Source organism: Gobius niger (genome assembly GCF_951799975.1).
Source record: "Gobius niger genome assembly, chromosome: 3".
NCBI lineage: Eukaryota > Metazoa > Chordata > Actinopteri > Gobiiformes > Gobiidae > Gobius > Gobius niger.
Window position 1 is genome coordinate 4,148,217 of NC_136854.1, and position 60,948 is coordinate 4,209,164.

General features: G+C 43.4%; 2 protein-coding genes and 1 long non-coding RNA gene across 3 annotated transcripts; all 3 read left to right on the plus strand.

The window, feature by feature from the left end:
* Positions 1–18,204: 18,204 nt before the first annotated feature.
* LOC306960582 (uncharacterized protein) lies at positions 18,205–60,691 on the plus strand (the record flags this gene model as incomplete). The annotated part of the gene is made up of 10 exons (XM_079553013.1): positions 18,205–20,363; positions 21,902–22,000; positions 24,873–24,936; positions 52,168–52,354; positions 52,422–54,213; positions 54,278–54,445; positions 55,695–55,862; positions 55,933–56,106; positions 58,811–58,854; positions 60,162–60,691. 10 exons carry the CDS (start codon positions 18,205–18,207, stop codon positions 60,689–60,691), a joined length of 5,385 nt encoding a protein of 1,794 aa, XP_079409139.1.
* LOC306960441 (protein NLRC3-like) lies at positions 25,283–35,388 on the plus strand (the record flags this gene model as incomplete). Its single annotated transcript, XM_079552872.1, has 8 exons — positions 25,283–27,078; positions 27,143–27,310; positions 27,381–27,554; positions 27,650–27,693; positions 29,721–29,899; positions 33,010–33,076; positions 35,142–35,193; positions 35,247–35,388. Coding segments are annotated over 8 exons (2,622 nt in total), but the record flags the coding sequence as incomplete, so codon positions are not given.
* Positions 42,706–44,377, plus strand: LOC306961411. Its single transcript, XR_013792765.1, has 4 exons — positions 42,706–42,828; positions 43,244–43,357; positions 43,878–44,085; positions 44,368–44,377. It is a non-coding gene; the product is annotated as an uncharacterized lncRNA (long non-coding RNA).
* Positions 60,692–60,948: the final 257 nt, after the last annotated feature.

Genomic DNA, 60,948 nt, shown 5'->3' on the forward strand with positions numbered 1-60,948 from the left:
TTTGTGCATGAGCAGAATAAATGACCAGTGACCGTGATGAGAGATTCACAGACCCGGCAGCTCCACGTAAACACAGCTCTGTGAGAGAAACAGCGGGAAATACAGCGGAAAACTGAGAAACGGGAAATCGGCAGAATGGAGCGAGAAATCGGTCACGGTGATAAAGGTGCGTACACACCAAACGTGCGCCCACGCCCCATCTGCCTCTCGTTGGACGCCAAACAAACGCCTGTTTGCTGGCGCGTGAAGTTTTGCAAGCGTCATACATAGGAGGCATGTCTGGCCACCGGTTGTTGACTCAGGGCGCACTCACACTTGACATCCGAACCTGCCACTCTCTAGCTCGTTTGAGGAAAGGCCTGGATGCCCCGAACGGCCCGCGCTCACACTTACACAAACGAACCGAGCCTGGCCGACCACGAGGAGTTGTTTACAAGTGCACGTGAGCAGCAGCAGCGCAACATAATGCGGAAGAAAAAAAAAACCTAAACAGCTGCGTGAAATAATATCTACTACCCTGTCAAATCTCTTCACTCCACTTTTCTTTGCATTTCACTACAGTTTAACAAAAAGGGCTATGGTGAATATGATAGTCCATTTTAATAAAGCAGAGAAATAGAGAAGTGCGCGTCCCTCTGTCCCGCTCAGCTCAGCACTTACGAACGTGCACCAAAATCACAAGTGATCTAAATGCACCTGCAGGTTTTATCGGTCCGACTAAAGCCTGCGGCCAAACCAGGAACAGTAGCAGAGAGGGCGGGAGAAGCACAGCCACTCCCCGTAAAGTCAGCCCGAGACGTGCGTGAAGCGGCCAGGGCGTCGGGAGTGAGCAGTCGGGGAGACGAGCGGTTTGTGGCCGGGGGTCCGGGGAGCCGCCCGGGAGTGAAGCGGTCGGGGGCCGGGGAGACGAGAGCGAGGCAGCCGCTGCTCTGTTTGATAAATACAGCCTTTTCTCACTGTTTTACGTGACAAATGCACCCGCCCACACAACCGCCGCTTGTATCCGTGCATGTGCGCTAACACGAGCAACCGAGCCGCGCTCTGGCCCCCCTCCTCCAAGCGGCCAAAGTCCGGAACCGAGTCCGACTCGGGCATGGTTTGATTGTACTCACACTACACAAACGAACCGCGCAGAAGGGGCTTCCAGCGCTTGGGCGCGGCTCGGATGGACAAGTGTGAGTGCGCCCTTAAAGTCCCGGGCCCTGTTCGATGACCTGCTGTCACGCATTGGGACACAGGCGCTCCTGGCTCATGTTGGCCCCTTCTTGAAAGAAGGAGCAGTGTCCCTCAAACTCTTCCACTTATTTTTGCACACCTCCGCTGAAAAAAATCTATATATTTTTTACAATGTGTTCACTAATATTACAGTTACTGTATGTTTCCAACATGCAATGCAAATGAAGTGGTATTTGATGGTTACACATGGTTACACAGGGCAGGTTCATTAAAATTGACACACAAAAGTAGTAGTACAAGATATTACCTCACTCCAAGTTTCTGTCTATTCCTTTACCGCGACGATCAACTTGTCCTCCATGTTGCAGTAACAGGTGACGCCTGAGCCCAGTCAGTATCCCTGATTGGTTAACAAGGCATAAATGAACGCACGTGGGGCTTGGATTACTTGAGTGCATGAAGCAGTGGGCGTGGCCTCCCTGTTCGCTCACCGCGCTGTTCTCCCAGGCTTTCACGCGCGTCTTTCCTCACCCGCTCGCGTTTGCTACGCTTAATACGCGCGGACAGCTTTGCTTGCATTTCGGAGCGCGTTGAAGCGCCTCTACATAGGGTTAACATGGAAGTTGGAGGCGTGGACGCTTTTGGTCTGTACGCACCTTAAAGAGGAGAGAGGGAGCAGAGAGAGAGAGATCACTGTGACAAAAGGAAAAACAACAAAACCTCACGTTCATGAATGGCCACAGCTTTCCTACAAACTGAAACAAACTCACTTTACTTTGTTCTAGTTTAGAGAAATGAAAGGAGGAGCAGATCAAATATAAAGTACATGTACAGTGTCTTTTCTATGGTCTGTATTTCCTTAATGTTGTTCCTTCTGATTATCTTATCGATCTGTATTATATTGATCTACTTTATTATAATTGCAAAACTTAAAGTATTTTTTTCCATTTACATTTACTACATAACTTAAGTGATTTTAAAGTAACGCTGCTCTTGGTTTGGCTGCAGCTCAGGCTGACGTCAGCAGAAGCGAGTCTCGACATGTGACTGAGCCACTTCCTTATCAGAAAGTACTTTGCCCGGGTCCTGATCAGAGGTACGTACTTTATCTCCTACAATTACCAACATTAAGTTTACAAAGACTCATGAACAAAAAAACAAACACCAGTGACTGTATCAGACTCATGTGTAATAACCTGTTCAGCTGTTTTGCACGATTGCATTGAAGAAAATTCCTACTTTAAGAATCTGTTCACTGACAATGGCAATAAAAACATGCTGATTCTAAAGATACGGCGAGGGTTCAGTGAAGCAGAAACAAATATGTCAGTTATAGACGGGGCGTGAGGGACTTTGGAGAAGACCGGCCAACGTTCACATGGAATTATAGCTCAGTTGTTGTGTGCAAATCAGGATTGTTAGTGGCATGTGTGGTAATGTTCAGGTCAAAGTTCACAACTACCCACAGTGTCAACAAAGCCCGTTAAAACCAGACTATCACAGTAGAACCACCGGCTTTAGTGACTATTACGTCGCTTAAAGTGGTTTTACGGCGATATGCAGGTTCCATTGCAGAGACTGTCCACGTGGGCGTTATCAGTCAGTTAAAGGTTTTATCATATTCACCAGTGCAATAAAGGAACCTCATTGTTGTATATGGATCCTCCATACGAGCTCATCAAAAACGCCAAACAGGAAGTCGGGTCTACTGAGGAAAGAAGATCCGGTGTATTTCAAAGTAAAATCTGTCTGCTCACGACTTATCTGGTCTCGTTTACCACCTGCACACGCGTGTAACATCGTAAATGTAATTACCAGTGACACGGGGACACGAGTGTGTTAAAACCTCCACTCCACTGGGGGGAGTCGTTGTTCTGGCAAATACGGCTTTTGTTCACAAAAACTACCTATACACCAGGGGTCACCAACGTGGTGCCCGCGGGCACCCAGGGGCCCTTTGGGGCGTGTCCAGTAGCCCTTGGGACTTTTTCTAAAGTGTAAAAACACTTCATTTTCTTGAATCTAATTCTTAAAATTACAGTTATTTCGGTTCTTGTGACTCAGTATGAGTTTAAAATAAAGCTATTTTAATATAATATGGGGTCAATATCCTATAAGTGAACAGTGCACGTTTAAGTCTTTAGGATTTGTTTTTAACTGGTAGCCCTCGAACAACTTAATGCTCTTATAGTAGCCCTCAGCTGAAATAAGGTTGGTGACCCCTGCTATACACTGTGTTCCAAATTATTATGCAAATTTTCTAAGATTTTCTAAATTGTCAACTCAAGTGAGAGTCAGGATCATTTCTTCATCAAGTCTTTCACTGGTAGAGGATCATTTAAATGTAGTTGAAAAAAATTCCTAGTGATAACAATATTTTTTTCAAAAATAAATATAGTAAAAACCTCAAAATCTACTGTTCCACATTATTATGCAACTCATCGTTTCAATACATTTTAAAGATTGTAATTAACTGAAAATGGTCATTTGTTGAATTTGTGGCATTAGGAGGTTATACTTACTGAAATCAAAAGCTATTTCAATCAAAAACATCTGAACAGGTCAAGTTATATTTGAACATAGGACCTTTTGAGCAGCTTCAAAATTCTTAAATCCATTAAACTTGTGAGTTTTTGGACAATTTCTGCTTGGATTTCTTTGCAGGATGTTAGAATAGCCTCCCAGAGCTGCTGTTTGGATGAAAACTGCCTCCCACCCTCATAGAAGTTTTTTTTTGTTGAGGCTCCAAAGATTTTCTATAGGGTTGAAGTCAGGGGAGGAGGGGGTCCACGTCATGAGTTTCTTTCCTTTTATGCCCATAGCAGCCAGTGATGCAGAGGGATTCTTTGCAGCAGGACATGGTGCGTTGTCATGATGAAGAGGATTTTGTTCGAGAAAGCACGGCATAGAAGACAGTGGTCAGTCAGAATGAGGTCATTTTCACACCTTAAGGGATCCTAAAGGGGTCGACCAGCTCTCTCCTCATGATTCTGGCCCAAAACATGACTCCGCCCCCTCCTTACTGATGTCACAGCCTTGTTGGGACATTGTGGCCATTCACCAACCATCCACTACTCCATTGAGTTAACCATCCAGGGTCACACGGCCTCATCAGTGAACAAGACTGTTTGAAAATGAGTCCTCATGTATTTCTGAGCCACTGCAGCCGTTCCTGTTCATCAGCTTCAATGAACAGTTTAGGGGAGGCCGGATAGAAGGTTTTTGCACAACTACAGCCTCTGGAGGGGCCGACACCTTGATGTTCGGGAAACTCCAGAGGCACCAGCAGCTTCAAATACCTGTCTCCTGCTTTGTAGCATCTGTTCTCTTAATCTGATGTGTTTGTCTGGCTGAAACCGTCCTCACTGTGCCTTTATCTGCACAAACCCGTGTGTGGCTGAATCATCCACAAATCTCTTATCAGTACGATGATTACGCTTCATCTTTCATGAAATATCAAAGATTTTCATACCTAGACCAAGACATTCAACTATTTCACGCTTTTCATCAGCAGAGAGATCGTTTTTCTTTCCCATATTGCTTGAAAATGATGATCTGCATAATAAACTGAAAACTAATCATCTCAGGTCTCTGAGATTAATGTCAGTGATTCATAGAGCCCCGAGACACGATACCATCCATGAGTTTCAGTATTATTATATTTTTTTACCTTTTTGACACAAAAATACAATGAACACACCAAGAGGGTCTCCCTTTTACCTGCCTTTTCCCCTTTACTCGCTCGGACTCTTGTCTCCGCTGGATTGGGCTGCACCAACTTGAACTAACTCAGAGGGGTGTTCTGATTAAAAACCCTTAAACCCCTCTCAGTTAGTTCAACGTCACATAGTTTCTTCCTGCCACTAGGATGGAAATTACACTTGTGTTGCTTCTTTTATATCTGGAACAGCCCGGGCTCCTGCTGCAGTTAAAGCCTTTAGGAACAGCACAAGTGTGAGTCTGTTATTCATTCATTATTTTTTTGTGATGGCCCGGCCCAAAGCACCACAACCGAGCGGCCCACCGGGAAACGTCCCGACTCTCCCGATGACCCAGTGCACCACTGGCCTGAGATCATCATGAGAAGTAGATCTGTGAAACACACAGCTGAAAAACTTGTATTTAGTCGTGAAGATGTTGACATAACAGCAAGAATATTATTATTTATTGAATGAACTTTGAAATAGCCTCCTCCTGGATTAGATCAAGGAATGAAGCTCCTGTTCCTGAAACACTGTAGAACCTCCTAAAGTCTGTGTGAACTGAGTTTGCTACAGCCCAGAAACAGGAAGAGAAGGAGATTTGTCATTTTCTTCTCTGAACGTGCGTTTAGAGGCTAAACAAACATGCACCTTATTTCCCCAGATCCGTTTGGGCTGAAGCAGCGTCTCAGAGCTGGACACATGATGGAGGACACGGAGCCCAAAGCTGAGAGGTGAGGTCCTCCACTGTTCTCCAGAGTCAGGATTAAAGTCTCTGCTGCCTCAGTGTCCACAGACCTGCTCCTGATGTCAGTGAAGAGTCACAGCTCCAATAATAATCACAATGTTTTACACTTAGAATGTGCTTTACAAGCCTGTGACCGAGTCTCTCACAGTGCTGCTGTACACATGATTCATCCACTCCAGACTCAGTGGTGGTAAGCCACTATTGTAGCCACAGCCGCCTCTGGGGTTAGACTGACTGAAGAGAGGCTGCTGATCTACGCCACTACCACCACTCACACACTTATTCATTAGGGCCTTTAGTACATCATTATAGTAGAGATAGATGGATCTGATTCTTTTCAGGACTGATTAGTGAAAAAAAAAGATTTCTCATGTCTTTACTCTTTTAATGGGTCTCATTGTACTTTTCAATCGGATATCTCATCAAATGATTAGCCTATTGAAAACTGCAGTAGCATAGAGGGATTTACTGTCAATTTGAGATTTACTGTTCGTTAATCTGTGAAAGAGCGATCTATAACCTGGCTAACGCCAGACTGCTGTGTGCGCTCGAATAATTTTGAACTGCACTTGTGATTTTAGTCTGGCGTTAGCCAGGCTAAGCTATCTATACAACGAGCTGGGTGCCCAATTCAATGTGTTTTACAGTATTATTATCCTGCTGGTTTAGCGAGGTGTCAAGTAACTTACCTTATCATGACAATGAGAATATCCTTTCTTTTTGGTTGCCAGATGAACTCGATACCCATCCTGACTCAAAATATCTGTATGCAGAAAGGCTTTTATGCTTTTAATGATTTTCCTGTGTATGAAGACGGAAAGTCTATCAAGAAACTATGTACTATGTAAATATCGCCAAACTCGAGTGAAGGTATGTTGACCGAGAACTTCACGTCAGTAAATAACTGGGCCGGAAGCGTGTCTGGGTCTGTAATATCCAACAATGACAGTTTGTTTGCAAATCGAAGTGCCGCATTTCCTTGTAAGTGAGTCGTAACAGATGTAGGTGAAAAAACGCTGCATAATCGTGTGGAATAGCGATTGTTTTCTGTTGCATTCGCCATTTTTGTTTCCCTTCAAAATGTCGCGCGTCTTGCATTTCTAGTCACATGACTGGGAGACGCCTATACTCCGGAGCAACTAATAGATGGATTTTTTTTTGTTAATCAATTACTTAATTTTGCCACTAGGGGGCACTGCAGGCTAATCGAGCAGCAGAAAGAAAGTTAGGCTGAGCGAGAAGCGGAGGTTACTCTTAGAAGAAAACAAAACAAAGCTGATCACGGGCTAAAAACTCGAGCCACATTTAGAGGAACGACTTTGCAAATGAGAGCTTGAAAAACATGCTGGTGGGAGAGGTTTGTCACCGGTGCAGAGGTCTGTTCCTTATGCTTTAGTATCTGAACTGTTTATGTGACTTTAACATAACGAGAAGAAGAAGGGCTAAGGCCCGAAACGTCACAAAACTTGGTGAGCATTAAATAAGGTTGGGAGCGACTAATTTGTGCGGATCTTTTATTGTTTTTGTGACATTTTTCATTTCTCGATCCTGCACACTTGTTTAGAACTGCGGATGTGCGTGCCTTTACCCACAACCACGTTAACATAAGAGACACCTATTTAGTTTGTTGTGTTATGTGTCACGTTAGCAAGGGTGCGTACCGATGTTCCCCCGTCAATACAAGTGGTGGAACATCGGACCCGGGGAACATAGGGACTTCAACCATGAGACAAGTCCCGCTGTTCCCCGCATGCGCCCTTTGATGTTCGCATTTTTTCCTCCACCTAAGATGGCATATGATCCGCGCCAACTTCTGTGATTATTGAGGAAATATCAGCAAGTGTCTATGTGGGCTAACTTTGGGCATGTTATCCAGCTCTCCCCCCGCTCTCTCCCGGGCATCTGCCATTTGACAACTTTGACTGAATAAAAATTTGAAGATGATTGAAACTATAGCTGCATTTGTTAGCCTTTAGTTTTTTCCAAACACGCGGTTTCGCTGAGGGCACTGCACTTTTACGCATAATGGACACGCATGACGCGCCCCACGGACAGACCGTGTAGCCTTCGATCAGTGGTTATTCCGTCTCAAAATACATTTGGAAAAACACAATTTATTGTTTAATTGTGTTTCTCGTACAAATATTGGAATTCCATAGAAAATATTGAAGCGTTTATTGGCTGTTAAATTGGTGGGAAAAATACTGCTAAAACAACGCCCATTATACCGTGGTGAAGTTGGTTGGATATTGGATATTCGGCAGATATTCAGAGCGGGGAGCGATGGGGCCGTAAGCCGGCCTGAGAGCAGTGCGGAGCAGACATGCGCTACTACATGTTGGTTATTTCTCCGCCCATATTTTTCGTTATTATGAAAGTGATTATAAAAAACAACTTAATGGCCAAATAATACAATAAATTAATAAATACGTCAAAAACATGAAAATGGAAAATTATGACCATGGGCCAAAGCCATTTAAATTTCAGTGTAATTGTTTTAAATATTTTTTATCATTATTTTTACAGTACAGTAAGTGTTTTTGCTCAGTAGCTTTTGAGGAATTTGACCCAGTCACCCCAAACCACTTTACAAAAGTAGTACTACCTCTAGGCTATGGGGCTCAGGCCATGACATTTAGAATAAAAGTTTGTACTGTTTTTTCAGGGATTTTTGATGGAAAAGTATGGGTTTTATTGAGGACAATAGCTTTTAAGACATTTGACCCAGTCACCCCAAACTACTATAAAATATTTGTACTAGCTCTGGGCCATGGGGCTCAGGCCATGAAATTCAGAATAAACACTTCTACTGTATTTTACAAGTGTTTTACTTAGAAAATGTGTGTTTTTCCTCAATAGCTTTTAGGGCATTTGACCCAGTCAAGCTCTGGGCTATGGGTCTTAGGCACTAAATTCCACTTGGAAACTATTACTATTATTTTTCCAGAGAAATGTGCCTATGGGTTTGTTCTCTATAGTTTTTAGACCATGCATTTGACACACTGAAGAGTGCACTCTGTGTCTAAGATTGGCATAATACTGTTATATTTCATCAATAAAAATGTAGTGCTGGTCCGTAAAGACAGCATTGTGTCTGAAGGGCATGTGACCCGAGCTTTAGACCTAAACCCAGTTGGTCAGACTCATGTCCAGAGATGAAAGCACAAACTTGGTACAGCAGGATCATTCTTGCTTTCCGTTTCAAAGGCTTCAGAGAGCGACAATGCTATGAGGACAACGATGGTTTGTAAAAGTACACAGTTCCTTTTGCATCAAATGTTGTGATTCGTTGCTCATGCTCATTTCAGTCTACTTCATTCCTGAAGAAAATAATGTTTTAATACACTTTTTAAAACGTGACCTCTTCAAACTGGTTTCCTCGACTTTTTAAAGATTCGCACTAGTCTTTCCAATGCAAAGAATGCTCTTCCTGGGGTCCATTCTCATGATAAAAGCATCACCCTACAAAGTTAAAGCGTAACTTACAATTAACACAGACATCCACATCCAATTCTATAGGCCTAGCATAAGAAAACGACAAGTCGGGTGCATTACAAATAGCAGAGCAACAATGTTCCCTCTAATTTTTCATGTGTCTGGTCTGAGCAAACACACAATCTCCCTGAGCAGTGCCTTGGACCACTTGCGCACTGTAGCTACACCAATAAGGCCCCTGGTGTCACACTTCCTGTACATCAATGACCGAGCAGGAATTTAATGTGGCCAAAACCAAAGACTGGTTCTGCTGCCTCTGCAAATGAAGACATGGACAGATAATTGTACTATATTTAAGGCTGGAAAATGTTTTGCTGTGATTGTTTCATTTGTTTGACAGTAAACAACTGTTGTTCTTTGGGTTAATGTTTGTAGTAATGGAACTCATACCTGAAAATATGATTAGAAAAAAGTAAACTTTCACTGTAAAATCATAAAAAGAAATACCCATTTTTTAAATTAATCTTCTATAAGTGCATGCGCCCTGCGTTTCTTTGGTGTTACTAATATTTTAAAGTAGTTTGGAGTAACTGGTTCAAATGCCCCAAATGCTAACGAGGAGAAAAAAAAAACATTTTTGAGGAAAACCTTTTAAAATACAGTTGACGCTTCTAAGCAGCTCCTCCTGGAACTGCCACCTTAATGTGGTGGAGGGTTTGAGTTCCCAAATGATCCTGGGATCTCTGTCGCGTGCTTTGTGCCCTTGGATGGCTCTCCCATGGCAAACAGGTCCAAGGTGACGGGTCAAACAAAGAGCGGTTCAGAAGCTCCTTATGAGAGACCAACAGGCCCAGCTAGAATCGTGAGGCTGTCCTTCTATGGACCCACCACCTGGAGGAGGTTGGGTGTCTCCAACAACTACCCCCCACGACCCGGCAACGGAGAAGTGGAACACAATGAATGGATGGATGGCTTCTACACAGAATTTCATGGCCTGAGCTCCTTAGCCATCCATCCATCCATCCATCCTTTTTCTTTCGCTTTATCCGGGGCCGGGTCGCGGGGGCAGCAGTCTCAGCAGAGATGCCCAGACTTTCCGATCCACGCACACCTCCTCCAGCTGTTCTGACCCCGAGGCGACACCAGGCCACCTCAGCTGGCTCCTTTCGACGTGAAGGAGCAGCGACTCTACTCCGAGCTCCTCCCGGGTAACTGAGCTCCTCACCCCCAGCCACCCTGCGAAGGAAACTCATTTCGGCCGCTTGTATTCGCGATCTTGTCCTTTCGGTCATTACCCAAATCTCATGACCATAGGTGAGGGCGGGAACGTAAATTGATCGGTAAATCGAGAGCTTTGCCCCGACTCAGCTCCCTCTTCACCACGACAGACCGATACAGCGACCGCATCACTGCTGACGCCGCACCGATCCGTCTGTCGATCTCACGCTCCATCCGTCCCTCACTGAGAACAAGACCCCGAGATACTTGAACTCCTCCACTTGAGGTAAGGACTCCCCACCGACCTGAAGAGGGGAAGCCACCTTTTTCTGGTGGAGAACCATGGCCTCGGATTTGGAGGTGCTGATCGTCATTCCGGCCGCTACACACTCGGCTGCAAACCGCCCCAGAGCAGCTGAAGGTCCTGGTTTGTTGAAGCCATCAGAACAACATCATCCGCAAACAGCAGAGATGAGACTCTGAGGCTCCCAAACCGGACACCCTCCGGCCCCTGGCTGTGCCTACTCCCGGAGCACCCCCCACAGGGCACCACGAGGGACACGGTCGAACGCTTTCTCCAGATCCACAAAACACATTTGGCCTGGTTGGGCGAACTCCCACGAACCCTCAAGCACCCGATGAAGGGTACAGAGCTGGTCCAGTGTGCCACGACCAGGACGAAAACCGCATTGTTCCTCCTGGATCCAAGGTTCGACTATCGGCCGGATCCTCCTCTCCAGCACCCTGGAGTAGACCTTACCGGGGAGGCTGAGGAGGGTGATCCCTCTGTAATTGGAACACACCCTCCGATCCCCCTTCTTAAAGAGTCCCCGACCGCCACGTGATGTTGCAGAGACGTGTCAGCCAAGACAGTCCTACAACATCCAGAGACTTAAGGTACTCAGGGCGAATCTCATCCACCCCCGGAGCCTTGCCACCAAGGAGCTTTCTCACCACCTCGGTGACTTCAGCCCGGGTGATGGGCGAGCCCACCTCCGAGTCCCCAGCCTCTGCTTCCGCTTTGGGAGACGTGACGACGGGATTGAGGAGGTCCTCGAAGTACTCCTTCCACCGTCCGACGACATCCCCAGTCGAGGTCAGCAGCCCCCCACCCGCACTGTAAACAGTGTTGGTGAAGCACTGCTTCCCCCTCCTGAGGTGCCGGATGGTTTGCCAGAATCTCCTCGAGGCCGACCGATAGTCTTCCTCCATGGCTTCTCCGAACTCCTCCCGGACCCGAGTTTTTGCCTCTGTGACCGCACGGGCTGCAGCACGCCTGCCGGTACCTCTCAGCTGCCTCAGGAGTCCCACAAGCCAACAAGGCCAGGTAGGACTCCTTCTTCAGCTTGACGGCATCCCTTACTTCCGGGCGCCACCACCGGGTTCGGGGATTGCCACCGCGACAGGCACCAGAGACCTTACGGCCACAACTACGAGCAGCCGCATCGACAATGGAGGAGGAATCTGGGTGAAGCTCTTCCGGAGGTGGGAGTTGAAGAACCCACCGACAGAGGGATCCACCAGACGTTCCCAACAGACCCTCACAACACGCTTGAGCCTGCCAGGTCTGACCGGCTTCCTCCCCTGCCAGCGGATCCAGCTCACCACCAGGTGGTGATCAGTTGACAGCTCAGCCCCTCTCTTCACCCGAGTGTCCGAGACACGCGGCTGGAGATCAGACGACACAACTACAAAGTCGATCATCGACCTCCTGCCTAGGGTGTCCTGGTGCCACGTGCACTTATGGACACCCTTGTGCTCGAACATGGTGTTCGTTATGGACAAACCGTGACTAGCACAGAAGTCCAATAACAGAACACCACTCGGGTTCAGATCGGGGAGGCCGTTCCTCCCAATCACTCCCACCCAGGTCTCACTGTTGTTACCCACGTGGGCGTTGAAGTCCTCCAGTAGAACAATGGAGTCCCCAGTCGGAGCACCATAAAGTACCCCTCCCCTCCTTAGCCCAGAGCTAGTATATAGCTAGCATATTTTATAGGGGTTTTGGGTGACTGGGTCAAATGCCCTAAAAGCTATTGAGGAAAAACTCATATTTTTGGTCAAAAAACAATTGTAATAGCTTTTAAACTGAATATTAAGGCCTGAGCCCCATAGCCTAGAGCTTGAACTAATATTTTATCGAGGTTTGGGATGGCTAGGTCAAATGCCCTAAAAGCTATTGAGGAAAACCCCATATTTTCTGAGTAAAATAGTTGTAAAAAAAAAAAAGTAGAAGCGTCTAAGCAAAATTTCATGGCCTGAGTCCCATAGCCTAGAGGTAGAACTACTTTTGTAAAGTAGTTTGGGGCCACTGGGTCAAATGCCCTAAAAGCTATTGAGGAAAAACCCATAATTTTCCATCAAAAATCCCTGAAAAAAACAGTACAAAGTTTTATTCTGAATGTCATGGCCTGAGCCCCATAGCCTAGAGCTAGTACAAATTCAAATTCAAATTCCTCAAAGCTATTGAGCAAAAACACATGTTACTGTAAAAATAATGATAAAACTTATTTAAAACAATTACACTGAAATTTAAATGGCTTTGGCCCATGGTCATAATCTTCCATTTTCATGTTTTTGACGTATTTATTAATTTATTGTAGTATTTGGCCATTAAGTTGTTTTTTATAATCACTTTCATAATAACGAAAAGTATGGGCGGAGAAATAACCAACACTCGTAGTAGCGCATGTCCGCTCCGCACTCCTCTCAGGCCGGCTTACGGCCCCATCGCTCCCCGCTCTGAATATCTGCCGAATATCCAATATCCAACCAACTTCACCACGGCGCCCATTATTGTGTTTACTGCTTTGTTCTGATGCTACCGGTTAACGCGGCCGCAGTGTTCGGTGTTCACATACGTTCTGCGTCTCGCAGTTTATTATTATTATGTTTATTTATAATCCATATTGCGTCCTCACTCCTCTCTCAATGCCACTGCCTATGCTCATTAGGCACTGTGCGTCTGCCTTCAAATGTCCCCACACTGAGGCGACTGTGAAGAGCTTTTTTAAACAATTAAACAGTGTTTGTGCTAATGTTTTATTATTGCAGTTATAACGCTGAGGAAGACGAGTAGACTAAAAGAAACCTGTGCCAACGCTGCATGCAATCAGGGTAGACTTACGCACAGGCATAATGCAGCGCTCTTCATTCATCAGGCAAAACGTAAAACAATCATCAGCAAATATAAGTAGGCTACTCATGCCCCAACACTACGTTAGCCTGTCACGGCGGAGGCAAGAAGGGTCGAGTCGAGGCACAAGGAACAGTTACAGTTTTCCGAACAGAGCGCACAATGCAACATCTGCACAGAGACAGCCAGATGTGCTGCAGACCAAGGTGCAGACCGCGCAGATGTCTCTGTCCTGGAGAGGCAGTGAACACTGAATGATCAGGGCCGTCGGGTGGGCTTGGACAAAATTGGGTGTTCACAGGTACACCTGCGGAGCCGCGTAATTGTGCCATGAACCCCGATCACTTTTCCTTTGCTGCGCTTCCTCAGCGTTCTCATTTAATATAGGCTATGGATCGTTTTTATGTCAAAAAACAGCGGTGCAAATACAGTTCAGCGTCATTCAGTCTCAGTGGCCTCAGTGGTGCCTCTCAGAGCGTCTGATGGCCAAAGCACTGTGCGTAATGCGTGTATGACAGGCAGCGGCACAGGGAGAGGAGGGAGGACGCAATGCATGTCGCCCCATTCATAAAAAGACCCCTAATTTAATGTGTATAAGGCTGCAGTGCAGCCATCAGAAATAACCTGCTGAGAGTTAGGAGCGGGAATGGAACTTTAATTGTAAGGCGCATGAAGACGCACAGTTGGGGAACACTGGGCCCTCCGGCGTTTGGAGGGTCCATATGTACGGGAGAACATCGGACCCGGGGAACATTGGGCTGACCCCCGTTGGCAAACCGTACGCCTATTCAGCCTGTTGTTTTTTTCTCATTAGGCATTGTTAAAAGTCCGTGCCCTGACATAGACTACATTACCCATAATGCATGTGTTCTTGTAGTTTCACTCACTCGTGGTTGCGTTTGTTGCTTAGAGTCAATCCTGCTCTAATCTCGTGTGTATGAGTGTCGTGTGCGTCCTTAAGATGTAAGTATAGTTTTTTGCATGACTGGTGTGTTTATTTCAGCGTTATAAGCCCAGTTGTGGCGAGGTTGTTATGCTCGTGTTATTGTCTACTGCTATTCTGCCGCAGCCCGCTTCAGCGCTCCACATGCGCTTCTAAATTAGCCATCCGCTGTTTTTATAAAGCCATTCACTTGTAAATATCTGTAAATATTACATTTAATGTATATTTCGCCTGTTTTGGCACTTTCCACTATTTAGCAATCATTTATGCATGTTCATTTATAGCAGGGGTCACCAACCTTATTTCAGCTGAGGGCTACTTTAAGAGCATTAAGTTGTTCGAGGGCTACCAGTTAAAAACAAATCCTAAAGACCTAAACGTGCACTGTTCACTTATAGGATATTGATCCCATATTACGTTAAAATAGCTTTATTTTAAACTCATACTGAGTCACAAGAACTGAAATAACTGTAATTTTAAGAATTAGATTCAAGAAAATGAAGTGTTTTACACTTTAGAAAAAGTCCAAAGGGCTACTGGACACGCCCCAAAGGGCCCCTGGGTGCCCGCGGGCACCACGTTGGTGACCCCTGATTTATAGTGTTAGCGCTCCCCCTAGTGGATTTTCAGTGGTACTGCAGGTCATATTTTTATACAACTGCTGTTATTAATATACATTTTATTGTTTTTCTGTTTCAGATAACCACACACACACACATCCACGCACAGACATACACATCTGTGTCACCCATCATCAGCTCATGTACCTGACCCCTCCTCAATAAATTCCCCAAACTGCACCATTGAAGTTGCATATTCCTTCTGACCGAGGAAGACTCAGTTGACGAACAACCACAACCAGCAATAGACGCACATGGTCTCTTACAAGTGGTCCCTCGAGCCGGATGTTTATTGGCTGAGTCAAGATGGCAACTCCACAAGATAATGTTCCTCAGGATAAAAGTCCAACGCATAGTCTCCGTCCAAGCGAAAGCAGGAAGCTTCCAGGACATCTGGCGGATTATGAGCATGACCTACCTGATCCAGAGGAGACAGAGTCTTCAACCAATAGCAGTTCAGAGGAATCTGATAAGGAGGAGAAGGAGGAGAAGAAAAGATGGAAGAGAATGGAGGCAGTGTACTGAAAACAATGAATGAGATACAAATCACTATGAAGGAGACCAGTGGTGCCTTAACCAAGCGTGTGGAACAACTGGAACGAGCATGCAAGTCCTGCAGCCCTCTCCCTCCTCAGAGTGATGCTCCAGAGTACTTCAAGCACCACCGCCTAGCACTGTGGGCATGCGCAGCATCCATACTACAGATCAGCTACACGTCCTGGCACCAGCAGCGAGGCAGGAAACGCCTGTAAACCTGTTAAGGCCGGTAGAACCTGCTGCATCTGCACCACTGCAAAATGTAAGCCCCATTCTCCATTCAGCACCAAGGCCAGCTCCAATACCTTTAAGCCCCATTATTCAGCCTGCACCTCAATCAGGAGTAACACCTGTTATTCAGCCTGCTCCAAATATTCAGCCAGTGCCGCTGTCACTGAACCCTATAGCTCAACCTGCACAGCAGCCAGGCGCAGTGCCAGTACCTCAGCCTGTGCTTCAGCCACCGCCAGTGACAATGCCTGTATTGCAGCCCAGGGTTAATACTGCATTTCAGCCCGCAGGTCTGTCTGCATCACGGCCCGCACCACAGCCTGCTCCCCAGCTGAGAATCCCTGTAGTCCATCCAGGTATCCAGCCGGCACCGCTACCTGCTCCGCCCGCTAGAATGAGTCATGTGATTCAACCTGCTCTACAACCTGTCAATCAAGATGCCCAACCAGTGCAGTTTGGGAGGCTTGAACCACGTCAGGCCGACCCCCTATACCGTCAGTACCAACACCTGCAGCCTCCAAGCAGCTCCACTCAGGTACTTTCTGCACAATCCCATGACTTCTCTGCAGCTTCAGCGGCATCACTGCATCAGCCACCACCGGGGATATCAGCGCCGCAGACCTATAGTAAGTTTTATGCAGCTCCACCGCCTGATTCTGCCAGCTACTACTCTGCTGCCTATCCATCAGCCTCTGCCTACCCCCCACTGCCTGCTGCATTTACTGCACAAGCCGCCGTACCTCCTGCAGCAGAAGTTACCCAGCCAAACCTGATGGAGATGATCGTAGCATCTTCATATGACATCCCGAAGCCTTGACTGGTGACATTCAAATCAGGCAGAGAGAGTGACTTTGCATTACTGAAGAAAGGACTGGACAGCCTACTTGGGCCACATGCTCATCTCACAGAGGAGTATAAATATCACATTCTGCTAGACCATTTAGAGCATCCATGTGCGTTACAAGTGGCCAGGCGCTATATTCATGTCCGCACTCCCTACACTAGTGCAATGAGAGCTTTGGAGTAGAGATGTGGGCAGCCAAGGCAGTTAGTGCAGAGTGAACTGAGTGCTATACTTAACTGCTCTCCTATTAAGGCAGGTGACCCTCAAGCCTTTGAAGATTTCTCCCTGTCGGTGTCCAGCCTGGTGGGCCTCCTCAGTACTATGGACGATGTTGCAGCTAGTGAGCTTCATTGTGGTTCACATGTAGACAAGCTACTCGCTAAGCTTCCCCCTACCTACAGAGACAGTTTCATTGAGTACTGTATCACACGTGGCATCATACGCACTGGCAGCAGTTGCACATACAGCATGTATGACCTCTCCGAATGGCTCGAGTGCAAATCTCAAGTCCTACAGTTATCACGGCAAGCCACTCAGCCGCAGCCTTCAGACAGACTACGCCCAGAGAGGGGCAACAGAGCACTACCTCAGTGGCTGTGTAGACTTTAAGAAGCTAGACCTCAAAGCTGTAGCCTCTTGGATTAAAGAAAAATCCAAATGTTGGCGCTGTGGCCGTAAACACCCCCCCCCGAGCAGTGCACTCTCAAGAAGCCGTGCAGCACATGTGGAGAACAGCACTTATTAGTGCTTCATGACCTGGCTGAAGCTAAAAGGAGGGACCCGAATATCCTAACAGTGAGCACCAGCAGAGTGTTTTTGGATCCTCTCGGTCACTCTGGCCGTGTAATGCTCAAGGTTGTGCCCATACAGTTACACCATCAAAGGAAATCTCTGGACACATATGCTCTCCTTGATGGTGGCTCAGACAAAAAACAATTATACTCCCTGCTGCTGTCAAATCGTTAGGCTTGAACCAGGAGGAGGAAACTCTGTCTCTGCGCACTATTCGTCAAGATGTGATCCAGATAAATGGAGGCTATGTCTCTTTCCAGGTGTCCCCAAAGGCCAAGCCGAAAACACGCTACAAGATAACACATGCTTTTACCGCTCAACAGCTCTGCCTAGCTGAACAGTCATGTCCCATGGAGCTCTTAAAGGAGAAGTATCATCACCTACAGCGAGTGCAGCTTGAAGGATTCAACCATATACAGCCACTTGTGTTAATCGGCTCTGACAATGCTCACCTCATAACTCCTGTCCGTCCCGTCCTGTTCGGCCCAGCTCAAGGACCTGTCACTGTCTGCACCAAGCTCGGGTGCGCCATCCAGGGTCCGAGCTGCAGTCTGCCCACACAACAGGGGGAGGCACACTGCCTCAACATATCATGCCTTTCTCCTGCCATTGCCCTTCAACAGGATGTACAGCGTCTGTGGCAATTAGACGCTCCCCTCCACCGACCTGAGAAGGACGTCACACGCTCAAAGGAGGACAGAGAGGCCATAGCCATGTTAGAGGCCAATACCACCAGAGTAGCTGTGGATGGTGTAGAGCGATATGCCTCCACCGACCTGAGAAGGACGTCACACGCTCAAAGGAGGACAGGGAGGCCATAGCCATGTTAGAGGCCAATACCACCAGAGTAGCTGTGGATGGTGTAGAGCGATATGCCACTCCCCTGCTCAGGAAGAAGGACTTCCCACAGATGCACGTCTCCTCTGAAGTAGTTAAAGGCCTTCTGAGGTCCACTGAGCGTAAGCTAGCTAAGAATCCTGACCTGGCACTCACATACAGCCAGGAGATCAAAAGGTTGGTAGATTCTGGATATGTTGTGAAGCTGTCTCCCGAAGAGATTCATAGCTCTGCTGAAGCTTGGTATGTGCCACACCACATTGTACATCACAACAACAAAGCCCGGGTGGTCTTTAACTGCTCCTGTGAGTTCCAGGGTACTGTCCTCAACCACTACCTCCTCCCAGCACCTACCCTGGGCCCTACACTGCTGGGTGTACTCCTGCGCTTCCGCCAATATCCTGTGGCAGTGAGCGGAGACATAAAAGCCATGTTTCACCAGATACGCCTACTCCCTAAAGACTGCCCCCTGCTGCGTTTTTTATGGAGAGACTGTGAAACAAAGAGGCCCCCAGATGTATATGAGTGGAGAGTCCTGCCCTTTGGGACGACGTGTAGCCCCTGCTGTGCTACCTTTGCCCTTCAGAGCCACGTGAGGGAGCATAGAGACGGACATAAAGATATCTATGACTCTGTCCACACAGCCTTTTACGTAGACAACTGCCTGCAGTCCCTTTCTGACCCACAAGAGGCCAAGTTGCTCATTGACAGAATGAGAGACCTGCTTATCCAAGGTGGATTTGAGATACGCCAGTGGGCTAGCAACATCTCTGAAGTGGTCGCCCATCTGCCCAGCACGGCCAGGTCAGATAGCTGTGAACTGTGGCTTAACTTTAAAAGCCTTGATCCTCAGGAGTCAACACTGGGTCTCAGCTGGCACTGCCCAACCGACGTCCTGGGATACAATCATCGCCCTGTAGCCTACACAACTGTGACACTGCGCAACGTCTACAAAGTACTGGCCAGTCAGTATGACCCATTGGGTTATATCTGCCCCTACACTACGAGAGCAAAGCTCATTGTGCAGGCCCTGTGGAGCACAGAGAGAGGATGGGATGAGCCCATAGAAGGAAACCTGCTTCAGTCCTGGCTCGAATGGGAAAAGGAATTGTCTTCTCTCCAGCATATCACCATCCCCCGCTGCTACGCTCCTCCTCACAACAGTAACAGCGCTACATATGAGGCTCACATCTTCTGTGACGCCTCAGAGAAGGCCTATGGAGCTGTAGCCTACCTAAGAGTCATGGAGCAGCAGGCTCACATCTCCACCTCCTTCATCATGGCACGCTCCAGAGTAGCGCCTCGCAAGCAGGTGTCGATGCCCCGACTGGAGCTGTGTGCTGCGCTCACTGGAGCCCAACTAGCAAAGGTACTCCAAACTGAGCTTTCAATACCTCTTCCCTCAGTCTACCTGTGGACAGACTCCACTACAGTGCTCCAGTGGATCCAGTCCAGCTCCTGCAGGTACAAAGTCTTTGTGGGGACTCGGATCTGTGAGATACAGGAGCTGACCTCCCCGGAACAGTGGAGGTATGTGAACTCTGATGATAATCCAGCCGATGACATCACGAGAGGGAAACCACTGTCAGAGCTCACGATCTCCAGCCGCTGGTCACAGGGCCCATACTTCCTCACACAGACTCCTGACACCTGGCCGAAGCCCCCCACAGAGTTCCCAGAATGTGGCAGTGAAGAACTCCGAAAGACTGCCTTCTGTGGCCTCACAACTGTACCACCAAGCCTACCGGATACAGCACAGTATACATCTTTAGATGATTTGATTCTGGCCACTCACCAATCCTTACATGGAGTGGCTGCCACCTCCTACACTGCAAGTGAGCGCCTGGAGGCAGAGACCCAGCTGCTTCAATCTGCACAAAAGGACAGCTTCCCAGAGGAGCTCCAAGCCCTCCAAGCGGGTAACCCTGTTCGCCCGAGCTGTCGTCTCAGTGCCCTGTCCCCTGAGTATGACAGCCTCAGTGGACTGGTCAGAGTGGGAGGCCGCCTGCGCCAAGCTACAGATGTAGACCCTGACAGCATCCACCCTGTCGTGTTATCACCTGATCATCCTCTGACTCAGCTCATCATAAAGCACTATGATGTTCAGCTGCGCGCCACCCTGGTGCAGAGAGACTGTATGCAGAGGTATGCCGCACCTACTGGATCCTCAAAGGTCGCCAGGCCATTAAGAAACATCAGTACCGGTGTGGGGACTGCAGGAGATGGCGCGCCTCACCCTCAACGCCTAAGATGGCTGACCTTCCCTCATCTCGGCTGAGACTCTACAAACCTCCCTTCTGGTCTACAGGCGTAGACTGTTTTGGACCATACCTGATTAAGATTGGCCGTAGGAGAGAGAAACGCTGGGGGATCATCTATAAATGCCTCACTACTAGATGCGTCCACTTAGATCTCCTCCCTAGTCTCGATACTACCAGAATGCATGTGTTCTTGTAGTTTCACTCACTCGTGGTTGCGCTTGTTGCTTTCACTTTGGTGTGGTCCTGTGCGGTGAGAGCAACATCCACGGAGCAGAGAATGGCCATCCATAGTCAATCCTGCTCTAATCTCGTGTGTATGAGTGTCGTGTGCGTCCTTAAGATGTAAGTATAGTTTTTTGCATGACTGGTGTGTTTATTTCAGCGTTATAAGCCCAGTTGTGGCGAGGTTGTTATGCTCGTGTTATTGTCTACTGCTATTCTGCCGCAGCCCGCTTCAGCGCTCCACATGCGCTTCTAAATTAGCCATCCGCTGTTTTTATAAAGCCATTCACTTGTTAATATCTGTAAATATTACATTTAATGTATATTTCGCCTGTTTTGGCACTTTCCACTATTTAGCAATCATTTATGCATGTTCATTTATAGTGTTAGCGCTCCCCTAGTGGATTTTCAGTGGTACTGCAGGTCATATTTTTATACAACTGCATGCAGCCTGCCCACATGTTATACATTTTATTGTTTTTCTGTTTCAGATAACCACACACACACACACATCCACGCACAGACATACACATCTGTGTCACCCATCATCAGCTCATGTACCTGACCCCTCCTCAATAAATTCCCCAAACTGCACCATTGAAGTTGCATATTCCTTCTGACCGAGGAAGACTCAGTTGACGAACAACCACAACCAGCAATAGACGCACATGGTCTCTTACATGCATTTTATGGCTAGTGCGTCGTATACTCCGGAGCGACTTATAGTCCAGAAAATACGGTAAAAGTTCATTCCAACACTGAATAAAAACATGTGTCTTTTTCTAAAGTGTATGTACAGTTTGACAAACAGGTCCTACAGGTGACGGGTCAGACTGAGAGCTCTTCCATAAACTCCTATGGAGAGAGTTTGATCAAAGACTGTGGTTTTGCCCGGTCAGGCTCAGCTCGGGCCCCCCCCTAGGCCTCGCCTGGGTTTGGGCGACTCGTATGGTCTGGTTTTATTTCACAGGGACAATGCACAATTTAACATTGACCAAAAGAAAATAAATGTATGATCTTGGCGTCATCCAGACACGTCTCCTCTGCTCCTCTTTCTCTCTTGGTGCAGTAAAGCTTCTCCATGTCTGATTGAAGCACAGCTGTCCTCAGTCTCGTGCATCAGCCTCACTGTGCTCAGTGTTCAGTCTGAGCCAGGACAGTCCCATGTGTTTCACTACAGTGTTTTCTTCTTTGTCTCAGGATCCTCCAGAAACCTCCTCCGTCTGAACCTGGTCCCAGATGTGAGTCCCTCAGGAGTGACCGGTCTATGGGCGAACCACTGGACTTCAGGACAGGGCGGTGAGTTTTGTCTCTTCTGTTCAAAGACCTCCTGAGACTGGCCCAGTGAGAAGTGATCACTTTAACGCTGAATTTACGCTAAAAGAAGCTCAGCAGAGCAGCATCAGCACGTCATTTTGTTCCATTTGAACTTAACCAAGCGAACAGTGGGAGGAAAACGTGTCTTTGGGCAGCGATAACTTCATCCACACGTTTCCTGTAGTTGCAGGTGAGACGCTCTAAAATGTGCGCTATTTTATATTTTGATCCTTTTTTTTCCTGCTGCTTAATATCTTTGCTTTACTCATTGAACATAAGACACATCTTTTTACTCTTTAACTGTTTGCACACTTCCTGTCTCTTTTGCTCACCCTGAGAGATCTTATCGAGAGACAAATGTAACAGTGAATTTCTCCATTGTGAAATCAGTAAGGGATTATCTGATCTTCCCTCCGTGTCTTTTGTTTTCATAAGTTTATTCTAGTGCGGGGGTCGTCAACCCGCGGCTCCAGAGCCGCATGCGACTCTTCAGCCTCCTTGTAGTGGCACTTCAGCCGCCTTGTAGTGGCTCTTTGTCCAACTGTAGCAGCAACGAGTTTATCTACAAGGAGAGGCACCTGAGAGGTAGCAGAGGCTGGGGACTCGAGGGTGGCTCGTCCATCACCCGGGCTGAAGTCACCGAGCTGGTGAGAAAGCTCCTCGGTGGCTCCGGGGGTGGATGAGATTCGTCCTGAGTACCATAAGTCTCTGGATGTTGTAGGACTGTCTTGGTTGACACGTCTCTGCAACATCGCGTGGCGGTCGGGGACAGTGCCCCTGGAATGGCAGACCGGGGTAGTGGTCCATCTCTTTAAGAAGGGGGATCGGAGGGTGTGTTCCAATTACAGAGGAATCACCCTCCTTAGCCTCCCCGGTAAGGTCTACTCCGGGGTGCTGGAGAGGAGGATCCGGCCGATAGTCGAACCTCGGATTCAGGAGGAACAATGCGGTTTTCGTCCTGGTCGTGGCACACTGGACCAGCTCTATACCCTTCATCGGGTGCTCGAGGGTTTGTGGGAGTTCGCCCAACCAGTCCACATGTGTTTTGTGGACCTGGAGAAAGCGTTCGACCGCGTCCCTCGTGGTGCCCTGTGGGGGGTGCTCCGGGAGTATGGGGTCCGGGGCCCTCTGCTAAGGGCTGTCCGTTCCCTGTTTGAGCAGCAGGAGCTTGTTTCGCATTGCCGGCAGTAAGTCAGACCTGTTCCCGGTGCGTGTTGGTCTCCGCCAGGGCTGCCCTTTGTCACCAGTTCTGTTCATCACTTTTATGGACAGAATTTCTAGGCGCAGCCAGGGGCCGGAGGGTGTCCGGTTTGGGAGCCTCAGAGTCTCATCTCTGCTGTTTGCGGATGATGTTGTTCTGTTGGCTTCAACAAACCAGGACCTTCAGCTGCTCTGGGGCGGTTTGCAGCCGAGTGTGTAGCGGCCGGGATGAGGATCAGCACCTCCAAATCTGAGGCCATGGTTCTCCACCAGAAAAAGGTGGCTTCCCCTCTACAGGTCGGTGGGGAGTCCTTACCTCAAGTGTTCAGGGTCTTGTTCAATGAGGGACGGATGGAGCGTGAGATCGACAGACGGATCGGTGCGGCGTCAGCAGTGATGCGGTCGCTGTATCGGTCTGTCGTGGTGAAGAGGGAGCTGAGTCGGGGCAAAGCTCTTGATTGGCTGGGCGCACCCTTCGAGATCAGGTGAGGAGCTCAGTTACCCGAGGGGAGCTCGGAGTAGAGTTGCTGCTCCGTCGAAAGGAGCAGCTGAGGTGGCTCTGGCATCTATTCCGGATGCCTCCTGGTCGCCTCCCGCGGGAGGTGCTCCAGGCATGTCCTAGTGGGACAAGGCCTCGTGGAAGACCCAGGACACGGTGGTGGGACTATGTCTCCGAGCTGGCCTGGTGTCGCCTCGGGGTCCCCCCAGAACAGCTGGAGGAGGTGTGTGTGGATCGGGAAGTCTGGGCATCTCTGCTGAGACTTCTGCCCCCGCGATCCGGCCCCGGATAAAGCGGAAGAAAATGGATGGGTTGCAGACCCCTGGGCTCGGTTATGGCCATTTACTCACAACAACAGCGACACCAAAGCACGACTCACCACTGATGTGTCCGTGAGTCCTTCTTCTCCTCCATCTGCGTCACTGCAGCTCCACATCCCTCTGTCACTTCCATCTCTGTCCTCAAACGTCCTGGTGTCTCAGACCCGTGTCCCCCGCTGTGAGCAGGGCCGACTGGGACTGAAAAACGCTCTTACCACCCGAATGAACCACATCCAAAAGCTTCTCAACTGGAGAGCAACAGTCTAATGCCTCATTTGAAAGCTAAGACCTACAAAAGTGATTGTCATTTGTCATGTTGTCGCCTCGTTTTTGTCACATTGTTGTCGTTTGACATGACCTGTCTGAGGACGGGCCAGTGCCCGAAACGTTACATACGGTTTAAGTAATAAATACTTTTGGAGCTTTATAGTTGAGACACACAAACATATGACTCACTTACAGACATGGTTATTTTCATATGTTACTTACATGTGTTTTCACCAATGTTAAACTGTGTGTTTTATAAATTATATTGTCCCATTTCAAACAAAACATTGTAAGAGAATCTAATTTTCACACAGTTATATTTCATGTTTATGGTAAATGTTTTTGTCTGTGTTAGACCCAGTGTTGACGTCAGACCAGACGGTTCTGAACCAGGCCCAGACTGTGAGTCCCTCAGGAGCAACTGGTCCATGATGAGCCCACTGAACTTCTCCTCAGATCTGTAAGATTGAGTTTGTTTAAACACAAGGACAGACAGTGGTTTAATGAGGTTCTGAAAGTGTGAGAGAAACAGCTGAATCCTGAGGTGTTTGTTGTGTCTCTGTCACAGAGTGGAGCAGGCTCCAGAGCTCAGAGCTCAGCAACATCACACTCAGCTGGACTCCATATTTAAGGTGTGTCCTTCACTCAAGTTTGGAGATGTTCAGATGAATGGACTTGTTTCACACAGATCTGACACTGACTGCATTTGTGTTGTTTCTAATGTGTCTGTGCAGATTCTGGAGGAGGACATCTTCACTTTTGTCCAGAAGGAGCTGAAGAAGCTCCACAAGGTTCTGAGCACAGGTTACCCAGAATGCTTAGAGCCTGATGAGGATGGAGAGGCTTTTCTGAAGATCACTGTGAACTTCCTGAGGAGGAGGCAGCAGAAGGAGCTGGCTGAGCGTCTGTGGAGCAGTAGGTCCATTTCACTCAGTCATTTGATCTTCTCTGAGACTCAGGCTCTGTCTGTGTCTTCATTCAGGGAGTCGTGCTGGAGTTCTTCAGCGTAAACTGCAGCGTGACCTGCAGCAGAAGTATCATTGTGTGTTTGAGGGTGTGGCTAAAGCAGGAAGCCCCGCCCTCCTGCAGCAGATCTACACAGAGCTCTACATCACAGAGGGAGGGGCCTCAGAGGTCAACCAGGAACATGAGGTCAGACACATGGAAGCAGCCTCCAGGAAAGCAGGCGGAGCAGAGACGGCCATCACATGTGAAGACATGTTTAAAGGCCCCGCGGACACAGAGGCGCCCGTCAGAACAGTGCTGACAAAGGGAGTGGCTGGCATCGGGAAAACACTGCTCACTCAGAAGTTCAGTCTGGACTGGGCTGAAGGCAAAGCCCACCAGGACGTCCAGCTGCTGTTCCCCTTCACTTTCAGAGCACTCAATGTGCTGAAGGACAGGAGCTTCAGCCTGGTGCAGCTGCTCCATCACTTCTTTAGAGGAACAGAACAAGTGAGCCACTTTGAAGATCTGCAGCTGCTCTTCATCTTTGACGGTCTGGACGAGTGCAGACTTCCTCTGGACTTCACCCAAACCAAGGCCCTGACGGAGCCCACAGAGAGCGCCTCAGTGGAGGAGCTGCTGGTGAACCTCATCAGGGGGAGCCTGCTTCCCTCCGCTCGCCTCTGGATAACCACACGCCCCGCGGCGGCCAATCAGATCCCTGCTGAGTGCGTCTCCATGGTGACAGAGGTGCGAGGGTTCAGCGACCCACAGAAGGAGCTGTACTTCAGGAACAGGTTCAGAGACGAGGCCCACACAATCATCTGCCACATCAAGACGTCCCGAAGCCTCCACATCATGTGCTTCATGCCAGTCTTCTGCTGGATCCTCTCCACAGTCCTGGAGCATGTGCTGAAGACCAGAGAGAGAGCAGAGCTGCCCAAGACCCTGACTCAGATGTACATCCACTTCCTGGTGGTTCAGGCCAAAGTCAAGAACATCAAGTATGAAGGAGGATCTGAGACAGACCCACACTGGAGTCCAGAGACCAGGAAGATGGTGCAGTCTCTGGGAAAACTGGCCTTTGAGCAGCTGCAGAAAGGAAACCTGATCTTCTACGAGAGTGACCTGAGCGAGTGTGGGCTGGACGCTGCAGCCGCCTCAGTGTACTCCGGAGTCTTCACACAGGTCTTTAGAGAGGAGCCCGGCCTGTACCAGGACAAGGTCTACTGCTTCATCCATCTGAGTGTGCTGGAGTTTCTGGCAGCTCTTCACGTCCATCAGACCTTCATCAACACTGGAGTCAACCTGATGGTGGAAGAAAATTCTGTATATTCCTTGTTGAAGCATGTCTTTGTTCGTAGCAGCCCATTAGAGTTCTACCAGACGGCTGTGGACCAGGCCTTACAGAGTCCAAACGGACACCTGGACTTGTTCCTGCGCTTCCTCCTGGGTCTTTCACTGCCGACCAATCAGAGCCTTCTCCAAGGTCTGCTGACACAGACAGAAAGTATTTCCCAGACCAATCAGAAAACAGCTGAGTACATCAAGCAGAAGCTGAGTGAGGAAGCGTCTGCAGAGAGAAGCATCAACCTGCTCCACTGTCTGAATGAACTGAATGATGGTTCTCTGGTGGAGCAGGTCCAACAGTACCTGAGCTCAGGACGTCTGTCTGAAGGTGGACTGTCTCCTGCTCAGTGGTCAGCTCTGGCCTTCATCTTACTGTCATCAGAAGAAGCTCTGGAGCAGTTTGAGCTGGAGAAATTCTGTGCTTCAGAGGAGGCTCTGCTGAGGCTGCTGCCAGTGGTCAAAGCCTCCAACAAAGCTCTGTGAGTGAGGTCTATGTAAGTATGAACCTTCTAAACTTCTCCTATAACAGTGTGTTCTCTCCAGACTGAGCAGCTGTAACCTGTCAGAGAGAAGCTGTGAAGCTCTGTCCTCAGTCCTCAGCTCCTCTAGTCTGACAGTCTTGGACCTCAGTAACAACGACCTGAAGGACTCAGGGCTGAAGATGTTGTCTGTTGGACTGAAGAGTCCTCACTGTAAACTGGAGCAGCTCAGGTCAGAGGGTTTACTCTTCATCTCTGTGAGTTTGCCATTTCTATGACTCTGTTTAACCCTGTGTGTTCAGACTGTCAGGGTGTCTGATCTCAGAGGAAGGCTGTGCTGCTCTGGCCTCAGCTCTGAGGTCCAACCCCTCCCATCTGACAGACCTGGACCTCAGCGTCAACCATCCAGGAGACAGAGGAGTAAAGCTCCTGACTGCTCTACAGGAGGAGCCTCACTGCTCACTCTCCACTATCAGGTGAGGACAGTTATTACACAGTTATTACACAGTTATTACTCAGTTATTACAGTCAACACAAACAAGCTGTGGATATGAGTCTGTGTCTGTTTCAGACTGACTCCTGCTGGAGAACGATGGATGAACCCGATCTGCAGATGTAAGTCTGACTCTTGACTCACGATCATCGTTTACTCAAGAGGAAGTTTTGTTTGTGTCGATCGCTGGTATTTGACGTCATAAAGTCCAGAAGAGCCCAGTTTGAGACTTTAAACTGCACTTAAGTCACTCAAACCTGTAGAACTGAGATCTTCAATATTTTTCTGAGATGGTTTATTTCAAGCAGAGCCTCATCAGAGAGACATGGCCCATCAGACCTCCTGATCTGAGGAGCTTTGGAGCTGTTTGAGGAAAACAGTCTTCATCTAATCCTCAATCCACAAAACAAAGAACAAAAGGTGCAGCCATGACATTTGCATACAGGGCCTATAGTGACATCCTGGACATGTTTCCATCACAGTAAATCAGCTTTAAACAGTAGATTTACTGAGGATTCATCTTGAAGGAGGAACTCTGTATCATGTTTTGTTTAATGTGCGACGTCAGAGACTGGAACATTTGATCAAGTCCCTTTTTTATCGTCTTTACAAATGAAATGTTTCCAGAAACAAACCTAAAAATTAAAACAAGTTTTCAGGCGTTTCTTGCTCCTGATAAACCACTTTCTACAGGTTCAAATGTTTTAAAACAGATTCACTTAGATGTCTTTATCTGTGACTGCACTCGACAAGATAAGATAAGATAAGATGATACTTTATTGATCTCACAGATGGAGAAATTGCATTCGATGAGAGAGCATCCGGCAGCAGCACCCATTCAGTGCGCACCACTCTTTTTCCACCCTTTTTTCACACAAGTGTTTATTCTGGAGAAAACAATTATTAAAAGAGAAACTGCAGAATATTCCAGATTACATGTCGCTGCATCACAAGAGAAACTAAACTGTGATAAACTCTGAAACTTAAAAAAAACATCAGCAACACTCTGGATAACGAGGAAATGAAGCCCTATGTCAAAAATGTCGAAATAAAAAGGGTCTAAAAGCAAAGAAAAAGTGTCGACGAAAGCAACAAAAATGCCTTAAAAATGTGACAAACGCGTCGACAACAAAAGAGTCATGATCAGTTTTGTAGGTCTTATGCTCCGTCCACACCAAACTCGATTTGGCGCCTCGAAAGCGTCAGGTTTACATTTAAAATACATGGAGGACGCGCCTCTGGGGGGCGTCAAGATGTCCCGCAGCGCCTCACGCGCCTCCTCTGCGGCGCGTTTTGAGGTTTTTCGCGCTTGGTGAGCGTTTGACGCCTCCAGGGTGTCGAGCGCGGCCGACGTTCGAGTTGGGAAATGTTGAACTTTTTGGCGAAATTCGCGAGCGTCGACCAATCAGGATCTTTCTCCCCATAGTGACGTACGTTGTAGCTAAAAGCCACCGGGGCAGATTCTACGCCAGCCCCACAGATGTAAACAAGTCACAAGTCACGGACGTAGCTTCTTTGTGAACCGGAGCTACAGCCGCTCTGGGACTTTTTTTTTACAAAGACACATCAGTGCTTCTTTATCTAAACACCAGGATTAAAAGCGGCGGAAGAACCGTTGAAAGCGACTCTCGTCCGAGCGCAGCTCCTGGAGCAAATGGTGAAACTCGCCAAACTGAGAACGCCTTCGGACGATCTCATGAATCCAGACACGGCGCCGACGAGCCCGTAGACGACGTTGTCTGACTTTATGAAGCAATAAAAGCCAAGCCACTCTCTCTATGTCATCCATGTTGATAACTGATAACTGACAACGGCAACAGAGTTCTCCTTCCAACGCGCTCCACGACGACGCTCTTCTCTTGACGCTTGGTGACGAGCGTCTGACTTCAATAAGCACTGGCGTCCAACAACGGGCGTGACGCGCGTTTTTGACGCCAAAATTGAGTTTGGTGTGGACGGAGCATAAGCTTTCAAATGAGCTGTTACACAGGCCAAGAGGCTGTGAGCTCCAGTCGAGGAGCTTTTAAATTTGGGTAAAGCTGAACTGGAGTTCAGCTTTACTCCAGTTCAGTAAAGCTGGAGTTAAGAGGTTAATATCAATATAAAGAGTGAACAGGGACTAACTGCTGCTGTGTTTTCTCTACCTCAGGTTTCACTGAACTCTCTCTGGATCGAAACACAGCTCAGAGGAAACTCAAACTGTCTGACAACAACAAGACGGCCACACTTTTGAGAGAAGAGCAGCCGTATCCAGATCATCGGGACAGATTTGAGAACTGGCCTCAGCTTCTGTGTGACTCTGGTCTGACTGGGCGCTGTTACTGGGAGGTCCAGTGGAGAGGATGGGTTTCTATATCAGTGTCTTACAGAAGAATCAGGAGGAAAGGACGAGATTTTGACAGTTTGTTTGGACGCAATGATCAGTCCTGGAGTCTGATCTGCTCTGAACGTGGTTTCTCTGTTTTGCATAAAGACAAACAAACCCCCCTCCCTCAGCCCTGCTCCTCCTCTGGGACAGTAGGGGTGTATGTGGACTGTGCTGCTGGCTCTCTGTCCTTCTACACAGTCTCCTCTGAGGAACTGATCCACCTCCACACCTTCAACACCACCTTCACTCAAACCCTGATCCCTGGGTTTAGGCTCTGGACTTATGACTCCTCAGTGACTCTGTCAGACTGAGGATCAGAGTCTCAATTATTTTTCATTAATTTCATTTATTTATTTATTTGAGCAGCAAAGTAGTTCAAACATCTTTTACAGAAGAACTTATTAAAACCTCCCTCTTGTCTCTCAGTCATAACAACATTACATAAACTCAAAGCAAGAAACAGATGCAGAGTCTGTGCTTGTGGATTAACATGAAGAGTTTATGATCGTATAAAAATGTCATCAAGGATTTAGACTCGTGCAAAATAAAAACACCAAGTGTTTCGGACAGTTTATAGGGCGGGTGGGTTCGCCAGACGTCCTCACAATGGTCTTGGCCCTAGCTGATTGGGGAAATAAGGTATGTTTTTATTGTACGGTCGATTCTATGTGATACAGTATGATTAATTCACTGATATTTTTATATAGCTCGGTGGTGATTATGGAAATAAAAGGAAACGTGTAAAGGAAAACCCACCTGTACGCTCATTCATTCAGTTGGGAGCTAAACCAAGTACTTTATTTTTACACCACTTTTATATTTATACATCTTTTTCATTTTTGATCATACAAAACTATACACGTATACTGTATATACACACTTCAATATGGCTCATTCCTGATATACTGAATATACTCATGTGTACAGGCTCACGTCATTCATGAGTGAATAGATGAATGAAATTATCCAGACCTCGAAAAAACCCTCATTGTACATCCATTATCCATGATGAAAAGAATGTCCCAGTCCGAATGTGAGCGGAAATATTATTACTAATATTTTTTACAATTAATAATAATAACAATACATACTGGACAGTCAAAGACACTTACCGTTTGCCTTATTCATTCACTCCATACTTGGTCGGTGGTAAGCTACTATTGTAGCCACAGCTGCCCTGGGGTAGACTGACCGACCAGGCCCTTCCTGCTGAGCTTCAGATGTGACGGGATCAGAGTGAAGCAGCTCGGTGGTGGAGCCGTACGGGCCTTCCTGTTTCTCCCCCGTGTCTGGATGGGTTTCCTTCAAGGACTAAAAAAACTACAAAAACTACAAAAACTTGCCCCATGGGCATCGAGGGATGGGTCAAATGCAGAGGGCAAATTCCTCCCATGGGCCCTGGGTCTCTCTCCTGTCCGTCCATGGGAGTGGATCTCTCCTTCTGTGGTTCTCCCCAAGGTTTCTCTTTTCTCCCCCTGGGTTTTGAGTTTGTCCTCTCCGTGCTGGAGAGTCTAAGGACGGGGGACGCCCACGCCGCTCGCCGCTCGCCGCCCCCTGCTGCCCACGCTTATTTGGACTTAATGTTTGCCTGGACTTTACATTGTCATATTTACTGTCTTGTTTTATTGCCTTAATGTTTAATGCAGCGGTGAGGAAACTCCTGTTGTGATATTGGGCTTTTCAAAAACATTGATTAATTGATTGATTGATTTCTCTGTGGGAACAATAAAGTGTACCTTTAACCTTAACCTTCAGCAGCTGCATTCAGAACTCTTTATTTGATCAGGACATGTTAATGAACACACTCCGGATTGTAGAAATGAGCCACTTTCCATCTTTAGTCCCACAGTCGCAAAACACACTCTCATTCATCCTGCCCTATTATACATGTTTTTACACAGACAGGGGAGAACATGCAAACTCCACAAAGAACGGCCCGTCCAGGCAGGAATTGAACCCAGGGTCTTCTGGCTGTGAAGCACAAGCACTAACCACTGTGCCACCGCGCCGCCCTCGTGAACTTCCTGTTTCTAACTCCTCTCGCTGACACATGGCACAAACATAATTCTCTTTAAACACTGGTGTAGGAATGACAATATTAACGGTTTGATCATTTTGAGTTAATCATAATTAAAGTTACGCAGGTAAAAAACAGAACGACACATTTTTGTCTCTTATTGTTGAATTTTTTCACTTTTTGTTGAATTTGTGTCACATCTTTGTTGAATTTTTGGCTTTTTTTTTGTTTATTTTTGTCACATTTTTGAATTTTTGTCACATTTTTGTCATTTTTGTTGAATTTTTGTCACATTTTTGTCACTTTTTGTTTAATTTTGTCACATTTTTGTCACATTTTTGTTGAATTTTTGTCACATTTTTGTTGAATTTTTGTCACATTTTTTTTTTTTTTTGTCACATCTTTGTTGAATTTTTGGCATTTTTTTGTTGAATTTTTGGCATTTTTTTGTCACATTTTTGTTGAATTTTTGTCATTTTTGTTGAATTTTTGTTGAATTTTTGTCATTTTTGTTGAATTTTTGTTGAATTTTTGTCACATTTTTGTTGAATTTTTGGCATTTTTTTGTTGAATTTTTGTCACATTTTAGTTGAATTTTTGTCACATTTTTGTTGAGTTTTTGTCACATTTTTATCACATTTTTGTTGAATTTTTGGCATTTTTTGTTTATTCTTGTCACATTTTTTAATTTTTGTCACATTTTGTCACTTATTGTTGAATTTTTGTCACTTATTGTTGAATTTTTGTCACATTTTGTTGATTTTTTGTCACATCTTTGTTGAATTTTTGTCACATTTTTGTTGCGTTTACATCCGTGTTTTCTTCTCATTTTTTGTGGCTGTTTTGGTGCTTTTGTCCCAAGAAGCTTTTTGATTAGGGTAAAGCCAAACTGGAGAAAATGGGATCTGTTCAGGTGGGAGTTAAGAGGTTAAAGTGCTGCACTTAGATTCACACTGACCCAAAAGTGCCGCTCTCGGGTCGACCCAACTCGAGCCTGTGTGAAAATGGCGCCTCACTCAAACACAGGCCTAAACATTCTTAATGTTTCATCAGGGTAAATCAGGGACATCGGAGGCTTTAGGCAGCGATAACTTCATCCACACGTTTCCTGTAGTTGCAGGTGAGACGCTCTAAACTCTGCGCTATTTTATATCTTTATCCTATTTTTATTATTTATATTTCTGCTCCTTAATATCCTTTCTTTACTCATTGAACATAAGACACATCTTTTTACTCTTCAACTGTTTGCACATTTCCTGTCTCTTTTGATACACGCCTGCAGACACACGCCTGCAGACACACGCCTGCAGACACACGCCTGCAGATACAGGCCTGCAGACACACGCCTGCAGATAAACGCCTGCAGACACACGCCTGCAGACACACGCCTGCAGACACACGCCTGCAGACACACGCCTGCAGATACAGGCCTGCAGACACACGCCTGCAGACACACGCCTGCAGACACACGCCTGCAGATAAACGCCTGCAGACACACGCCTGCAGACACACGCCTGCAGATACAGGCCTGCAGACACACGCCTGCAGATACAGGCCTGCAGACACACGCCTGCAGATAAACGCCTGCAGATACAGGCCTGCAGACACACGCCTGCAGATAAACGCCTGCAGACACACGCCTGCAGACACACGCCTGCAGATACAGGCCTGCAGACACACGCCTGCAGATACAGGCCTGCAGACACACGCCTGCAGACACACGCCTGCAGATACAGGCCTGCAGACACACGCCTGCAGACACACGCCTGCAGACACACGCCTGCAGACACACGCCTGCAAATACACGCCTGCAGATACACACCTGCAGATAAACGCCTGCAGACACACGCCTGCAGACACACGCCTGCAGACACACGCCTGCAGACACACGCCTGCAGATACAGGCCTGCAGACACACGCCTGCAGACACACGCCTGCAGATACAGGCCTGCAGACACGCGCCTGCAGACACACGCCTGCAGACACACGCCTGCAAATACACGCCTGCAGATACACACCTGCAGATAAACGCCTGCAGACACACGCCTGCAGACACACGCCTGCAGATACAGGCCTGCAGACACACGCCTGCAGATACAGGCCTGCAGACACACGCCTGCAGACACACGCCTGCAGACACACGCCTGCAGACACACGCCTGCAGACACACGCCTGCAAATACACGCCTGCAGATACACACCTGCAGATAAACGCCTGCAGACACACGCCTGCAGACACACGCCTGCAGATACAGGCACCTCTTCATCCTAAACGTCTGCACTGTTTTAGGATCCTCTTTATATACGCTTGTAGATACAGACGGCATCTCGTCATAGAAGGGGGCGTGTCTTCGCCGAGGGGGAAAATAGAATCTTTAGAGAAACATAATTTTTCACTTTTTTCAGCCTTTTTCTGGTGGAATATAAACTTATTTATCACATACAAATAAAGTAAAGTGTAAATCAGGCCCATATGGATATTTTCCGTTAGCATTAGCACGGTGCTAACATGTAACATCATGTTAGCATTTTCCGTTATTTATGTATTTATGGGCTGTTGAACCACTTTGCGCCTCTCCATGTCTTTGTATCTTTATTTAGTAGAAAACTATATTCATAATTCTGCATTTGTTAAAGTAGTTTTTGAATGATTAGAAAAAGTTTAGATTTTTCTCCAAAATGTTTTCCCCTTAACTGTTTTCAAACATGACCATACATGGCCCATATATGGTCATGTCCATATGGACCCGATTTACACTTGACTTTATTTACTCCTTGACACTTTCAGCACACTCCTCTTTTGGCAGTGACTTTATCACATTTTCACTGTTTGATGTGAACTTTTGTAGTCTTAGTTTACCTGTGCTACACAGCTCTCTTGCTTCTTTGACCAGTTTGATTGCTTCTACTTCCAACATAACACTGACAAGTCCATCGTCAACATAAAAGTTCTTCTGTATGAACTTACTGTGCTTGGGGCGAACTTGTTCTCTCCTTGTGAGGCAAGATGTTTTAAACCAAAATTGGCACAGCCAGGTGAAGAAGCAGCACCAAAGAGATGAACTTTCATGCGAAAGACTGATGGCGGAGCACTTAGGTCACCATGCTCCCACCAGATCCAGTAGTCCTGGTCTTGAGGGGTCACATGAAACTGGTGATACATACGTTCCACGTCGCACATTACAGCTACTGAGCCCTTCCTGAACCTACAGAGCACTCCCACCAAGGTGTTTGTAAGGTCAGGCCCTGTAAGCAGGTGCTCATTCAGTGAGGTGTCTTGATATTGTGCAGAGCCATCACAGACTACACGTATCTTGCCGGGCTTTTGGGGGTGATATACCCCATGGTGGGGAATGTGCCAGGCAGGGGTATTACAGAGTTCTTTCTCTGGTACTTTCTATGTGTCACCACGTCCTTCATGAAATTTACATAGTCCGTGTAGTACCTTTGTTCCTTTTTGAATCTGCGTTCGAGACTGCTTAAACGTTGCATTGCACTTGACTTGTTATTGGGAAGATTTGGTCTGTCGCTTTTGAAAGGCAGCAGCGTTTCATAATGTCCGTCCTGCTTTTGTTTGATTCCTTCTTGTAGCTTTGTGAGGAAGCGAAGATCTTATTGTGAAATGCTTGTCTCTTCCACCGCTCTTTCTGTAAAGTCTAATTTGAGTGCTTTGACTACATCCGGAAATAGTGATGCACGATAATGGCAATTTGAACCGATAACCGATAATCCCACATGTCCCGATACCGATAACCGACAATGACACCGATAATTATGTATATATTTACTTTACACTTTATTTTGTGACAAGAACTCAATGTAACAGTTCACAGTTCTGCCCAATATGTATTCACTCTACCAAGCAATATACAAGTGTATAAATGTTAATCAAATAATGAGTTTTACTTTGGGTTTGGGTCTCCACCTTTTTCTAAAGCTCTGTTTTTTTACAGTTCCATCATCAGAGCAGTTCTGTATCTGTTCATCTGTGCCACATCTTGAAGTGATGCCAAATCTGTGACAGATTCAACTTTGACTATTACGATACTACAGCACAAAAACAAGACACTCTCTCCTGCATTGGGCTCATTTATGCATTTGTGCCTCGTGTGGTTTTATCGGGGATGGCGCCAAAATGCCGATAAATGCCAATAATTATCGGCGACCGATATTATCGTGCATCCCTATCCGGAAATGCTACTTCCTTAACTTGTGTCTTACAGATGTAAGGAACTTAATTCTTTAGCTTATTATTTGACTCAGTCTCTGGTATTACTTGTCTTACAACGATGCGGTGACTTACTCCAATCACATCACTGACTGCTTCACATGAATCACAGTAACTTATGATGCTCCAGCCTAAATCTGTTTTCTGGGCGTATGGCTGCTTTTCTTCTCCACATACAACTTCTCTGGGCTTGTGGGCAGTTGTACCCTAACAGAAGCCCTATTTCACAGTCCAGTGGTGGAGCAATATGGTCTGTGAGATGCTCCAAATGTGGCCAAGCCCTTGCAGTGTCTGGAGTAGGAATGTGACTACGACTAGCAGGTATAAAGTCACGTGTGTAAGCAACTGGCACAGTAAGTTTCTTCTTGGAAAACAGTCCTCTTATTTGCAGAGCTTCAAGTTTTGTGCATGGGACAGTTGCTTTCTTACATGACATTGTAGATAGTTTGAGCTTAACTTGAGTTTTGTTTGTGTCCAAGTTGTCTGCTACTGTGTGTGGATGCATAGACGGGTACTATTGCAGATGTCTGTGTATTATTACTTTCATGAGTCACTCTGTTAGATGTGCTTTCATTGACCATGTCCTGCGACTGTGTCACTTGTTGCTTGGTTTCTTTTTGTTCACTTACTTGTGGCTCTTTATGTTGTTCTTTCGTTGTCTCTTGTCTTTGTTTCTCTTCATGCAAGCAAGTGGGATGGCGTTTGGAACATGTGCTGCATGTCATCCGGTTGCTGCAATTCTTTGAGAGATGGCCAGTGTTTAAACAGCCAAAACAGTTGTTCACTTTGAATGAACTTAACTCTCTCAGTTACTGGTTTCTCAGTGAGCTTTCTGACACTTGTGTAAACTGTGTCCTACCTTTTTACAAAAGACACAGGAGACCATGCTCCTTTCAGTAGAGTTGGTTGTGAAGATTTTTGCTGTACCTTGTCTCTTCTGAATGGGTGTAAACTGAGGTTTTGTCTTGGGTTTGTCACAGTAACTTTGTCTTATGGCTTGGTATGATGTAATGGGATTGCATGGAATACTTGCCTCCATTGACAGGAAAGTAACAAAGTAACTGAAACGTGGGAACTGTTTGTGCTCTAGTTGGTACTCTGTGGCTTTTCGATTCCATCTGTTACTTAACCAGTCTGGCAGTTTAGTAGCAAGTCTTTGGTTCTCAATACCATCATTGAGGATGTTCAGATTCTCATTATTAGTCATTGCAGATGGACAGCTTTGTAAAAAGTCCACACATTTTCTTAACTCTGCACTATCTTTTCCAGTGATTTTTGGCCAGGAGTGCAACTTGTCCCTAAAGGCCTTAGCAATGACAAAAGGCTCACCGTAACGTTCATTCAGCATATTCCATGCTGCTTCATATGAATCTTCAGAGCCAATCAGGAAGTAGCCATCTAAGGCTTCTTTAACAGAACCACCGACATACCTCTGTAGGAAGAATATTTTTCCTGAGTGGGAATTTTCTTTCTCTCTATTAGAGTTTGAAAAGACAACTTCCAATGCTTAAACTTAAGTGGATCCCCACTAAATACTGAAGGATCTGGGATAGGTAGTCTATTGGCTGACATAGCTTCTGCCAAAACCTTTACAAGCTCACCTGTATTCTCATGAGTGATGCTTGACTCTCTTGGTGGTTGTAAGGGCTGATAAGTAGTGTTCTTGAGCTCTGTTGCCTGTACATTTGCAGGATTTAGACTGAAACTTTCGTGCTTTACTGAAAAGTAGTCTTCATCATGAACTTGTAGTTTTGCTTTTGCTGCATTGAATCTTTTTAGATTTTCCAGTCTTTCAATTTCTCGTTGCAAGTCCTCAAGTGACTTTCTCCTTGCAGCACTTTCTTCTTGTTGTCTCTTTATCATAGCCGCTTTCTCCTGTTCTCTTTTAAACTTGCGCTCAGTTTCCTCCTTCTCCTCTAGGAGGCGCTGTGACACTGCAGCTGCTTCTTGTTCTGCAGTTATGCGTTTGTCTTCTTCTTCGAGCATTTGCACTCTTTCTCTGTGTCTCTCTTGTTCAGTCATTATGTGCAACACAGCTTTTGTAGCTTCATACTCTGCAGCAGCTTCTTGTCTTTTGGCTGAGGAGGCATTAGAAACAACTGTATTGGCTTTAGACAGACTATGAACTGAACTACTAACAGAGCTAGAAGATGTAATAAAAGTATAGAACTAGCATCACCATACAATCTCTTGCTTTTCTCCTTCAATGTGAGATTTAGCATTTTTCACAACTGCACCAGTCACTGATCTGCACTTGTCTATCTTGGAACGCATGTTATGTGGTGGGCCATCAATTGCTCTATATTCATCATGAGCATCATTAAGCTCAGCTACTTCTCTTTGAACAGTGTCTAAATGTCTTTCAAGAATGTCCACTGGATTTCCCTTTATCACAGATTTTTTAGCAACTTTATTCAATGCCTTCCATCTGTCATAAATGCTGTCAAAGTGACGTTGCAGCCCTTGTAACTTTTCCTTGTGAAATTTTTTCCCTTTTCTGAAAGTGTGCAAGGCCTTTCACTTTTACGCTGCTCAACTTGCACTGTTTGCTCTAAGGTTTCTTGAATGAATGAAGGTTTATTCGGTTACAAAACATAAAACAAAATGTATATACTGCAAATTCATTACAGACAAGGCGGGAAACCGAAAAGGTGTAGCTGAAGCCGTGGCTTATTTTTCCTACCCTAATTACAAAACAACAAAACAGCATCTACCCATCAAAGACGTTACAAAAAACAAATACATACAATATATGGTAACACTTTATTTTAGCACTCACTTATTAACAGCTAATTAAGTGCTAATTAGTGTACTAATTGATGGTTAATTAGCTCTTAGTTAGTGTTTATAAAGCACTTGTTAGTCCTTATTTTGCATGACCTTATTCAACATCTAACTAGCTTCTAACTAACACTTTCCCATTTATTAAATCTTAATTACTATTTATTAGAAGGTTATTGGACATTAATGAATGTGTTAATACGCTTCTGGTTATACAGGCCTTATTAGGTGTTAATACTACACAAACAGTTGTTACCTGTTTATTACCTCTCGATAAACAGGGACAAATCCTAAGCAAGAAGACAAATCACACGCCGTCTAATTTATAACCAATTAGCTGTTAATTAATTATTTATAGCTAAGAATATGTTCCCCATTCTGAAGTGATGTTTTGATAATAACTAATTAACTATTAGTTCAACACCAATTAAACCCAAATAGGTCTCTATTCTGAAGTAGACTTCTCTTCATACCTAATAAATGCAAAAAATTAAAAACAAACACATTTTTACCAATTAATTACATAAAACACAATCAGAACAAACTATTTTCAGAATTTATTTGTATACACAACAGTATTGTAATTTAAAATGAATGCAATTACTTTGCCTATCCACATGAAACAAAAACTGTAAGAAAAGTTCAACGTCTTCTCGGTCAGCACATATGCATAAATGCTGTCTAGTCCAATAAAGCTGACAATCTTCAAATGTATGCTTGATGTAATGCAACCACTACAGTAACACCACAAGCACAGTCAAAACAATGTGCTTGTGAACAAACTTTTGAACAAACTTTTCAAATAGATCACTTGTTTTAATACTTAACTATCAGTGGCAAAAGCTTGCCTTTTGATTTCAAGCTTTCAATAACTGCCTTTTTCTCTGCTGTGACATTGCTAGCACACCTATTCGCAAATGAGATGAGGGTTTCAGTGGAAGAATCAAATGTTAGGGTCTTGAAGGTGTCAGGATCCACCATGCTGAGCTCTGCGATGGGAGCCGTGAGTTTAATAGTGCCGCAGTCCACATTGTTTGCCCTGAAGGCTTCCGTCATTGTCCTGACCCGCTGGAACGTTTTCAGGACTTGCTTGTACCTTTGGACAGCTTCATCAGGCCTTTTGACTTAGAAAAAAAAAAACACAATAATTTACTTGGTAAATTATGCACATAACACTTTAAATATTGTTGTATTAGGAATAACTGCAAAACTACAAACTTGACTTAAAACTTAAACAAATAATTTGAATTTATAAGAAGCCATTTTCCATGACAGTATTACTGAATTTACTCTGATGTGTTCGACAGTTCTGTTTAATAATATTAAATAAATGCAAGACCCAACCCATTACAATCTGTTTCTTAAAATATAACATTTACATTTATCTGTAGGTAGTATCACTCCTGTATTACCAACTAAATACATTTGAAATAAAATTGGCACAGGGTACTCGACATATTATGTTTTCAAAATATTTGAACATTTGTGTAATATATTGTTCAAATAAACATCACAATTCATTCTGTACCTCTCATGTGAGTTCGCCCCAGCACTGCTACATCATCTGAATCATCAGACTGTTTGATTTTTTTCTTCTTCATGATTGCACCATCGCTGTCAGTCTCGCTTATGTTTGGTGAAGGAGACATCGGTGTCCGACAGGTAATTCTTTTCTTTTTTGATTGTAGCTTTGCGTTGAGCTGTAGTCAGGAGAAAGATTAATATCATGCAAATTACCATAAACATTTTATGCATCAGATGCTGCCTGCTTCTTACGTTTGGTCTTGTTTTCTCCCATTAATTGTTGCCGAAGAAAATCCCGCTCTTCCTCAAGATCTTTAATCATTTTCCCTTGCCACTCAATTTTGGCCTCCAGAAAAGAAATTTTGGAAACTGAATAAAATACAAAAATACAAAACAAAAAACAATAAATATATATATACACTTAACTGAATGTTACTTGTGTTTGTTTCAATATGCATGAATGTTGAACTGCAACATAACCAATATTGAGACACAGAATGACTTTGGTCACAAATGTAACTACCTCTACCTGTCGAGGTATTATATGCCAAAGTACTGTAACTTTTTTACTACTTGCTGCCATTTGTGGTAACATGTATTATTACAACCACAGGATATACTGCACAAAAGATGTGTGTATATGATATTGGTGTTCATCAAAACAGTACATGGGTTTGCTCATTGTAAGTCTGTTTTAAGTCATGAGCATATGCCATGGCTTTACCAGCCATATCAAATGTCTGGTGCTATCATTGTTACAAGTAGATATCACTGTGTATTACAGACATCAGCATAAACTAATTAGTTCAGTTCAACCATTAAATGTATCAACTATAGTATGGGTAAAACCTGATTCCACACTTCCAGTTTGGCTGCTGCAGCTTGGCAAGCTTTCTCCATCTGTAGGATAAATGGTAAAACAATAATGAAAAGTCACAACTAAAATATTTACACACTACAAAAAGAAATTATAATACAAATATTACCTTCTGGCACATGTTGGGTCAAGTTCAGGGGTGACACTGGTGGCTCCATGGGGGCGCTCTGCTGCTTCTTTTTAGCTTTAGGCTGTAAACAGTAAAAATGGTTAGAGGACTTATGCTGATATTTTCCCTTCAGATCAATTGTGTTCAGCAACAACTTTAATTTCACACTAGAAATTTGTCTGAAATTTCCAATGTCACAGCTTACAAGTCTTGTTTTTGTTTCAAAGTACCACGATTTAACCCTTGTGTGCCCCATAATTCAGAGTTACACTCGTGGTCACCTGGGGTCATTTTTGACCCCATTTTGTTTCTCTAATATCTCAGCCATAAAATAACCTTTTTCAACAAGTTTGGGTTCTATCTTTAGTGTAGCTTCAGACTAATGGCCTGATACAAAAAAAATTTGGGGTCAAAAATGACCCCAGGTGACCACGAGTGTAATTCTTTCTCATAACATTGTAATCACTTAATCAAAAAAAGTAAAAAAAAAATTGCTGGTAAAAGTCATGGATGTTAACGCATATCCGAAAATTCAGACCATTTGATAAAACTATGACAGAGATACGCATCGACAAAGTGGCATTATTGACCCCAGGGACGACACAAGGGTTAATTTAGCAAGCTAAGCTAATTTGCAGTCCAGAACCACTGTCAGGTTATTTATAAATTACATGTAGATTTGGGCTTAGTACAACACAAAATACCACATATACAGTGTCAAGATAATTAGTACCAAAGATTAACTTACCATTTTTCGACTTTTGTAATTCTTCGCACAACTCTTTGCTTTACACTTGCTCAGCTACGTATTGGCCGAATGAAGCTAGCTAGGTTTGTGCGGGTGATAATCGCGCTCAAGAAGGCGGGTACCTATGCGTTAAACTGATTGGCTGTACGACAAATCAATAAATATAAAGACACAATTTTAATTGTTTCTTGATAATGGGAAACAAAGGGTATAAAGTTTACTGAAAAAATATATTAACTAAATTGTACTCAAACAGTGTCTTATATTTTCTACTTACTGTAAGATGGGCATCGATTGGCTGATTTACATGTCAGTCAGCACCGGCAGCTGGTGCAGGAGAGAGAAAGAGCAGGCGCATCGAGAGAAAAAAAAAACAGCAGCAGCAGCTAAACGAGCACAGTGGAGTCGAGGCAGCACGTAACTTTCACACAAGATGCCCAATATTAACTTTTTGAGAAAAATAACTTTTAAGAATCGCCCAGAAGAAAATTTGAAATTTACCAGGTGGTTAATGAAGCTTGGGCTACTTGGAAGGTCAATGAAATGTCCATCGTGCTTTCATGCTATGAAGTTTAAACCACCATATGGAAAAAAAGAGGCTGCATGGTGAGTATTGGTCTAAAGTATGGTACAGTCAATTGGTATGAGTGAGTAGTAAAATGCACATTCTCATGCTAGTCCAGATAAAAAGAAGCTACTGCTTGTGAAAACGAAATGTTAGCATTAGCTTTAGTGCTAACATGCTGTCGACCAAATGCTATCACTGGTAATGTGTCATGGCACAAAGTAAAATAAATAAATAAAACAGTACACCAGGCGATCTTTTGTGTTATAAAAGACACCTTTAGAGGTAGAAAAAGGATACGATTATGTTTGGTTGCAGTGCACAATGGGGAATGTGGGGCACAGTGGTTTAGCCTGATGGAATAGTTTATCATTTTGGTAAAAGAAAAGTGTATTGTATTTTTCTTTGTTTGTATTTTTCTAAGTAGTAAGTACTTAACTGGTTTTCATTTTTTAGGTTGTGCAGAGACATTTGTCACAGAGGCAAGTCCATCTCCAGGTCCATCAGATGTGGCTCCATATTTCACGGATCACATGTCCAACTTTCAACTTGGATGCATTTCATTTACAGGTAAATTTTTAGAATACAGACATAAAACCGCTAAATAAATTGAAACCATTTACCATAGACAATTAAATAAATACATAAGACACAGGGGACCACACAACTTATGCAGTGCTAAAAGCCAGAGAATAAAAGTGAGTCTTAAGACGAGATTTAAACACTCCGCGGTGGGGGCTGTTCGGATGTGGAGGGGCAACATTTGTCAAAAAGCAACCTTTGTCACGGTTCAGTCTGGGACATAGACTGAGACCTGATGTAGAGATTATTCTGGTTATTCTATCATTCAGCTCAACCTTAGTTAAGACCAACTGTTTGCTATCTAAAGACTCCCAATAAACTCCAAACAATGTTAAAGGCGGGGGGACGAGGAAACATAATTGGCCATTTAATGTCCCTTGTATCATGAAGTGATCAAATTATTTTTATTATTATTGTTAATTGAGTTCACATGATGGAGCATTGGTGTGCCTAGCTCAACACGAGGCATGTAAAAAGTTCAATATATTTATGTATGTATATTTTACAGATTTGCACAAGGCCTTCGCCTTCGACAAGTGGACATGCTGCAGGAAGGGATTACTGGCAGCTCTGCAACTCTGACCAAACTTGCACATGTACTGCGCAAAGTTTGTAAATCTGCCATGCAAAGGATGAGAAGAAGAGGAAAACAGATTGTAGGAAGGAGAAGAGAAATTGTGCTCATTGATGAAAGCAAATTTGGGCATAAAAGAAAGGTTTGTAAACCCAATTACAGGCTACTGAAATAAGCAAATCAAAAAATCATCAAGTCAATCAAGTTTCACTGCTTGTATACATTTCAGTGACCCCTAGAAATGCATTTGTAATAAAGCTCTCAATTGTACTAGAGGTTGTTTCTCAGACAAATGGGATGGTGGGATGCAATACTGCATAATATACCTGTGTATTGATGAGTGACCTGTTGAACAGATATTTTTTACATTTTATTTGATTAAATCTTGTCAATCACTTCCTTATTTTTCTTCTGTGGATTGCAGTACAACAGAGGTCGGGCAAGTTGCCGAAATTCCTGGGTTTTTGGAATACTTGGAATCAAAGAAGAAAGAAGAAGACCAATTCTGAAGATTGTGTCCCGCCGCTCAACTGACCATCTTCTACCTCAAATAAAGAGACACGTTCGTCGTGGAAGCTCTATAATTTCTGATGGATGGAGGGCTTACCACACTCTCCGTGATGAAGGATACACTCACACCACTGTCAACCATAAAGAGAACTTTGTTGATCCACGAACAGGCGCACATACACAGAATTTGGAAAGACTTTGGGGGGTCTGCAAATCCACAATCTGGAGACTTAGAGGTAATCGCACTGAAACCATGCTGAAAGACCATTTAGATGTGATTGAGTGGACATATTGGCGTGGGAACCTTCACAAAAGTGGTCCACTTGGGATGCTTATGCATGATATTAGAAAGGCATTTCCAGTCTAACTAGATCAATATGAAAACTATTTGGCATGTTTTGTAAATGAGCCCATTTTACATTCTTAAACATTGTTTCTCAATTTCAAGAAACAATTGTATTTGTGTTTGTCTGTCGGTTACTATAATCCTTACTGATTTACTGTAGTGGTTGCATTACATCAAGCATACATTTGAAGATTGTCAGCTTTTTTGGACAACTAGACAGCATTTATGCATATGTGCTGACCGAGAAGACGTTTCTTACAGTTTTTGTTTCATGTGGATAGGCAAAGTAATTGCATTCATTTTAAATTACAATACTGTTGTGTATACAAATAAATTCTGAAAATAGTTTGTTCTGATTGTGTTTTATGTAATTAATTGGTAAAAATGTGTTTGTTTTTAATTTTTTGCATTTATTAGGTATGAAGAGAAGTCTACTTCAGAATAGAGACCTATTTGGGTTTAATTGGTGTTGAACTAATAGTTAATTAGTTATTATCAAAACATCACTTCAGAATGGGGAACATATTCTTAGCTATAAATAATTAACAGCTAATTGGTTATAAATTAGACTGCGTATGATTTGTCTTCTTGCTTAGGATTTGTCCCTGTTTATCGAGAGGTAATAAACAGGTAACAACTGTGTAGTATTAACACCTAATAAGGCCTGTATAACCAGAAGCGTATTATCACATTCATTAATGTCCAATAACCTTCTAATAAATAGTAATTAAGATTTAATAAATGGGAAAGTGTTAGTTAGAAGCTAGTTAGATGTTGAATAAGGTCATGCAAAATAAGGACTAATAAGTGCTTTATAAACACTAACTAAGAGCTAATTAACCATCAATTAGTACACTAATTAGCACTTAATTAGCTGTTAATAAGTGAGTGCTAAAATAAAGTGTTACCCATATTTTTTCTTCTTTTCTAAAATAAAAATATGGTAATTTGTAAATACAAATGCTTGTTTGTTTCTCTATTCCAATTTATGCACAACAGTAACGCATGAGCTTAACTTAACCAAATCTTCTAGCATTTTTTGTATATTTCTCAAAGATTAAGGTTTTAAACTGTTTTTGAAATAATTAATGGAATTGCTCCTTTTAAGATCATCGTTGAGATTGTTTCACAAGTCGACCCCTTTGACCGAAATTGTGTCATTTTAAAGGTAGTTTGGACCATTTGTTTTTTAAACGTGTTTTCTCCTCTCAGGTTATATTTCTGGTCCCTGTTTGCAAACAGACAGTATAGTATAGTAAGTATATTTTCAGGCAGTATTTTCCTATGGGCTTTGTACATAAATACAGCAGTGTTCAGCGATGTGTGGTTTCCAGGATAATTTATGATCTAATATTATACCAAGAAACTTGTTTTCATTCACCCTTTCTAATACCACATCATCAATCTTTAGGCTCATGCTGGTTTTAATTTGTCGATAACTGAATATAATATATTTGGTTTTACTTAGATTAAAAGATAGTTTACTTTGATCAAACCATTGCTTGATCCTAGATAGTTCTCTGGTCACATCATTAATTAGTTGGTGAAGATTATCCCCAGATACAGTGTTGTGTCATCTGCGAATAAAACACATTTTAACAAATCGTCGTCAATGTATAAAATAAACAACTTTGGACCAATCAGAGAACCCTGGAGCACCCCACAGGTTACTTTACGCATTTCTGATTGGTGGTCATTAAAATGTACATACTGGTATCTATTGTCAAGATAACTTTCTATCCATGAGTGAGCACGTCCTCTAAAACCAAACTGCTCTAGTTTGTTCATTAACAGTTTATGATCTATGGTATCGAAGGCTTTCTTGAGGTCGACAAAAACACCCAGAGTAAAATGCTTTTTGTCTAATGCAGATGCTATATAATCAACTAATTTAATAACTGCCATTGAAGTTGATCGTCCGCTCCTAAATCCGTATAGATTATCACACTTTTTTCAATGAAACTATCAAGCCTCTTCAGAAAGTTTTTCCAATATTCTAGAAAATTGGGATAATAATGAAATTGGTCTATACTTTGAATATAAGTGACTGTCACCACTCTTATAAATGGGGATGATTTTTGCAATTTTCATCTGATCTGGAAACACACCCGATTTAAAGGACAGATTAAAGATATAAGTCAGAGGTTCTAATATTAAATGGATTATATTTTTTACTAGTTTCATATCAATATCTGTCCAATCGGTTGACCTTTTATTTTTAAAATCATTCACAATTCCCAGTATTTCATTTTTGGTGATGTCAGACACATACATAGAGGAGGTGTTCCTACTGATACGTTCACAACTCTTTATGTTTTTACTTTTTGAATCAGTAATGCCAGATTGAGACCAACATTAACAAAGTAGTCATTGAATTCGTTCGCCACCTCCTTTGGATTGGTAATAAGGACTTCATTGTCGTATTTGAAGTAACTTGGACACTCTCGTTTGTTTTTGTTTTTTTTTATAATTGATTGAATTCTTCCGCAGTCAATTATTGGTTTTCATGTTCTTTATTATTATTCCTCTTCCATCTTTTTCCCGATTTTCTAGAGCTTTCAGCACCTTCATGCTTTGTGCAATTTATGCAATTTATGCATCAAAATGTTCCGCATGTTGAGGAGAAGGGTGCTATTACTTTTGGGACTTCTGCAACTTGCGGTTTTTCCGCAATCGGCCAAAATGTCGGAGATTTTTCCCATTGACTTATAATGGGGCTGCCGCAAATCCATGCTTTTCTGCACTTTTTTCTGCATTTTCTGCAATTTCTGCACTTTGTGCATGTTCAGCTTATGCAACTTGTGGGTTTTGAGAAAAAATTGGCCTTCTGCAGATTTCCAGTTTTTTTTATACGAGAGTTTGAAATTTTTGCATTGGTGTGTATGGGGGAATCCAGCCAATGGGGAGACTCCAGGACTTTCAGCCATTTGTGCTTCTGCCAATCAAGCACTGAGGCCATTTCAACAGTTTGACCAGTTTATGGAATATAAAAGTTTATGCAATATTAACAATTTATGCAAATTAACCACTTTATGGGATTTAACCGGTTAATGCATTTTAAAGCGTTTATGCAACTTAAGAGTTTATGCCATTTAGGATTTATGAATTTTAAAGAGTTTATGCAATTTACATAATTTATGCAAATTAACCCATTCATGCATTTTACCACTTTATGCAGTTTATACAGTTTATGCAACATGACATTTTATGCATTTTACCAGTTTATGCAAATTAGATTATGCAAATTAAGCAATTTATGCAATTTGAACAGTTTATGCAATTTCTGCATTCGCTTCCTGCAATTCCGCAGTCAATCGCAATGGCGCAGCCATTGCATTTCTTGTTATTATTCCTCTTCCATCTTTTTCCCGATTTTCTCCAGCTTTCAGCACCTTCATGCTTTGTGCAATTTATGCAAGTTATGCATCAAAATGTTCCGCATGTTGAGGAGAAGGGCGCTATTACTTTTGGGACTTCTGCAATTTACGTTTTTTCCGCAATCGGCCAAAATGTCGGAGATTTTTCCCATTGACTTATAATGGGGCTGCCGCAAATCCATGCTTTTCTGCACTTTTTTCTGCATTTTATGCAATTTCTGCACTTTGTGCATGTTCAGCTTCTGCAACTTGTGGGTTTTCCAATTTTTTGAGTTTGAAATTTTTGCATTAGTGTGTATGTGCGATTCCAGCCAATGGGGAGACTCCAGGACTTTCAGCCATTTGTGCAGCTTCTGCCAATCAAGCACTGAGGCCATTTCAACAGTTTGACCAGTTTATGGAATATAAAAGTTTATGCAATATTAATAATTTATGCAAATTGACCCATTCATGCATTTTACCACTTTATACAGTTTATACAGTTTATGCAACATGACATTTTATGCATTTTACCAGTTTATGCAAAATCGATTATGCAAATTAACCACTTTATGGAATTTAAACAGTTTATGCATTTTAAAGCACTACTATGCAACTTAATAGAGATTTTAACATGTAACCAATTTATGCAATTTGAACAGTTTATGCAATAAACTGTAAAGGGGGGACAGTGGCACAGATGGTAGAGCGGGTCGTCTCATGATCGGAAGGTTCGGGGTTCGAATCCCACCTCCTGAAAGTGCACATTGTCCTTGTGTCTCCTTGTGTCCTTGGGCAAGACACTTCACCCACATTGCGTACATTGGTGTATGAATGAGAGTATGAATGGGTGAGTGGATCCTTGCTGTAAAGCGCTTTGAGTGCCTAATGTAGGTGGAAAAACGCTATATAAGTTGAGACCATGTACCATTATTAATAATTTATGCAAATTAACCACTTTATGGGATTTAACCAGTTTATGCATTTTAAACCGTTTATGCAACTTAAGAGTTTATGCAATTTACATAATTTATACAAATTAACCTATTCATGCATTTTACCACTTTATGCAGTTTATTCACCTTATTCCGGAGCCTCGCGTGGGCGCCACCATGAATTGTGCCCGCCCCTTTTCTCCTATGTGTTAACATGGGGCTGGAGAAGTCCACATAAAATCAGTCACTACACAAAAAGCTGTTTTCAGGCCGCGCTGAGAAACAGTGTTGACTTGTTGGTGCAAATGAACATCGGACATTTTACACAAATCAATCGACTAAACATCAGATTTGAGCGAAGAATATTTTCCCTCGTTCTCCGTTTAAATGAACGGGCTTCGCGCTCGACCGGAAGTGTCTGGAAAACGAGGTGCCGAGACAACGCAAAAAGAGGCAAAAGTGGGCGGGGTGGAATAAGGTGAATACAGTTTATGCAACATGACATTTTATGCATTTTGCCAGTTTATGCAAATTAGATTTTGCAAATTAAGCAATTTATGCAATTTGAACAGTTTATGCAATTTATGCATTCGCTTCCCGCAATTCCGCAGTTCTAGTTTTGTTTAGTATTTTCCAAGTTCCTTGCATATTTTTTGCTTTTGTTGCTCTAAGAGAGTGTAAAAATATTGCTTTTTACTAATTCTGATAATATTTACCAATTTATTTTTAGATTTTTTGTATTTTTCTTCCGGCTCAACAGTCCTGTTTTTTACAAACTTCGCATATAATGTATTTTTCTTTTTGCATGCTTTTTCAATGCCTTTTGTTATCAATGTTTTTTTGCTGATTTGTTTAATCAATGTTTGTTTCTTCAATTTGCTCTTCTTCTGCAGCTTGTTCTGCAACTTCAATTTCTGTTTAATTTGTTTCTGACATTTTGACTTTCTTGAAACGTTATACTTCTACTGAAAATCTCTTTTTAACTTATTAACTTGACTAAAGAACTTAATTTTGAACTTGGTTGCATTAATTTCCTTCTTGTTACCTTGTTTTGCTGTTGTTGTCAGGCTTCACACGGTTCCTTATTGTTTCCACCTCCTTGTGTCACTTTTCCAAACATAACTTAAATGTCTGGCTTCTGGACTTCTTGATGAGGTAGCAACTGGTGAACACGTGTCTCCATAAACATTTGCAGCAGCTTGGTCCTTGGTGCAATGACACGATGTCACCAACAGGAGGCCGGGAATCATGCAGGTCCGAGTTCGACTATCACTTCCACCTCGTCTTGCTTCTTATGTCAATCAGAGTTCTTTGTACTGATGGCTTAAAAGTCCTTAAATGTTCACAATCTTGAACTTGATTACAAGATGTCATCACAGTCATCACCGACGCCACCGTCGAACTAAAATATGCACGAAAATAAAACATAAAAATACCATGAGGTACAATAAGGTAAAAATAAAGACATAAAATTGTACAAATTATACACAAATATACCTCGCTGGCTGACCCATACAAGGCAGAAATGAGGTCTTGTCTCTCAAACTCTCAAACAGGCCATGCCTGCCTTCCATGCCTGGGGGTGTGCAACACACTAAATTGTCCCAGCGGAACCAACATAACAAAAAAATGTTCCTACCAAGGAATATTCAAATAAATGTCCTAGTAACATGGAAAAATATTCTTAAGGCAAAATAAAATATCTAAAACAAAAGAATGGCAGTAAAAATAGATGAAGGGAGAGAAAGGAAAGAAAACCAGCCTGTTAATGTGCAGCTCCTCCTCTGGTGCCGTGGGGAACACTGGCTGTTACAAGATCCCACTAGCCTTAATAAAAACACTTTATATGGGGAAGTTTATGTCATAATAGGCCAGTTAACTATCTCTCCTGTTAATAAAACACACCAGAAGCACATATTATAATTTACAGACATTTTTTTTATGAATTGATAAGAGAAACAATGAACCATATCAATAAGTGAAACTATCAATGGTATTAATATCGATGAAAAAAATATTCTACATATAACTATTACACAAAACCTAAAAAATAATTTCAATCAGTTTGTTCGGTTGAGCGTTTAAACTATTGCGGCACTTTGAGACTTTGTTTGGTTTGAAATGGTCCGTGTGGGTTGCAGACCCCTGGGCTCGGTTATGGCCATTTACTCACAACAACAGCGACACCAAAGCACGACTCACCACTGATGTGTCCGTGAGTCCTTCTTCTCCTCCATCTGCGTCACTGCAGCTCCACATCCCTCCTGTTACTTCCATCTCTGTCCTCAAACGTCCTGGTGTCTCAGACCCGTGTCCCCCGCTGTGAGCAGGGCCGACTGGGACTGAAAAACGCTCTTACCACCCGCCTGAACCACATCCAAAAGCTTCTCAACTGGAGAGCAACAGTCTAATGCCTCATTTGAAAGCTAAGACCTACAAAAGTGATTGTCATTTGTCATGTTGTCGCCTGGTTTTTGTCACATTGTTGTCGTTTGACATGACCTGTCTGAGGACTGGCCAGTGCCCGAAACGTTACATACGGTTTAAGTAAGAAATACTTTTGGAGCTTTATAGTTGTGACACACAAACATATGACTCACTTACACACATGGTTATTTTCATATGTTACTAACATGTATTTTCACCAATGTTAAACAGTTATATTTCATGTTTATGGTTAATGTTTTGTCTGTGTTAGACCCAGTGTTGACGTCAGACCAGAAGGTTCTGAACCAGACCCCGACTGTGAGTCCCTCAGGAGCGACGGGTCCATGTGGGAACCACCGAACTTCTCCTCAGATCTGTAAGATTGAGTTTGTTTAAACACAAGGACAGACAGTGGTTTCATGAGGTTCTGAAAGTGTGAGAGAAACAGCTGAATCCTGAGGTGTTTGTTGTGTCTCTGTCACAGAGTGGAGCAGGCTCCAGAGCTCAGAGCTCAGCAGCGTCACACTCAGCTGGACTCCATATTTAAGGTGTGTCCTTCACTCAAGTTTGCAGATGTTCAGATGAATGGACTTGTTTCACACAGATCTGACACTGACTGCATTTGTGTTGTTTCTAATGTGTCTGTGCAGATTCTGGAGGAGGACATCTTCACTTTTGTCCAGAAGGAGCTGAAGAACTTCCACAAGGTTCTGAGCACAGATTACCCAGAATGCTTAGAGCCTGATGAGGATGAGGATGGAGAGGCTTTTCTGAAGATCACTGTGAACTTCCTGAGGAGGAGGCAGCAGAAGGAGCTGGCTGAGCGTCTGTGGAGCAGTAGGTCCATTTCACTCAGTCATTTGATCTTCTCTGAGACTCAGGCTCTGTCTGTGTCTTCATTCAGGGAGATGTTCTGGAGTTCTTCAGCGTAAACTGAAGCGTGACCTGCAGCAGAAGTGTCAGTGTGTGTTTGAGGGCGTGGCTAAACAAGGAAGCCCCGCCCTCCTGCAGCAGATCTACACAGAGCTCTACATCACAGAGGGAGGGGCCTCAGAGGTCAACCAGGAACATGAGGTCAGACACATGGAAACAGCCTCCAGGAAAGCAGGCGGAGCAGAGACAGCCATCACATGTGAAGACATGTTTAAAGGCCCCGCGGACACAGAGGCGCCCGTCAGAACAGTGCTGACAAAGGGAGTGGCTGGCATCGGGAAAACACTGCTCACTCAGAAGTTCAGTCTGGACTGGGCTGAAGGCAAAGCCCACCAGGACGTCCAGCTGCTGTTCCCCTTCACTTTCAGAGCACTCAATGTGCTGAAGAACAGGAGCTTCAGCCTGGTGCAGCTGCTCCATCACTTCTTTAGAGGAACAGAAGAAGTGAGCAGCTTTGAAGATCTGCAGCTGCTCTTCATCTTTGACGGTCTGGACGAGTGCAGACTTCCTCTGGACTTCACCCAAACCAAGGCCCTGACGGAGCCCACAGAGAGCGCCTCAGTGGAGGAGCTGCTGGTGAACCTCATCAGGGGGAGCCTGCTTCCCTCCGCTCGCCTCTGGATAACCACACGCCCCGCGGCGGCCAATCAGATCCCTGCTGAGTGCGTCTCCATGGTGACAGAGGTGCGAGGGTTCAGCGACCCACAGAAGGAGCTATACTTCAGGAACAGGTTCAGAGACGAGGCCCACACAATCATCTCCCACATCAAGACGTCCCGAAGCCTCCACATCATGTGCTTCATGCCAGTCTTCTGCTGGATCCTCTCCACAGTCCTGGAGCATGTGCTGAAGACCAGAGAGAGAGGAGAGCTGCCCAAGACCCTGACTCAGATGTACATCCACTTCCTGGTGGTTCAGGCCAAAGTCAAGAACATCAAGTATGAAGGAGGATCTGAGACAGACCCACACTGGAGTCCAGAGACCTGGAAGATGGTGCAGTCTCTGGGAAAACTGGCCTTTGAGCAGCTGCAGAAAGGAAACCTGATCTTCTACGAGAGTGACCTGAGCGAGTGTGGGCTGGACGCTGCAGCCGCCTCAGTGTACTCCGGAGTCTTCACACAGGTCTTTAGAGAGGAGCCCGGCCTGTACCAGGACAAGGTCTACTGCTTCATCCATCTGAGTGTGCACGAGTTTCTGGCTGCTCTTCATGTCCATCAGACCTTCTTTAGAACAGGAATCAACCTGTTGGTAGAAGAAAAGTCCAGATCTTCTAGATTGAAGCATCTCTTTGTTCGTAGCAGTCCATTAGAGTTCTACCAGACAGCTGTGGACCAGGCCTTACAGAGTCCAAACGGACACCTGGACTTGTTCCTGCGCTTCCTCCTGGGTCTTTCACTGCCGACCAATCAGAACCTTCTCCAAGGTCTGCTGACACAGACAGGAAGTAGCTCCCAGACCCATCAGAAAACAGCTAAGTTCATCAAGCAGAAGCTGAGTGAGGAAGTGTCTGCAGAGAGAAGCATCAGCCTGCTCCACTGTCTGAATGAACTGAATGATGGTTCTCTGGTGGAGCAGGTCCAACAGTACCTGAGCTCAGGACGTCTGTCTGAAGGTGGACTGTCTCCTGCTCAGTGGTCAGCTCTGGCCTTCATCTTACTGTCATCAGAAGAAGCTCTGGAGCTGTTTGAGCTGAAGAAATACTGTGCTTCAGAGGAGGCTCTGCTGAGGCTGATGCCAGTGGTCAAAGCCTCCAACAAAGCTCTGTGAGTGAGGTCTATGTAAGTATGAACCTTCTAAACTTCTCCTAAAACAGTGTGTTCTCTCCAGACTGAGCAGCTGTAACCTGTCAGAGAGCAGCTGTGAAGCTCTGTCCTCAGTCCTCAGCTCCTCTAGTCTGACAGTCCTGGACCTCAGTCACAACGACCTGAAGGACTCAGGGCTGAAGATGTTGTCTGTTGGACTGAAGAGTCCTCACTGTAAACTGGAGCAGCTCAGGTCAGAGGGTTTATCTTTCTTTTTAAATTAATATTTATTATTTTCTAAATGTATGAACACAATTGTTGTTATTGGTCGGTAAAGGTTAAGATATTATTAAAATATCCCAGTGTCAGTTTTCTGAATAAGTGTTTAAACCTGAGTTTTGTACCTGAACAATGTTTTATCCGTTTGATCCCAGTAAAGACAGTAAAGACTCTGATCCTCACTGTTCAACGATACCAGTTTGGAATCAATATAAAGTTTATGTGCTCGAGGTACCGAAAAAAATCTTATATTTTTAGAGATGTTTTGATGCTGTTGGTCCAGGGACTGCGATGAAGGAAGTGAGAGTTTCAGCTCAAGTTAAAGATCCACATTTAAAGAAAGGGCTTTGTAATTAAGTGCTTTATTTGTCGTTGTACAACCGTACAATGAAATATTGTTCAGGTGTTAGTCCTGAGCCGCTGTGGCCGATCTGAGCCTCATGTTTGTGGAGGTCGAGGAAACCGCCTTCAGTCTCCTCTGATCCTCTGAAACAGTGCAGCGCCTCCTGGGTGTGTCCCTGTTTCAGAGCGTGGTATCCTGCACTGGTCAGCTCCTCCTTCCTCCTGCGCAGCTCCCTCCGCTCCGCAACAGTCTTTCACCATCGTCTGGGAAGAGCTGAGCAGTTAATCTGTTTTATTCTCAGTTTTATTCAGTAAACGTCCATTAGCCAGAACAATAGAAGGCATGTGTGGCTTAGCTGTGAGTCTTGGCCGGATACTTTCTCCTTTGTCCATTCCTTGTTTCCTGCAGCTCCTCTTGTGACGCCTCTACTGTGCTGCTTCTACAATATCTGTATCAAAAAACAAGTATTGTTAAAGTAGTGATAAAAATAATTGTACAGTCCCAGCTTTGGACAGAGTGACTGAACAGGGGACCAATCAGAGGAGGAGGTGGGCGGGGATAGTGTGTCATGTTCTGTCTCTTTAAATGATCGACTCTGCTCGATGAGATGTTAAATATTGTTCAAGATGTGTTTGAGGTCATAGAGGGTATGTGAGTTATGTCACAACAGCCCGGCAGCAAAAGCATTAAATTAACTGGCAAGTACACAACATTATTCACTCAATTTACAATGTAGAAACTTCTGTTTCTGTTTAGATTTAAAATGTGCACATCCTCTTTGACCAAACACCTGCAAAAGCCTAACAGCCTCTTTAAACCAGTTCTTATTATTGTGTTTGTGTAACTTTGTGTCCTATTGTAAATGTTCCGTCTCCTCCAGACTGAGCAGCTGTAACCTGTCAGAGAGCAGCTGTGAGGCTCTGTCCTCAGTCCTCAGCTCCTCTAGTCTGACAGTCCTGGACCTCAGTAAGAACGACCTGAAGGACTCAGGGCTGAAGATGTTGTCTGTTGGACTGAAGAGTCCTCACTGTAAACTGGAGCAACTCAGGTCAGAGGGTTTACTCTTCATCTCTGTGAGTTTGTCATTTCTATGACTCTGTTTAACCCTGTGTGTTCAGACTTTCAGGGTGTCTGATCTCAGAGGAAGGCTCTGCTGCTCTGGCCTCAGCTCTGAGGTCCAACCCCTCCCACCTGACAGACCTGGACCTCAGCGTCAACCATCCAGGAGAAACAGGAGTAAAGCTCCTGACTGCTCTACAGGTGGAGCCCCACTGCTCACTCTCCACTCTCAGGTGAGGAAAGTTACTACACAGTTACTACACAGTTACTACACACTTATTACACAGTTAATACACAGTTATTACAGTTATTACACAGTTAATACACAGTTATTACACAGTTATTACACATTTATTACACAGTTAATACAGTTATTACAGTTATTACACATTTATTACACAGTTAATACACAGTTATTACAGTTATTACAGTTATTAGTTATTACACATTTATTACACATTTATTACTCAGTTATTACACAGTTATTACACATTTATTACACAGTTATTACACAGTTATTACACAGTTATTACACAGTTATTACAGTTATTAGTTATTAGTTATTACACATTTATTACACATTTATTACTCAGTTATTACAGTTATTACACAGTTATTACAGTTATTACACATTTATTACAGTTAATACACAGTTATTACAGTTATTACACATTTATTACACATTTATTACACAGTTATTACACATTTATTACACATTTATTACACAGTTATTACACAGTTAATACACAGTTAATACAGTTATTACACAGTTATTACAGTTATTACACAGTTATTACACAGTTATTACACAGTTATTACAGTTATTACACATTTATTACACAGTTAATACAGTTATTACACAGTTATTACACAGTTATTACACAGTTATTACACAGTTATTACACAGTTATTACAGTTATTAGTTATTACACATTTATTACAGTTATTACACATTTTTTACACATTTATTACAGTTATTACAGTTAGTACACAGTTATTACACATTTATTACACAGTTATTACACATTTATTACACAGTTATTACACAGTTATTACAGTTATTACACAGTTATTACACAGTTATTACAGTTATTACACAGTTATTACACATTTATTACAGTTATTACAGTTATTACACAGTTATTACAGTTATTACAGTTATTACACAGTTATTACACATTTATTACAGTTATTACACATTTATTACACAGTTAATACACAGTTATTACAGTTATTACACATTTATTACACATTTATTACACATTTATTACACATTTATTACACAGTTATTACAGTTATTACACAGTTAATACACATTTATTACACAGTTATTACTCAGTTATTACACAGTTATTACACATTTATTACACATTTATTACACAGTTATTACACAGTTATTACACAGTTATTACACAGTTATTACAGTTATTAGTTATTAGTTATTACACATTTATTACACATTTATTACTCAGTTATTACAGTTATTACACAGTTATTACAGTTATTACACATTTATTACAGTTAATACACAGTTATTACAGTTATTACACATTTATTACACATTTATTACACAGTTATTACACATTTATTACACATTTATTACACAGTTATTACACAGTTAATACAGTTATTACACAGTTATTACAGTTATTACACAGTTATTACACAGTTATTACAGTTATTACACATTTATTACACAGTTAATACAGTTATTACACAGTTATTACACAGTTATTACACAGTTATTACACAGTTATTACACAGTTATTACACAGTTATTACAGTTATTAGTTATTACACATTTATTACAGTTATTACACATTTATTACACATTTATTACAGTTATTACAGTTAGTACACAGTTATTACACATTTATTACACAGTTATTACACATTTATTACACAGTTATTACACAGTTATTACAGTTATTACACAGTTATTACACAGTTATTACAGTTATTACACAGTTATTACACATTTATTACAGTTATTACAGTTATTACACAGTTATTACAGTTATTACAGTTATTACACAGTTATTACACATTTATTACAGTTATTACACATTTATTACACAGTTAATACACAGTTATTACAGTTATTACACATTTATTACACATTTATTACACAGTTATTACACATTTATTACACAGTTATTACAGTTATTACACAGTTAATACACATTTATTACACAGTTATTACTCAGTTATTACACAGTTATTACACATTTATTACACATTTATTACACAGTTATTACACAGTTATTACACAGTTATTACACAGTTATTACAGTTATTAGTTATTAGTTATTACACATTTATTACACATTTATTACTCAGTTATTACAGTTATTACACAGTTATTACAGTTATTACACATTTATTACAGTTAATACACAGTTATTACAGTTATTACACATTTATTACACATTTATTACACAGTTATTACACATTTATTACACATTTATTACACAGTTATTACACAGTTAATACACAGTTAATACAGTTATTACACAGTTATTACAGTTATTACACAGTTATTACACAGTTATTACAGTTATTACACATTTATTACACAGTTAATACAGTTATTACACAGTTATTACATAGTTATTACACAGTTATTACACAGTTATTACTCAGTTATTACACAGTTATTACACAGTTATTACACAGTTATTACACAGTTATTACATAGTTATTACACAGTTATTACTCAGTTATTACTCAGTTATTACACAGTTATTACACAGTTAATACACAGTTATTACACAGTTATTACATAGTTATTACACAGTTATTACTCAGTTATTACTCAGTTATTACACAGTTATTACACAGTTAATACACAGTTATTACACAGTTATTACACAGTTAATACACAGTTATTACAGTCGACACAAACAAGCTCTGGATCTGAGTCTGTGTCTGTTTCAGACTGAGTCCTGCTGGAGAACAATGGATGAACCCGATCTGCAGATGTAAGTCTTGACTCACGATCATCGTTTACTCAAGAGGAAGTTTTGTTTGTGTCGATCGCTGGTATTTGACATCATAAAGTCCAGAAGAGCCCAGTTTGAGCCTTTAAACTGCACTAAAGTCACTCAAACCTGTAGAACTGAGATCTTCAATATTTTTCTGAGATGGTTTATTTAAAGCAGAGCCTCAACAGAGAGACATGGCCCATCAGACCTCCTGATCTGAGGAGCTTTGGAGCTGTTTGAGGAAAACAGCCTTCATCTAATCCTCAATCCACAAAACAAAGAACAAAAGGTGCCGCCATGACATTTGCATACAGGGCCTATAGTGACATCCTGGACATGTTTCCATCACAGTAAATCAGCTTTAAACAGTAGATTTACTGAGGATTCATCTTAAAGGAGTAACTCTGTATCATGTTTTGTTTAATGTGCGACGTCAGAGACTGGAACATTTGATCAAGTCCCTTTTTATCGTCTTTCCAGCAACAAACCTAGAAATTAAAACAAGTTTTCAGGCGTTTCTTGCTCCTGATAAACCACTTTCTACAGGTTCAAATGTTTTAAAACAGATTCACTTAGATTTCTCTATCTGTGACTGCACTCGACAAACACACAAGTGTTTATTCTGGAGAAAACAATGATTAAAAGACAAACTGCAGAATATTCCAGATTATACTGTCTGTCGCTACGTCACAAGAGAAACTAAACTGTGATAAACTCTGAAACTTAAGAAATAAAAATCAATAATCAGCCACACTCTGGATAACGAGGAAATGAGGCCCGATGTCAAACATCCTGAAACATCCCTTTTCCGCCTGAACCAGGAACATTTTCTCCAGTTTCCCAAATCTAAAAGTTTCTTCAACAAAGAATCAAAACGAGGATGAAAACACCCCCCCAAAAAAGCAGCAAAAGAGCAACAAAAATTACATAAACAAGCAAAAAAAAGCGTGATTAAAAAGTGATGAAAAAATGGAAAAAAGCCACAGAAGAGCAACAATAACGGTATAAAAAAGTGAAATAAAAAGGGTCTAAAAGCAAAGAAAAAGTGTCGACGAAAGCAACAAAAATGCCTTAAAAATGTTTCAAACGTGGCGACAACAAAAGAGTCATGATCAGTTTTGTAGGTCTTAGCTTTCAAATGAGCTGTTACACAGGCCGAGAGGCTGTGAGCTCCAGTCGAGGAGCTTTTAAATTTGGGTAAAGCTGAACTGGTTAAGGAGTTAAGAGGTTAATATCAATATAAATGTCGTTCTCCTCTAAAGAGTGAACAGGGACTAACTGCTGCTGTGTTTTCTCTCCGTCAGATTTCACTGAACTCTCTCTGGATCCAAACACAGCTCAGAGAAGAATCACACTGTCTGACAACAACAAGAAGGCCACATATGTGACTGCAAATCAGCCGGTTCTAGGTATGAATGACAGATTTGAGTACTGGGAACAGCTTCTGTGTGACTCTGGTCTGACTGGGCGCTGTTACTGGGAGGTCCAGTGGAGAGGGAGGGTTTCTATATCAGTGTCTTACAGAGGAATCAGGAGGAAAGGAGGAGGTGATGACAGTTTGTTTGGACACAATGATCAGTCCTGGAGTCTGTCCTGCTCTGAAGATGGTTTCTCTATTTGGCACAAAGGCAAACAAACCCCCCTCCCTCAGCGCTGCTCCTCCTCTGGGACAGTAGGGGTGTATGTGGACTGTGCTGCTGGCTCTCTGTCCTTCTACACAGTCTCCTCTGAGGAACTGATCCACCTCCACACCTTCAACACCACCTTCACTCACTCCCTGATCCCTGGGTTTGTGCTCTGGGCTGAAGGCTCCTCAGTGTCTCTCTCAGACTGAGGATCAGAGTCTCGATTATTTTTCATTCATTTATTTGTTCTAGCAGCAAAGTAGTTCAAACATCTTTTACAGAAGAACTTATTAAAACCTTTCTCTTGTCTCTCAGTCATAACAACATCACATAAACTCAAAGCAAGAAACAGATGTGCTTGTGGATTAATATGTCATAGGAAGGGGGAGAAAGGAATGGGGAGAAATCTATCTCCTCATCGAGGCCAGCCCCCCGGGCCTCAATGAGGAGATAGATTTAGGGGGAT